At 44.0% G+C, this 72,089-nt stretch overlaps 3 protein-coding genes across 3 annotated transcripts in view; 1 reads left to right on the top strand and 2 right to left on the bottom strand.

Annotated features, from left to right (window-relative positions):
- LOC311226038 (coiled-coil domain-containing protein 148-like) overlaps positions 1-6,055 on the top strand; it is a gene marked incomplete at both ends in the record, with an annotated part of 168,175 nt that extends 162,120 nt beyond the window's left edge. Inside the window, 3 exons of the mRNA XM_084311418.1 lie at positions 2,746-2,863; positions 3,693-3,830; positions 5,909-6,055. Coding sequence (XP_084167544.1) covers positions 2,746-2,863; positions 3,693-3,830; positions 5,909-6,055 — 403 coding nt within the window. The remainder of the gene's footprint in view (positions 1-2,745; positions 2,864-3,692; positions 3,831-5,908) is intronic.
- Positions 6,056-8,559: 2,504 nt separating this feature from the next.
- upp2 (uridine phosphorylase 2) lies at positions 8,560-13,654 on the bottom strand (the record flags this gene model as incomplete). Its single annotated transcript, XM_084310157.1, has 7 exons — positions 8,560-8,702; positions 9,585-9,731; positions 10,450-10,659; positions 11,257-11,371; positions 11,852-12,010; positions 13,211-13,325; positions 13,605-13,654. 7 exons carry the CDS (start codon positions 13,652-13,654, stop codon positions 8,560-8,562), a joined length of 939 nt encoding a protein of 312 aa, XP_084166283.1.
- A 13,497-nt stretch (positions 13,655-27,151) lies between these two features.
- Positions 27,152-44,266, bottom strand: LOC311224751 (uncharacterized protein C7orf57 homolog). Its single transcript, XM_084309853.1, has 8 exons — positions 44,209-44,266; positions 43,852-43,916; positions 41,332-41,463; positions 40,402-40,504; positions 39,738-39,834; positions 37,287-37,369; positions 29,563-29,654; positions 27,152-28,224 (listed from the first exon to the last, which is right to left on the bottom strand). Exons 2-8 carry the CDS (start codon positions 43,895-43,897, stop codon positions 28,220-28,222), a joined length of 558 nt encoding a protein of 185 aa, XP_084165979.1. The 5' UTR covers positions 43,898-43,916; positions 44,209-44,266; the 3' UTR covers positions 27,152-28,219.
- Between the last annotated feature and the right edge of the window lie 27,823 nt (positions 44,267-72,089).

The raw sequence follows: 72,089 nt of genomic DNA, 5'->3' as shown, positions 1-72,089 counted from the left end.
TGTGGACAGCGACTCCTACAGGTCGGTTGGTGCGCCTGCGCAGTAGAATCAAGAAGCGACGGGGGCGGGGCCCCTCCAAAGCCCAGACCCCCGACGCTGAAAGATCGAGTCGTGCAGGTGAAAAGATGCGACTGCTGTTACCTCGAGTATCGGAGGGGACTCGTGCTATGTATGACTTAGTCCACATTGCAGCCGGCTTGTGGGAGGCAAGAAACAACGTTCAAAAGACAGGGGAGGGTTGAATTGGACGATATGAAAAATTGGGATGGGAGAAAAATAGAAAATGGGAGAAAAAGTGGATAAAAAAAAGGACACAGTGGTGGGTATCATATCTATCATAAAGGACACAGTGTATCATATCTATCATAAAGGACACAGTGTATCATATCTATCATAAAGGACACAGTGTATCATATCTATCATAAAGGACAGTGTATCATATCTATCATAAAGGACAGTGTATCATATCTATCATAAAGGACACAGTGTATCATATCTATCATAAAGGACACAGTGTATCATATCTATCATAAAGGACACAGTGTATCATATCTATCATAAAGGACACAGTGTATCATATCTATCATAAAGGACACAGTGTATCATATCTATCATAAAGGACACAGTGTATCATATCTATCATAAAGGACACAGTGTATCATATCTATCATAAAGGACACAGTGTATCATATCTATCATAAAGGACACAGTGTATCATATCTATCATAAAGGACACAGTGTATCATATCTATCATAAAGAACACAGTGGTGGGTATCATACAGTGTATCATATCTGTCACCAGTAATAGATCTGAGGGCAGAATGATAAACCAGAGTCCAGTGGTTTAAGAGTTGGAGCCGCAGCCTATAAATCACATCACCATAGTCCAACATTGATGAGAACAGCTTCAACAATCCTCTTTCTGCTAATCACAGGAAAGCTGGATCAATTTCTGTACAGGAAGCCAATTTTCTGTCCCAAGTCTCAGCCTTTCAGTGAAGGTTTTCTGAAGGAGGAACCTGAACCGCAGCCTTGTCCCGGAGGAACAGACCTCTGTGTGTTTAATCTTAATGTCTTAATGATGCACTCGTTTCACACGAGGGGTCCGACGGCAAAGTGATTCACCTCGCTGGTGAAAATGAGTCTTTATCGACTCAACGCCACTTAACGTCGACTGCAGTGTAAGAACAAGACTGGGACTTTGTTGTCATTCATCATGACTTGTGTTATTATTATATCTGCCGATCGTGTGTTTTTATCTTCACATTTCCATGAGAACAGTGATTTTTGGCAGGATGGGGCGATTTTGAGGTATCATATTTCACTCCTACAACTACCCTAGTTTCATGGGATATATCAAATAAGAAGAAGAAATAACTACAAATAGTTTATGTATAGTTTATGAATAGTTTTTATACCAGCTGTAATACTTAAAGGAACACGCCAACATGTTAGCCTAGCTTAGCACAATGAATGGAAGCGCCGCAGCGGACAGGCCGGTTAGCCTTCGGGGGAGGTGTTAGTTGGACAATGCCTAGGCCATGTGCTAAGCTAGGCTAATGTGCAGCCAGATAGCTTTCTACTGAATGCACAGAGAGGAAACTGGTATCTATCTTCTTGTCTCTCTCTGGAGAAGACGATAGGCTAATTTCCCAAAAAGTTTTAAATGTTGTTCCTTTAAAGCTGCAGTAGGCAACTCTGGAGAAAGAGTGAGTTTACCTGCCCAGCAGAATTAGAGCGTGTCCCCGGGGTGCCTCAGTAGACCAAGACCACCATTGCGTTCCTCATCAAAAAGTACACGCAAAGTGCAAGTACCACCTGTCGAGGCTGGGAAATATAAATATATATATTTTTGTATTCAAGCTGCCGGTGCCTCTGGGAGCCTGTGGAAAACCTTTGTAGCGTGTGCACGGGCTTGAAAAGTGACGCAGAGCTCAGCTCTATTTCCGCCGGGCCTATTTGCCTACTATACAGCTTTAAAGTAAAAACTAGAAAAAGGGGGAATTCTGACCCCGTACTTCGTTAGACTTTTAGCATCTCGTCTCCGGTAAAAAACCAAACGGTCTCCGCTTCTTCATCCGTGGTTTCTGAGAGGATCCCGTTGGAACTGAGCGCTGGCAGCAGGGGTGGGGGGGGGGTGGCGTGAATACTTTCCCTAAGCCAGTTGTACTTTTGCGCAATCTGATTGGCCACTGACGTTTCTGGTCATGTGACATGTGCGCCAAGTTCTGCCACCGGTTAAGCTTAGGCACTCTTTCAAAGTTGGTTAAGGTTAGAGTTTGTCTTAGAGCAGGCCGATAGAACACCAGCCCTGATTCCAAACTCTAACCTTAACCAACGTCGCCTAAGCTTAACCAGTGATAAACTAGGCGTTAGGTAGTTTGCAGGCTGTTAGACCCGGAAATAGGCGCAGAACTTGCCGTCCCACGATTGGCGCACATGTCACATGACCAGAAACGTCAGTGGCCAATCAGATTGCGCAAAAGTACAACTGGCTTAGGGAAAGTATTCACGCGGGGGGCGTGGGGTTGAGAGAGGGAGACTGACATGAGACAAGCTGAGAGGTGTAGTCTCTCTCTCTCTGTCTCACGAAAAGCCAGACGGATAGCGGAACAGAACAGGGCTGCCGGGTCACGAGACGTCACTCTGCCCTTTGCGCCCGCTGACGGAACGGAACAGAACAGAGAGGCTTCTGGGTCACACGAGACGTCTCTCACTCTCTCCACCATTTGCGCCTCCTCCAGGGTGCAGTTTCGGGAGGAGGCTCTGCTGCGACGCGGGGAGGAGAAGGAGGCGCGGGTGCTGGAGCGCCACAGAGAAGAGGAGGAGAGGCAGACTCGTCTGGAGGCGCTCAGGAATCAGGTGGGTCACGTCAAATCATCTGCTGCACTGATGGGCTCTGTCGGTTGAAACGCAGGGAGATAGATCTGGGTTGGTGCATCATTGCCACCTTGTGGCGGCATGCGGGAATGACATTACATAACATAATAACATGGCTTTTGGGGGGGATATTCTATCCAAAATGTCTTGTGCTACTGATGAGTGTGTAAATGTTTTATTGTGGTTGGTCCTAGAAGGAATTAAAGCACTTTCCCTGTCAGTACCTACAGAGACCCTGTCAGGACCTACAGATATAAACTGGACTTTTGAAGAAGTCTTTATTTATCATGCAGACATACACATGCGATGGGCGGCACACACAGGAACACACACATGCAATTGTTTTGGGTCGCCGATGAAATTGAGTCTCTGCGCTTGACCCATCCCGTCGTCCTTCCCCCCCAAGGGCAGCCAGGAGCAGATAAGGGCTGCAGCGTGGGGCCGCGCCCCGGGGACCAATCCAAGTGCTCCTGTCCATCTTCGTCAGGGAAGCGACAGCGTTAGCGATCTGTTCTGCATGTTTTTCCATTGGGTTTATATTCTGGAGGGGAAACCCTTGCGAGCACAGGGAGAGAACATGCAAACTCCACACAGAAAGGCCCGGAAGATACCCCCACCTGGGTACCTGGCAATGCGGAAACCTGGTCCCCAAGCGGGAATCAAACCCTGGACCTTCTAGCTGTGAGGCGACAGTGTTAACCACTACACTACACCACTGTGCCGCCATCACAGGCCCTGCCAGGACCCACAGTAGAACACCAACTCAAGAAAATAATGCTACGTCATCACAGTATAAACTTGTTTGTCTCAGGTTGCCGTGGTGGCAGAGGCGGACCCAGAGAGGATGATGGGAGATACGGAGGCGCGGAGACGCCGGCAACAGAACGACGAGGACGAGTTTGTTCTCCAGAAGCCTCTCTATCACATCAACACATACACAGATACTCAGGTGAGGTTGTTCTCCAGAAGCCTCTCTATTACATCAACACATACACAGATACTCAGGTGAGGTTGTTCTCCAGAAGTCTCTCTATCACATCAACACATACACAGATACTCAGGTGAGGTTGTTCTCCAGAAGTCTCTCTATCACATCAACACATACACAGATACTCAGGTGAGTTTGTTCTCCAGAAGCCGCTCTATCACATCAACACATACACAGATACTCAGATGAGGTCCGGGGAGAAGCTTTATCTTCTGGTCAGTGGTTTTACTTCCACATTCCCTCCAATATAAACCCTGATTTAATCGAATTTCTAATCTTTATTCGAAAGGCAACTCATTTATATATTGTATACCCAGTTTAATCACCTGTACATTGTATATTACTGTTGCACTTTACTGCTACATTTGCACCCTGGTTGGATGCCAAACTTCTTTTCATTGTACTGTACTTACGGACATGGCCGGTTAGCCTTCGGGAGAGGTGTTAGTTGGACAATGCCTAGGCTAACCGGCCATGTCCGCTTCCATTCATTGTGCTAAGCTAGGCTAACATGCAGCCAGATAGCTTTCTACTGAACGCACAGAGAGGAAACTGGTATCTATCTTCTTGTCTCTCTCTGGAGAAGATGATAAGCTAACTTCCCAAAATGTTAAGTACAGTACTTGAGTAAAAATACTTACCGGTAGTTACTTTCCACCATTCCACCAAGTATAAAACATACTTATTTTATTGTATTTATATTATTGGAAGCTGCTATGGTTGAGGGACCACAACAAATAGATTTTCACTCTCTTTCTTTGCTGTAAGGTACTGAAAATATGTGACAATAAACAAATCTGAATCTGAACCACTGCTCATAACAATATTTGACTTGGGTCAACTCTCCTCACAGACAGACCTTTAAACGGCGAGCCTCCCAAGGCCGTCTGTTGGCACAACATGTGTGCGTTTGTTTTCGGGGGCGTTTGTCACCACAGTGGGGGAACAGAGACCAAAACATTGTGTAATGAGGTCAGAGCCACCAATAGCAAACCTTGAGGGATCAGTAACTGACCTCGGTTCAGCTAAGTCACGTTTGGGGAAAAAACAACCAGTTTGCCTTTCGAGTTCAAATAAAGGTTTGAAATGAAATGGAACAACACCATTTTTCATCGAATGAAGTGCTGGTTAAATTGTTTATCCAAACCTTACAATCTCTTTGTTTGAGACCTACGTGAAGGAATGTGGTGCTAATTTGGCCTTTTTGTACCTATTGCACTTATTGTTATTATTCAGACAGTTGCTTGTAGATGACATGCGTTACAGTTGAATGTGTTACATATTATATATATATTTACTAAATGATACAATTGACACAGGAATGTTTTTATTTAACATTATTCTAACATCTTCGCATTTTGTCTCTTGTGTTCCTTGTTTCTGTTTATCTGCAATGTTGTTGATATGTGATTTTAAACACGATAGACTGTTGCAAATCACACTAAATAAGAGTGTCTGCCAAATTCCTAAAATGCATTAGATTAGATTAGATTCAAATGTATTGTCATTATACAGCACTAGTACAGTACAATGAAAACTATTTTGGCATCCAACCAGAGTGCAAATGTAAAGTGCAATAGTAATATACAATGTACTGGTGATTAAACTTGGTATAAAATATATAGATTAGTACTACTGCGTAATAGTGCTAATCAGATGTATGTACAGAGCTGTAGTACAGCTGTATGTACAGTGATACAGGTATAAAGATACTACTGGCCAGCAGTGTAACTAGTAAGAGTAGGTAAGGTATATGTACAGATATAGATGTTAAAAATTTGTATATGCAGGTATGTACAGACATATGTGGATAGATATATATACGGTAAGAATACATATGGGATGACCTAGATAGAGATAAGAATACATATATATATGGTATATACAGCATTATTGTACATGCCATCATACAGAGTTATGGGTTATATGCAGGTGTATAAGTAGGTATATAGAAGGATTATATGCAGGTATATTCAGACAGTATATATATGCAGTAAATATAAATATAAAATAAATAATAATAATAATCTGTTTTCCAGATTGTGTCTGATCCAAGAGTCCGGGTTGAACAGGCTCTGCGGGAAGCAGGTCTCCACCAGACACATTACGCCAAAGAGCTTCTGTCCAGCCTCAAACCCCCCAAACCTCCTCGACGTGACACTCAGTCCACCGTTTTCAAGCCTTGACTCATGTCTTCCACTCAAACCTACTCCAATTACTTGGAATATAGGCCACAATGCATAACTTTACATTTAATTGATTTCAGTGTGTGAAAAGTAATGTACAGATGTGGACAATCAACTTTATTTTTTAGCACAGTAAGAGGAGCACTCAGAAAGCGAACATCGGAGGCACTTTCCTGCCAGAAGTTAAAGTAAGCTACACTATGACACAGAGTGCCAACAACCGCCATTTCAGGAGATATACATTCTATTTGATCAGGCTGTAGAATCAGTGTCTAATGTTGGATGATCTGCACATGTTCCACAAATGAAAAATGTCCCCTTCAATATAATTGTTAACCCCGTTAAAGCTTTAATATTGAAGAATGTTTGGCGTGAGAGGGTAATCCTGTCCAACCCCTCAACAAATAATTGAGAACTAGAATGTGTGCTCGTTGGAGCACATTATGTCCTCATGCTATAGATGGTAATAAATATTTCCCCCCAATGAATGAAGGACGTATGACGTGTACAGATTTGTTTTATATCGTCTCTTGTGGCATTTTCAGGACGTGTGTGAGTCACAAGGGCTTTCTTGCAGTTTGTGGTTTTTATTGAGATTGATGTGCCTTTAGCATGTACAAGTTGTTTCCAAAATGCTGGCGCTTACGTTAGGTAGTCCACAATTCGAAACTGAAACTCTGACTGCCCAACCAGAAGTCTGTAAATCATGTTATGATTTCTCAAAAGGCAACTGAGTAACACTAGCTGGTTACTGGTAACGAGAGGCACGCTGGTGGGTGATGCTCAGTCAAGAGGGCTGCCTATGGCCATGCTTACTATTCACATCACAAAATAAACTCCCCGCTCCCAAAATGTCTAATTTATATTGTAATTTTCAAAATGATAATCATTGGAGATGTTAATGAGATCTCATTGGGTGAGGCTCGGCCATTGCACTTTGCTTTGTGTTGACCCCTGTGAATGCAGAGCGAAAGCCGTTGTCGCCCTCTGGTGGTAAAAAGTTACATCCGTAAACTCTCCACAGAAGGGCTACATGAAAGTCAATGAAGAATGCGGAAAATGAATTCCCCCAAAATACTTCCCATTGCCTGATGTGAAACATATTCCCACACGTTCATTCTTGTGTCTCTGTAATGTTCTATGCCAAACCACAGGCTGATCAGCCCTATAGTTTGTGAGATATTGCGCGGATTCACACACACACACACACACACACACACACACACACACACACACAATGCATAATATCCTCGGATAGGCTCCACCTACCTACATAACAGTCTTTCATTAGCAAGCAAACTGCAATTGCTGTTTACATTTTGAATTGATTACATTTAAATAACACTAGTCAGTACATTTCTGTCAATATGTATTGTGTTACAGTAAGTCATGTGTACAGTAGGTGTGTTGTGTATTTGACCTACATTTGAATGTTTTGCTGAATTTACACCAATAATGACAAAAGCCCCTTTCATATAATTTCATGCAATTCTAATGTAATTTTCAGTTGATATGAATGTGCTAAGTTCATGCTAGTTTGTTGGTTCAATATAATACTACATACATTATTATATTATTAATGTATAATAATATTATTATAATTATTAATAATAATAATAATAATAATATTATTATACATTCATTCAACTAATACTTTGTGAGAAGATACTTTCCCCCCTAAAAAGATCATTTGTAAACTGAAGTTATTTGAAATCAATGGTGGCTCAGTTTAGCAGTTTAGTCTGTAGCTCTCACAGGAAAACAACAAGGATTAAGAAGTCAGATGTAATGAATTCTGAGTCCAGCTATTTCTAGATGAAGGCTAACCTCTAGACAAAAGATTTAACTAGATTAAACTCAGAAATTAATGCATATAACATTTAATTTAATAAATTACACGACAATGACATAATGTAACAACGTAGTAAATATAAATACAAATATTAAAGTAACATACTTAGACAGAAGAACAGAAAGAAGCATTTTGTATAAAAGTATTCTGTACTTCTGTATGACAACTAATAAAGAAACTTGAACTTGAAACTTGAACTTGAACTTCTGTATGACAACTAATAAAGAAACTTGAACTTGAAACTTGAACTTCTGTATGACAACTAATAAAGAAACTTGAACTTGAAACTTGAACTTGAACATCTTACAACATCTGAAAGTGACTTTAAATAACCATCTACTTCACATATCAAATATATCAAATAACCATCTAATTCACATATCAAGTATAACAAATAACCATCTAATTCACATATCAACATATCAAGTACATCAAATAACCATCTAATTCACATAACATATCAAGTACATCAAATAACCATCTAATTCACATATCAACATATCACGTATATACACATATCAGCCGAGGCTGTAGCTATATACAATCCATATATATATATGGTTGAGGGCAGGGGTTCAGAGGAGTCTTTCAGACAATGTGTCCTTCAGACGACGTGACCTTCAGACGACGTGACCTTCAGACGACGTGATCTTCAGGCGATGTGTCCCAGGCGCTTCTTGATGAAGTGGGCCACGAGGACCTGGGGTCTCTGCTGGTACTCCACCAGGACGTCGTGAGGGGTGGTGATCTGGTCTCCCTCGAAGCGGTTCAACAACGTCACACAAATGACGGCCGCTGGACGTGGGGGGAAGAAAACATCCGTTAGAAGGGATTCCTCAAAAGAAAAAGACATTTTGGGAAATTAGCTTATCGTCTTCTCCATGTTAGCCTAGCTTAGCACAATGAATGGAAGTGGACATGACCGGTTAGCCTTCGGGACAGGTGTTAGTTGGACAATGCCTAGGCTAACCGGTCATGTCCGCTTCCATTAATTGTGCTAAGCTAGGCTAACATGCAGCCAGATAGCTTTCTACTGAACTCACAGAGAGGAAACTGGTATCCATCTTCTTGTCTCTCTCTCTGGAGAAGACGGTAAGCTAATTTCCCAAAATGTTGGTGTGTTCCTTTTAAGCCTTTGAGACAGTTTCAGTGACGCCTACATCAGCTACCCTGCTAAGAGAATCGTGATCAAAACGGGCCCTGGTCATAAACCCCGGTTTTCAACCAACATGGGTAAATACTCCTTTAAGTACAGTGGAGCTTTGAACTGGAACAAACTTCCCTTGACCATTAAGAGCATCAGCAGTCGCTATCTTTTTAAGAAAAAGGTAAAAATCTGGCTTTTAGAAAATGTTGCAGTATAGCATATTGTATTTTATACCGGGTAGCTATATTTATTTTATTTATGCAATGAAAATTGTTTCGTTCTTAAGATGATTTCCACGTTGTACGTATATGTCTGTTTTTTGTGATACTGTATGTCATGTTTGTGGCAGACCAAAGTCTCTGACTTTATTGTGTTTTATCCTTGACGTATGTTGTTACAATCGTCTAATAAATCTAATTAAAAACGAAAAAAATCTATCTAATATATTCTTTAGATTATTCCCAAGGAGTTCTCTTGGTGATAGTGATCTAGAACCTGGGATCATGTGAGGTTGGATGGTGGTTTGATACCTTTGAGGTCACAAACGCGGCACATGGCGGCAAAGACGGTGGACTCCATCTCGATGTTCCTCACTCCGGCGTCGTGGGCCTTGTGGAGATACTCCAGCTTCTCTTCAGGGGTGAAGGAGCAGAGGGCCCCGTCCAGGCGACCCTGACCTGGGGAAGAGCACAGCGCAGGCCTCAGTACACCACCAGTACCAAAAATAAACATATTTATATATATATATGTAATGGTTGTGACATCGTCACCTTAAAGGTCCTGTGTCTTATAAATGGCCTTTTCCAGTGTTTAGCATTGTTTCCTAGCAATGGGGGTTTGTATCAATGGGGTCTGCGTCTCTAATTCTCATTTTGGCGGATTGCTCCAATTCAGTTGAGACAATATCCTCCCCCAGTGAATTAAGCTATTCTGATTTGACTCGCTGTCCTACGTAGCACGGAGCTGATCTGCAGTAACGCCCCCTCTATGGTTGTAGCTCAACCATTCGCTCAACAACAGAGCGAGTGGAAATATCTACACTTCCTCAAGCGGGTGCCGACAGAGAGAGGCAGAGAACGAGCGAGCGAGAGAGAAGGAGATAGAGAGGGAGAGAGAGAGTGAGAGATAGATGCCCCGGAGGAGTTACAAACCCGTGGTCTCCCACACCGCGGGCAAAAGCACAGACCGCTATACCAAGAAGTGAACTCACTGCTTTGTAACGTGTCTATGTGTCTTTTAAGGGTGAGAGTGAGTTTAACCCATAGCACCGCTACTCGCCCCAGTCACTTCACAACATCTGAAGTCCATCGTGACTGCGCTTTGCGGTACCATCCGTTACATATATATATATATCAAACTATATATTATTTTATGAATTCAAGTTGTTTGGTTTACCTTCGTAGAAGTCATGGGTGCACATGGTGTTTCCGATGACAGAGGGCAGGTCCGGGAGCTCAGTGGAGTACTGGAGGAGCTCTCTGGACACGCCTTCGTCCAGCTCTGTGCTCCGCATGATCACCTTCCCCAGAACCACCTGCTCAAACTGGGCCTGGAAGGAGTAGTCCACCGCCTTGTCCGTGATCACAACTGTCCCCGGGGGCAGACCTGGGAGAACGCCGGGGGAAATTACGTTACAAACACGCCTCGTTCCACAGACGTGTGCCTGTGATGTTTCTGCTGGAGCCTTCCCTGTTCTTGTGCAAAAATATCCTCATATTTTTATATTCAGATCAAATTTTATTATTACCTATATTTATGTCTTTCTACTATTACCCTGCCCATACCTGTACGTACCTCCCCTCCCCCCTCCCCCATGCTGCTATGATGGCCGAATTTCCTTATCGTTCCTCGAATCTTATTTTATCTTAGCCTAGCTTAGCACAATGAATGGAAGCGGACAGTGACGGGTAGCCTAGGCATTATCCAACTAACACCTCTCCCGAAGGCTACCCGTCACTCTCCGCTTCCATTCATTGTGCTAAGCTAGGCTAACGTGCAGCCAGATAGCTTTCGACTGAACGCACAGAGAGGAAACTGGTAGCTATCTTCTTGTCTCTCGCTGGAGAAGACTGTAAGCTAATTTCCCCAAATGTTGGCGTGTTCCTTTAAATTGATCCCAACTATTCTGCAAAAGGGCACAGAGAAGCTCCGTTTCTTAACTCTTAGGGGGAGGTTTTTATTCAATGTGTGCAAGATCCTCACCGACTCCTCCAGACGTGCCGAGGCGAAAGAGGATCACGTCGCGACAGTGAGCATGATGCAGCAGCTTGATCATCTCATGGAGCATGATGGAGATGGAGGGGACGCCCATACCATGCTGCAAGAGAGACAGGGAGACAAAGAGGATGTCAGGTTAACCATCCAGACATAACCTCGAACGTCTGGGCAGGAATTCTATTTTAAAAGTTCATATTTCATTAACCCTATAGTCCTATTTCAATACTCGGTAGAGTCCTTTCTCAGCACAATCCATGCTGTTCCTCACGCTTAGCTCCGGCTAGCCAGCCAAAGTCAATGGGGCCAAGCTCCCGTCCGTGCAAACTGAACGAAGCTCACTGAAAGCCACTCCACGGTGCGCACAAAGTAGATTTCAGTCCGCTTCGGTCAGCTCATACAGACAGGAGCTTGACCCCATTGACTTTGCATTGGTTTGTGGCCAACTATCCGGAGCTAGTGTGAGGAACAGCATAGATTGTAGCTAACTATCCGGAGCTAGTGTGAGGAAGATTGTTGGACTCTACTGATGAGCGGGATTTTTCAGTTCAAAGTCAAGTGGAAGTCGTTTTTTATCACTTACGCTAATCGAGAGGACGGGGCCCACTTTATACATGGAATAGCGGTCTGTCCCCTCACAGATGTCTCTGATGTCCTCCGTGTCTCCAGGGAGATGCAGCTCCTGGTGGATGTACTGGGCGAAGGCCTTCATCCGGTTGGCACTCCCTCCTACGCACACAAACTAGAGACGGAGAGACTTTCTATCAGGGCTGCTATGAAGAACAACTGAACCCCTGAGATTTTAGATAGCAACCTTGCTGTATGTACCCCTCTTTTTATCATTGATAATAATAATAATAATAATAATAATAATAATAATAATAATAATAATAATACAAATATGAATACCTTTTTATCATCATCATTATTAAAATACTGGTATATAATAATAACAATTGAAAATAAGATAAAAAATAAGGGTACATACAGCAATGTATCTCATGCTCCCTCCACTATTTAAGTTGCTAAGTAAGAATGATATAATATGGGTTTGTTTTTCCTCGATAATGAAGTAATAATTATATAATGGGTTTGTTTCAAGTGTATTACAGTTTGAACATGTGCTGAGGTCTGATTGGCCGGTACTATTTGTTTGGGACCAGTCGCGTCTCTTGGTTACTCTACACTCCTCCCCGTCATAAATGTTAAATGGTAAATAGCTGCATTTATATAGCAGCTTTTATCCAAGGCGCTTTACAATTTGTTCCTCACATTTGACCCGTTCACACACATTCACACACCGACGGCGGAGGCAACCATGCAAGGTGCCAACCTGCACGTCAGGAGCAATTAGGGGTTAATTGTCTTGCTCAAGGACACTTCGACACGCTGCCCGGGAGGAGCGGGAATCCAACCGGGAACCTCCGGATTCCCAGACGACTGCTCTACTTCCTGAGCCCCGTCAGCCAATTAGTCCAGAGAGGTCCCGGCTCGTAGGTTTGGTTTCAACATTAGGGGCACATTTTAGGCGTCCTCCCCCAGGTGAGTGCCGAACACCTTTCCTGCATTCTGGTGTACTTTTATTCTGGTGTACTTTTATTCTAGTCAAATGTTATTCTATTATATATAGTTGCAGGTAAGAAGGATATATAAATGTTTTGACCCCCTTGTTTTCTACCTCTTTTTGGGAGGGGCTTGTCTTCATTAGCTATATTCTTTTGAGAGGGACAAATTGACCTCTTCCCAATATTGAGGGGGACATGTCCCCTGCAACCCCCCCTAAATATACACCTATAACCTCTATAATACTGATAATACTGCATTACATTCATCCAAATCACTTTTAGTGTGAATGTAGCATATCAACCAAAAGTACGTATCCTCTATTAACTACACAACAGTCAGACTACACCATGTCTCACTGTCCCACGCGTCCACTAACCTTGACGTCTCCAAACATCTCTGGCAGGTTGTGGGTCTTGGTTCCGAGGCTGAAGTGGTAGAGAATGTCCTCCTCCATGTTGTCCAAATGGGGGTTTTTGACATGGACCTCTTGTCTGTGGAATGACACAATGTGGACAATATAATAATAATAATAATAATAATAATAATAATAATAATAATAATAATAATAATAATACATAATAATCAACAACAATAATATGATTAAATAATTAACATAATATATCATTCAACAGAACAACTAGAGTGGATTAGATCCCGGATGGTCGTCCAAACATGACTTCTAGTTTAAAACAAAAACCTTTTCAGGGACAATTACTAAAAACAAAAGCAATGCCACTACTTGTATGATGGACAAACAGAAAACAACTCACTTTAAATAATCCTCATCGTTCCCCATAGAGTGCACCAGAATAGGTGCCATATTCACAGCAGGTGTTGAAGTCTTTAAAAAAAATAAAAGTATGAAAACGCCTCAAAAATGGAAAGTCTTTGGTGACGGAACTGAAAGAACGTTGTTTCTTCCTCTGCAGCAGATGAGAATAACAGACTGGTCTGTGACCTGCAGCTCATATAGTCTGCACCTCTCTGGACTGATTGGCTGACGGGGAGGAGTGTAACGTAATAACCAAGAGACGCGACTGGTCCCAAACAAACAGCACCGGTCAATCAGACCTCAGCACATGTTCACACTGTAATAACATGCGCAAAACAAACACATTATATAAGTATTACTTCCTTATTGAGGCAAAACAAACCCATATTATATCATTCTTACTTCATAGTGGAAGGAGCATGAGGTTATGTAAACAATAACGGTAGGAGAGCTGCTATGTCAGACCAGGTGTCGTCAGCCCAACGTACTGTACCTGCCAACCAGCCCCGGGTTCAACTGCTCTCTCACAGCCTGCAGACTTCCATCTTGCTTTAAGTCAGCTGTCAATGGTAAATGGTGCATTTATATAGTGCTTTTATCCAAAGCGCTTTACAGTTTGTTCCTCACATTTTACCCATTCACTCACACATTCACACATCGACGGCGGAGGCAACCATGCAAGGTGCCAACCTGCTCATCGGGGTTAAGTGTCTTGCTCAAGGATACTTCGACACGCTGCCGGTGAGGAGCGGGAATCAAACAGGGAACCTCCGGATTACCAGACGACTGCTCTACCTGCTCACTGTCGCCCCAGCTGTGATAGAACCACTTCCCAAAAAACCCATCGTCAGTGGTTTGAATGATTACAGGCCAGTGGCTTTAACTTCAGTTATAATGAATGTGTTTTGAGAGGCTGGTTTTAAGTTTATTTCTTTTTTTTCCCAGGGACAGTGCACATTAATCAACGTCTTCAGTTTCCACATCAATGTAAATGTGCCAGAATTAGCTAATGAGCTAGTTTTCATCTGTAGTCCCTACCTACCATGCATATCTTTATGGCGTGGGAGGAAACTGGAGTACCCAGAGGAAACCCACACGAACACAGGAAGAACGAAAGGTTATGACTATAACCTAGTTATAAGAGTACTGGCTGAGCGTCTCGCTCTTCGCCATACCGAGATATACCCCTATCTCCAGTACCTACTGTACTTCATAATGAAAACAATGCACCCATGCACTTGACCAGGCCCCGCCCCAGTGTCCCCCTACAAGACACAAGACATGGTCATACTCGCCCTTCCTCGGAAAAAAGTTTCCATCATAGAAAACCCAACCAAGGGCGCGCTAAGAGCGAGACGCTCAGCCAGTACTCATAACTAGGTTATAGTCATAACCTTTCGTTATATAGCGTACTGGCCAATCGCGTCTCGCTCTTCGCCATACCGAGATATGGGGCAGAGCAGACGCATGGCCCGACAGATTTACCCCCTGAGGACCCGCAAGCCCTACCACCAGGGGAGTCCCGTCCACCCGCCCTTCCTAGTGAAGAGGGGGTGGCAGTCAACTCCACCAAAGTGCGAAAAAGAGGGAACTAGAGACTCCTAAAAACGCACAGCACAGGCGGGACCACGTGTGACACATCACCCCGTGGCACACACCCACACACACCCGCTAACCCACCGAAGGGCGGGACACAGGGGAGGTCCCAGACCTCAGAACCGCCTGGGAGACAGAACCCCCAGTCATGTCCATGAGGCAAAACCTAACGAAGGGATCCGGGGAGGACCAGGAGGCCGCAGGAAAGATGTCCTCCACCGAGGCCCCCCCTAACAAGGCGGCAGAGGGGGGCCTCTGTGGCCTCGGTGGAGGACATCTGTGCTGCGGCCTCCTGGTCCTCCCCGGATCCCTTCGTTAGGTTTTGCCTCATGGACACCCCCAGGGGGGACCAGTCCAGCCAACGTGTAGCAAAGGGCAATGCCCTCGCACAACCAATGTGACAGGCGCTGTTTGGACAGTGCCTTACCAGCGCGAGAGCCACCGTAACAAACAAGAGCTGATCGGTAGCCCTGAAGTCCTGAGTCCGACTGAGGTAAACCCCCAAAGCCCGGACGGGACACGACAGGTGAAGGCTCGCCTCTAACTCACCAGCGTGAGGAGGCGGATGAAATGCCTGAACCACAATATCCCCGGAGCGAAAAGAGCTCCGGATATTTTTTGGCACGAAGACTGGAGTAGGCCTCAGAGTCGCACCGCTATTGACACGAATAGACAAGCACTCAGGCCGCACCGAGAGAGCACACAGCTCACCCACGCGCTTAGCGGAGGCGATGGCCGGCAGGAATGCAGTCTTGAAGACAGCTGTTCCAAGACGCCTGCTCAAGAGGCTCAAACGGGGCCTCAGACAACCGGCCGAGGACCAGTTGGAGGTCCCACTCAGAGACAGAGAACGTTCCACTGGCTTAAGACGCCGAGCGCCAAGCAGGAAACGCTTAACAAGAGGGTGGCTGAACAACGTAACGCCCTCAAACCCCACATGACAAGAGGATATAGCCGCGGCATATACCCTCACCGTCGAGGCCGACAGTCTACCCAAAATTGACTGAAGGAAGGAAAGGACAGCGTCCAGGGGGCAGGACACCGGGTCCAAGCCCCCCACTCTACACCACTCTTGGAAATACGCCACCTACCCGTGTAAGCCGTGGTAGAGGACGGAGCGCGGGCGTGCCGGATAGCGTTAACCACAGAGCAGCCAAGACGCATCCCCACCAGATTCACACTGACAGCAGCCAAGCCTAGAGGCTGCCCCAGAACAGGAAGGCAGAACAAAGTTCTGCGTGCCTGAGAGAGGGCCCGTGGTGACCACGGAACAGGCCACGGTGGGGCCCCACAGAGCTGAATCAGGGCCGGGGACCAAACAGCTGAGCCCCGGCCCGGCACGACCAGGACCAAGTCCTGCGCTCCCGACGTACTTGCCCCAACAGCTGAGCTATCAGGTGTAAGGGGGGGAAAAGCGTACAGAATCCCGGACGGCCACGGAATCGGTTCCAGACCTGCCCGACTATGTCCGGACGTAATCCCCACTTGAGTGAGGACCGCCCCGCAACATCACACCTGCACCCAGACTCACCCTGCCGGGGATGTGGAGAGCCCTCAGGCTCCGCAGATGGAGAAACGCCCATAGCCAGCCGACCGGTGCAGACGGGGGGAGCGTACTCCTCCCCGTATGTCAATATACGACGCTGACGTCGTGTTGTCCGTCCTGATCAAAACACCGTTTGAGGACCAGAAGGACTGCCTTCAATTCCAACACATTGAATGTAGCGCAGACCGGGCAGCATGGCCTAGCCAGCTGCCCCGACACGTCCCCCCCCCAGTGAGGGAGGCGTCGGTGAAGACTGTGACGTGTGACAGCCTGCTGCCCATGGGGACCCCGCTGGTGAGGGCCCCAGGCCCTCCCCAGAGGGCGAGGTCCCCCAGTACTGACATGGGAACCTTAGCCACTTGCCTCTCACCGGGTCTATTTCCATACTGGAAAACCACCTCTGTATCCACCTCACGGGGGAAGAGGAGGCCAAGAGGGACCACGGAATGAGCAGATGCCATCATGCCGAGCAGGCACATCACGGACAGCGCCGTAACCGTCCTAGGACGGAACCTCCCGAGCGTGCCGAGAACACCCACTCGCCGCCGCTCCGAGAGGGATGCCCATATAGACCTTGAGCTTAGAATAAGCCCAAGTACTCTACCCGTTGACTGGGAAGAGGAGTACTCTACTTCCAGTCTACAGCAAAACCCAGGCTGGTGAGGAATTCCACCACCTGCCTGGTATGAGACCTGACGATCTACCCTGACCGGCAAGGACCAGAACGTCGTCCAGGGCAGAATACACTTCGTAATCCCCGACGACGCAGAGGCCCCAGTGCGGTCTCCACGCACTTGGTGAAGATGCGGGGAGCCAGAGAATAGCCAAACGGCAGCCTCTGGTACTCATACGCTAAACCCTGCAAAGGAAGCGTAGGTAAGCCCTAGGATGGAAGATCGGGGATGTGAATACGCATCCTACAAGCCTATGGAGGAGAACCAGGCCCCCACCTGACAGCGTTCAACAGGTGGGAGACGGTCCAAAATGCTGAACCTTCCATGGGACAGGTCCAGCATGGGTCTGCACCCCCCCTCCCGATTTCTCGGGCACCAGAGAATACCGGGAGGAAACGCCACGCATCGCGTCCTCCTTTGGGACCACGACGATGGCTTGCTTCGCCCACAGAGATTAGATCTCGTTAGCCAGAGCCGTCACTGCTGGTGACCCTGACAATAGGGTCTGTACCAAACCTGAAAACGGGTGGGGTCTCCATCCACCTTGACATATGACACTGATGTAGCCATATGTGAGATAATCCCAAGCGCACCCGCCGACACTTGGCGCCGGTCCGCCAGAAACCGTAGATAGGCGGCCCGGTCCCGCCCGCTGTGCGTAGCCAACCCTGGACCCGCTAACCGCGCGAGCAGAGCGTTCCGTGGAGTCGGGACATCGGACCCTGACATTACCCATGAGGCAATCGCACCCAAGGGGGGACCCCGACAGAAAGGGCCGGTTTGATACGGGAGAAGCTGACATCATACTAGGTGACAAAAGCTCCCCCACTGAACACCCCTCCAGCATGGACTGCTGAGGAATTGTTCTACAGCTGGACATGCAAGGTGTGAGGCCCCCACACTGCCCGATAGGGTGGGTTCCTACACACCGTAGCCCTGCAGTGATATTACTACCACCCAAATCACGCGCGCCTGCCAGACCACTGCCGGCCTTCCGGGAGTGGGAGGCACTAACGTGATACCCGGCCTGGCGAAGGCGAGGTCGGGGGAACCCGCACTGTTTGCCTCAAGAGGTCTCGAGCCCCCCTGCTGACAACCTTTGTAGTTGACAGACGTAACACCAGGCTCAACCAAACACAACGTGTGGCGTGGGAGCCGCTTGACAGCACAACATTCTCATGGACAGACCCAGTTTCAGCCATCAACTGGATGTCAGCCCCTGTTCCCATGAGAAGCGAAACGTGGGGCTGCTTGCGCTTCATTGAAGACACGCAACCCGCAACCAAAGGAAACAAATCAGAGCCCTTATCCCGCTGGTGTTGGGACGTTTTTTTAGGGCGATTTTTTTTTAGGGCGTGCTCATCTAATGTAGCCGATCCCTCGGACGCCAAGGCTGTCGGCCTTGCGGTCACCTGTTGACGTTGTGCCCAGGGTGGCCGCTGGCGAGGCCGTGCTCTCACCTCTGGCTGCGCGGTATGAGGCGGTGTGGGGCCTAGGTCAAATACCGCCCGCGCTCCTGCGGAAAGACCAAAGTCCCTCTGCGGAGAGGGGAGCCCTGAGGAGGGAAAAGACTTCTCACCGCCTCAAAGGGAGACTGATCCAACCAAGATGTCTGTAAACAAGCGTTGACAGCATCCTAGCCCTCCCTGCGGTTATAGCTTGCGGCTAGGTCAAAGCTAATAACGTCAAAACCTCGCACGATGTTTTCGACGTCGGCTGGCCTTCAAGGCCCCGTCACCAGACACCATTTTGGCAGGAAAAACAGCAATTCGAACAATGTTACTAATTGCTGCTAATTCTATACCGTGGCGGTATAGGCTTAACAGCCCACCAGCCACCTGCCGGGCCGACTCACCACATGGCGTCAGCCAGGCGGGGCACCGTTCCAACATGCCAGAGGCAAAGGACTGATGGGCTTCACAAGCACGGAGCACCAGTGGTGGTTGCAACCAGCAACCTCCACTGTGATGTGCACCCATGAAGGGGTAAATGAATAAATGAACTAAAACTCCACCAACACACTGCAGAATGGGCTAGCCCATACACACAAAGTTAAGGGGATGCAGACCAGAGACATAAGCACATAAGTCATAGATTCACAAAAAGCACACCAGCCCAAGGCCTCAGCCCATCCACCTGAAAAGGTAAACAAGCCCCCGTCAAAACTCCCAACAGTAGACACCGATTGACCGTCAGCATGAATGGTTAAGAGGAGGGAAGACCTTTTAAAAAGACATCCCTCGGCGGGGAATCAATGGAACAGTAACCCAGCATCGTAGCAGAGCATTTAGCATTAACATTAGTATTAGCATTAGCAATAGCATTAGCGCTCCAGGATAGCCGGGAAAACGACGTTTACCCAGATATCCCGCCCCTTGCGCCAATACACAACTCTGTTGTCTCACGGGACAACGAGCAGTACAAATGCCATCATCGATGCCTGGTGGCGCAGGCCCTACCTGAGCGCAATTTAGCCCGAAAGCTAACCGTCGCGCGCTGTCCCTCGATCCGCCGTCAGAAGACGAGGAAACTCCAGGACAGGCCCGATGCGCCGTCAGAACGTGCCGAGAAGATTCCAGGGGCTGGCAAATCTCCGGCGAAAACCCAACATTGTTAAATTTCTCTCTGCATTTCATAACAGGTAGCTACATGGGGCGCACTGCATCCGCCATGATGGAAACGAAAAAAAGAGGAAGGGCGAGTATGACCATGTCCGGTGTCTTGTAGGGGGCCACTGGGGCCTGGTCAAGTGCATGGGTGCATTGTTTTCGTTATGAAGTACAGTAGGTACTGGAGATAGGGGTATATCTCGGTATGGCGAAGAGCGAGACGCGATTGGCCAGTACGCTATATAACATGCAAACTCCACACAGAAAGGCCCCCTGCTGTGCCCGTGCCATGGTCGGTAAGCATCTTTCTAATGTAGATCTAGACTGAAGGTAAAGACGGTTTTAAACTGTTAAAACAGTAATTCAGAACTATTTGCACTATTTTACTCTGTCTATTCTATTTTACTCTTGATTATTGTCTATTTTAAAACTGCCATAGAATCAAACCATAAACAAGGTGGCCTATTGGGATGTTAGATCCTAATGTGAAAAACTGTGACCTTATATGTCTGCACTTTATGTGCAAATTTTTTGTCTTTTTTCTGTTGTGAAGCACTTTGAGCTGCAATTGTTGTATGAAAAGTGCTATACAAATAAAGTGTATTATTATTATTAGACCCACACCAGTAGGGCAGTAGATGATGTAATTTCCCTTCATGTAAAGCACCCTGTGCATTCGTGCTGTGAAGGGTGCTATATAAATAAAGGTCAGTCATTCATTCATTCAAGGCCCTGCTGCTTATGTCCGGGTCTTGTTCATGGACTATAGTTCAGCCTTCAACACAAACCTTGCCGGGAAGCTGTTTGACACATTACTCCTGACAGGGGTCAACCGAGGCCGACGCCACTGGATATTAAACTCTGTATGTAATAGAACACAAGAACAAACCAAGACCACTGGGTCCCACCACCTCTACTCAAACACTGTCATGTTTCAATTCCTCTACCGAGATCAAATGCAATGAAAATAACTGCTATCATGTATAGGGCCATCTCACAGTGGAATAGGTTGCCATATATAATTACTCAAGCAACAAGCAAAGAAAGCTTTAAAAAGCTTGAGCAAGATTACTTTTGGGTACAGGCACAATGCTTGAAATATAACATTATTATTTTACTAGTCATTTTGTAATATTTTGGTATAATGCTAATGTAATGAGGTGGGTTGGGTTGGATGGGTGTGGGGGGGGGGAAATTATGTTTGATTATGTTATGTATATTGTTTCGTATGTTTATTGTTGGTTTTATTTTTAATTATATTTGTATTTATTGTTTTGTGTGGACCCCAGGAAGAGTAGCTGTTGCCATTTGTAACAGCTAATGGGGATCCAAATAAACGTAAACTTAAACTGTCAATAAAACTCACAGTCTTGTCAGAATCACACAATTTGCTGATGACACTGGCAAGATCTCCGGCAATGATGGATCTGTATACAGAGGGTGGCCTCTTCAGTCTGGATCTGTATACAGAGGGTGGCCTCTTCAGTCTGGATCTGTATACAGAGGGGGGGGGGCTCTTCAGTCTGGATCTGTATACAGAGAGGGGGCCTCTTCAGTCTGGATCTGTATACAGAGGGGGCCCTCTTCAGTCTGGATCTGTATACAGAGGGGGCCCTCTTCAGTCTGGATCTGTATACAGAGGGGGCCCTCGTCAGTCTGTATCTGTATACAGAGGGGGCCCTCTTCAGTCTGGATCTGTATACAGAGGGGGCCCTCTTCAGTCTGGATCTGTATACAGAGGGGGCCCTCTTCAGTCTGGATCTGTATACAGAGGGGGCCCTCTTCAGTCTGGATCTGTATACAGAGGGTGGCCTCGTCAGTCTGGATCTGTATACAGAGGGTGGCCTCTTCAGTCTGGATCTGTATACAGAGGGGGCCCTCTTCAGTCTGGATCTGTATACAGAGGGGGGCCTCTTCAGTCTGGATCTGTATACAGAGGGGGCCCTCTTCAGTCTGGATCTGTATACAGAGGGGGCCCTCTTCAGTCTGGATCTGTATACAGAGGGGGCCCTCTTCAGTCTGGATCTGTATACAGAGGGGGCCCTCTTCAGTCTGGATCTGTATACAGAGGGGGCCCTCTTCAGTCTGGATCTGTATACAGAGGGGGGGTGGGGCCCTCGTCAGTCTGGATCTGTATACAGAGGGGGGCCTCTTCAGTCTGGATCTGTATACAGAGGGGTGCCTCTTCAGTCTGGATCTGTATACAGAAGGGGGCCTCTTCAGTCTGGATCTGTATACAGAGAGGGGCCTCTTCAGTCTGGATCTGTATACAGAAGGGGGCCTCTTCAGTCTGGATCTGTATACAGAGAGGGGCCTCTTCAGTCTGGATCTGTATACAGAGAGGGGCCTCTTCAGTCTGGATCTGTATACAGAGGGGGGCCCTCTTCAGTTTGGATCTGTATACAGAGGGGGGGCCCTCTTCAGTCTGGATCTGTATACAGTTCTACTTTATAAAATGCTAATTGTAAATATGTTTGTCAATGTTAATAATATGAGAAAGTCCACATTATAGTTCTACTTTTGTTTTGATGTGAAAAGTGATGCTGCACTTAGCACTGACTGAGAAAGTCCACATTACAGTACTTTTGTTTTGATGTGAAAAGTGATGCTGCACTTAGCACTGACTGAGAAAGTACACATTACAGTTCTACTTTATAAAATGCTAATTGTAAATATGTTTGTCAATGTTAATAATATTAGAAAGTCCACACAACTCCTCTACTCCCTGTACACACATGACTGTGTGGCACAGCGGAACAACAACACAATCATCAAATTTGCTGACGACACAGTAGTGGTGGGCCTGATCTCTGCAAACGACGAGAGGGCCTACCTGGAAGCTTAATCATTTTAGGCAACCAGCTTGCGCCTAGCCACGCCCCTGTGGCATTATGCAGCCGTAATCCCCCCTCTTTTACCATCAACGGTTAGCTCAACTGGTTCGCCGTCTTGCTGTGGATCCTGCGGTGCGTTGGTGACAAGTTTGAATCACTTCGATTTTTTTTTTTTTTTTTTTTTTTTTTTAAACATGCATTCTTTCGCCGGTTAAGTTTAGGCATTCTTTCGGAGTTGGTTAAGGTTAGGGTTAAGTTTAGGCATTGTTTCGGAGTTGGTTAAGGTTTAGGGTTAAGTTTAGGCATTGTTTCGGAGTTGGTTAAGGTTAGAGTTTGTCTTAGAGCATGGCAATATTCTTTTGGAGTTGGTTATGGTTAGGGTTAAGTTTAGGCATTGTTTCGGAGTTGGTTAAGGTTAGGGTTAAGTTTAGGCATTGTTTCGGAGTTGGTTAAGGTTAGGGTTAAGTTTAGGCATTGTTTCGGAGTTGGTTAAGGTTAGAGTTTGTTGCAGAGCATGGCAATAGAATGCAGCCTATTTCCGCATTGCCGCGGTCACATGGGCGTCGTGGCCAATCAGAGAAACGCTGAGCACAAGTTGGTTGCCTAAAATGTTGACGCTACCTGGAAGAGGTCAAGGTCCTAGCGGGATGGTGTCAAGAGAACAGCCTCTCCCTGAACGTCAGCAAAACAAAGGAGATGATTGTGGACTTTAGGAGGTCGGGGGTCAGGGACTCTTTGAACTGCTGCGGTCAGGCAAGCGATACCGGAGTCCCATGGCAAGCACAGAAAGACTCAGAAGAAGCTTCTATCCCCAGGCCATCAGGTTGCTCAACGAACAATAACACTATACAACAACCATCAAATGCACTCACAGCACACACACTCACTTTAAACAAACAACTCACTGCAGCACCCACTCTCCACACTTTATATTTATTGGCAAAGAATTTGCACTACAACCCATACCTCAGTACACCTTACTGTAAATTGTACCTAAATTGTACCTCATCCCATTTCTGCTTTGCACTATATAGTATATTGTATATTAGTATATTGTATAGTATATTGTATGGTAACTCAGTTACTTCTACTCTGCATTGAACATTGTACATATGTACATATTGAACACTTGTGTCTACGTACGTGACTTCTATTTTATACTGCTATACTTATTTTATTTTATACTTATCTTTTCAGTCTCTAGAGCGTAACAGAAAGAAGCATTTTGTATAAAAGTATTCTGTACTTCTGTATGACAACTAATAAAGAAACTTGAAAACTTGAAACTTGAAACATTACAGTTCTACTTTTGTTTTGATGTGAAAAGTGATGCTGCATAAGATGACTGCACTTAGCACTGACTGAGAAAGTACATATTACAGTTCTACTTTGACGTTTTAATGTTGGACCAAAGCATTGCATGTAATTAGAATACATGCAAATAAAAGTAATTTAGTAGCAGTGTTTCTCAAAGTGTGGGGAGATATATATATATTTTTTTATTACAGAGAATTATCACTAAAGTGCTATCTGTTGCAGCTGCACTGTTCTCCATGAAAATACCATATTTGGATAAGTTTGACCATTTCTCAAAATCTGAAAATCATTATTTAATAAAACACAGAAAATGATCACCAAGTTACTCTGGATAAAAAAAAACTTTACAGACAACATTGAGACAAAGCTTCCTGACACATCTCCATCCAAACTCTTGGAAGAACTGGTTTAAAGTACAATCTTGGCTGTCTTTTTCTCTCAACGCTTCAATAGGTAGATCTTGCCTTCACCAAAAAGAAAAAAAGTGATCTTGGGCTTAAAAAGGTTGGTGACCACATAAAGCTTTGTATAGATGTAATGTTATAGCTTTGTATAGATGTAATGTTATAGAGCATTGTACATATGTAATGTTACAGAGCTTTGTATAGATGTAATGTTACAGAGCTTTGTATAGATGTAATGTTATAGAGCTTATATGTAATGTTACAGAGCTTTGTATAGATGTAATGTTACAGGTTTGTATAGATGTAATGTTAGAGTTTTGTATAGATGTAATGTTATAGAACTTTGTATAGATGTAATGTTAGAGCTTTGTATAGATGTAATGTTAGAGCTTTGTATAGATGTAATGTTATAGAGCTTATATGTAATGTTACAGAGCTTTGTATAGATGTAATGTTATAGAGCAGGGGTCGGGAACCTATGGCTTGCGAGCCATATATGGCTCTTCTGGTGACAGCATATGGCTCCCAGAAATGTTTTAGTAAAAAAAAAAAAAAAAATGTAATACTTGTGATATTTCTTAATAATACGGTGTCATTTTAAAGTAAACAGAAATTAGTTTTGAAGATACAGCCAATAGTATCTGTAGCTGAAGATATAGCGAGCAGAGCTGGCGAGGGAACACAAGTGGACAGAAATTAAAAATCTTCAACCTGAAGACCAGCTGATTCTTAAAACTTGGAACGAGCTTCCTGTGACATACCACACAATGCAGCGTGAGTATTGCCGTATTGACCATGTTTGGCTCTACATATGCATGTGGGCAGTCATTCTCGCATATGAGGAACATTAAGACCAACCTACGCTCACGTTTAACTGATGGAAGCCTCAACGCCTGCATGAAGCTCAACCTCACCACGTATGAACCAGATTACAAGGCCATCAGCAAAACCATGCAGCACCAGAAGTCGCATTAAAAGTAAGACATATTTAATTTATTATACGTTAAAAATACTATATGGCTCTCAATGAAATATATTTAGAAATATTTGGCTTTTATGGCTCTCCCAGTCAAAAAGGTTCCTGACCCCTGTTATAGAGCTTTGTACATATGTAATGTTATAGAGCTTTGTATAGATGTAATGTTAGAGCTTTGTATAGATGTAATGTTACAGAGCTTTGTATATGTAATGTTATAGAACTTTGTACATATGTAATGTTATCGAGCTTTGTATATATGTAATGTTAGAGCTTTGTATAGATGTAATGTGGTTTGTTATAGAGCTTTGTATAGATGTAATGCACACAAAGCTTGTCAACAGAGCTAATTGTTAGTTTGTTATAGAGCTTTGTATAATGTTATAGAGATAGAACTGCTACAAGCTGAGCATGACTGAGGTCAGGACAGGGAGGGAGCTGCACTGCACCAAACCCCTCAACTTGTTGAAATGGCAACAAAGTATTGAACTTGGGACTCCCAATGTCAATGTTGTGATTAGATTCTTTCACAACCTCAGGAATCCAGTTAACGGATGACTCATCAGCCAGGACTCATCCCTCATTAGAAAGGTCTTTATTGCCAAGTATACTTTTCACATGATTTGGACGTTACTGGTGTGACATTAGCGACATTAACAGACAGATAATACAATAAGGTGGTCGAGTAAAATAAAATGAAATATGAGCTAAGTTAAAGGAAAACTCCAACATTTTGGGAAATTAGCTTATTTAATATCTTCCCTGGAGTTAGACAAGAAGATACATACCTTTTTTGTCTCTGTGCATGCATTAGGCTTAGGGAACAGCCGCTCCGTTAGCATAGCTTAGCTTCATCACTGGAAGTGGAGCAGAGTTAGAGCCTGACGTTCCCTAGTCACGAAATACACTCCAAAACGTTCCTGTAAACATGTTGTGACCTGTGTATTTACCACGTGGAGAAATAAAAAATAATTTAATTCAACAATTACGTTTTCTAAGCAAATATACTCGGAACAATTTTTTGCCTAACCACTCGTCTCTGGGCGCAGTCAGTGATTTCTACGTGAAGCCGTGTTTGTTGACATTCTCATTCATTCAAAGGATCCGAACCGATTGAAGTTTATGGATACCATGACTTAAAATCCTCTTACCTTGACGATTAAAAGCCTCCCCAATTTAGAAAACAGTATTCCAATGGCTGGTCTTGATATCCTGCACGCTAACGGAGCTAACCAGCAACCGGACACTCAAGCAAATATAATGACTTTCTTTCTGGGGGGTTTCAAAATAAAAGAGAGACGTCTATAGCAGCGGAATACGTTTATTTTGTACATTATCTAACGTTAACACGAACCTAAACTAACGTTACAACTAACCTAAAGTTAAGTAAGCCTGCGCTGGAGCAGGTTCAAGTTTATGGATGTGTTGCTATAGTGGTTTTGCCAAACTTGCTTCGTGGAACCGAAAAGCCTGACTTATGTCAAGTTATCCTGAAAATTATCCAGCTAACTCAGTTAGCCACGTACAAGGAACAGGGCCCAGATGTCTATTGTGAATGCATTGTTAGAGATAAGAGAAATTATAAAAGCTTTTCCAATTATAATCATTTTATTTTTTCTTTAAAAAAGAAATAAAATAAAACAAACAATTACAGAGAAGGAAAAATAACAACACGCAAAATGACATTCGCAAAATAATATCTATGATGACATAGCTTATAACATTTGACTTGTTATACAATCATAACAAATGCAATTCATGAGGCGGCAATATCCATCACAACAAAATAAACTGGTATTGAACTTGGACTTGAACTCCAGCTAGTGTTTCAATATCAATCGCAACAACATACGCTTTTATACCTGCAGCTAGTGTTTCAATATCCATCACAAGAACATACGCTTTTAAACCTCCAGCTAGTGGTTCAATATCCATCACAAGAACATAAGCTTTTAAACCTCCAGCTAGTGTTTCAATATCCATCACAAGAACATAAGCTTTTAAACCTCCAGCTAGTGTTTCAATATCCATCACAAGAACATAAGCTTTTAAACCTCCAGCTAGTGTTTCAATATCCATCACAAGAACACACGCTTTTATACCTCCAGCTAGTGTTTCAATATCCATCACAAGAACATAAGCTTGTATACCTCCAGCTTGTGTGTTTCAATATCCATCACAATATACACTTGTATACCTCCAGCTAGTGTTTCAATGTCCTTCACAAGAACATATGCTTTTATACCTGCTAGTGTTTCAATATCCATCACAACAACATAAGCTTGTATACCTCCAGCTAGTGTTTCAATATCCATCACAACAACATAAGCTTGTATACCTCCAGCCTGTGTGTTTCAATATCCATCACAACAACATAAGCTTGTATACCTCCAGCCTGTGTGTTTCAATATCCATCACAACAACATCATCTCATTTTCCTCCAGCTTGTGTGATTCAATGTCTAATCGCACACCTATCTATGAAATAAAAGCACATGAGAATGGTGCAGATAAACAAACGGTCACTTAAAAACTAAATTAAAAAGGTGAAGAGGCATCGTTTGGTGAAGAGAGCTCTGTTGAATCCCAGAGGTCGTCAGGTCGTCAGGTGAATCGGTGGGCGTCTAGTTTCCACACCTTCGCTCTGCTGCCAATCTTCTAATCTTCAGTGGACACGGACAAACAGCACAAGCACATGTCCCCGCGGAGAGAAAGACAAACACACGCTTCATGAGTGATCCATCCACTTGTGTAATCATTGCTGCAGAATGTTTAGCAATGCCAGTCAGGATTTCAGTCTCCTCTGGGCTGAATCACGTCATCATCCTTTCTTAACGACGGACGCATTATAATTTCATCTCTTATTTTGTGACCTTCCATTTTCATTCATGCAGATCCATACATTTAAATCATATCAAAATCAATACGTGGCTTAATACCATGCCTTCGTATGAATCCATTATTCTAGTGGTAAATCTTTCCTGCACGTCAGCACCCAGGGGGATATGTGCAAGCAAGGCAACTATTGAATTATAATGACCTAGAGAAGAACTAGAAGTCAAACTACCATCAAATACACTCACAGCACACACATCCACACGTACACACTCAGTTTAAATAAACAACTCACTGGGCGGCTACGTGGCGTAGTGGGCAAGGCGCTCGCCACGAATGCGGAGACGCTGGGCTCGCCTGTTCGAGCCCAGCGCTCCACATTGCTTTCAGTTTAGCTGGTCGTTCATACTAATACACATTGGCCATATTAGGGGGTGGGAAACTGATGGGTGGGGATCGGGCGTTGTGGACAGCGACTCCTACAGGTCGGTTGGTGCGCCTGCGCAGTAGAATCAGGAAGTGTCGGGGGCAGCGTGAGCCTCCCACGCGTTACTCCTCGCCGCTGAGAGATCGAGCTGCGCAGGTGAAAAGATGCGACTGCCGTTACCTCAAGTACCGGAGGGGACTTGTGCTATGTATGACTTAGTCCACATTGCAGCCGGCTTGTGGGAGGCAAGAAACAGCGTTCGTGACAGGGGAGGGTTGAATTGGATGATACGAAATTGGGATGGGAGAAAAATATATAGAAAATGGGAGAAAAAGTGAATCAAAAAATTAAAATAAACAACTCACTGTAGCACCCACTTTAGACACTTTAACACACTTTATACTTATTGGTAAAGAGATTTGCACTACAACTCATACCTCATTGCACTCATTGTACCCTAAGTTGTACCTCATCCCATTTCTGCATTGTACTGTATATTGTATTGTAACTCAGTTACTCATTTATTTCTACTCTGTATTTATTGTATATATATTAAACACTTGTTTACACTTGTATACGTACTTTTTACTTTCTATATTATACTTTATCTATTTTTTTTTATATCTAGCACACTCTCAGAAGCAAAACAGATAAAAGAAGTTCATATAAAAGTATTCTGTATTTTTGTATGACAACTAATAAAGAAACTTGAACTTGAAACCATCACAAAGCAACTCACTTGGCAGGTCAATGGTGGCCGTGGGTTTACTTTCCTCCACGTAGCCGAAGCTCAGTAGCTTGGACATGTTGACGGGGGCCGGCTTCTGGGCCCTGTGGAAGACACCAGAGCATCACTTAACATACAGCGGGGACAGAACACCAGAGCAGTTGGGCCCCTCCTCTCTGGGAATTTTCACATTTCACATTTTTCTTTTTTTACATAATATGAAACTACAGGTTCATACCTTCAAAATAAGCCATCAATTGTAAAATTCGAGCCGATAGTTTTCAATCAATGTCCTATGAAACATTCTGGTAACACAGCAGGGGCAGAACACCAGAGCAATCACTTAACACACAGCGGGGACAGAACACCAGAGCAATCACTTAACACACAGCGGGGACAGAACACCAGAGCAATCACTTAACACACAGCGGGGACAGAACACCAGAGCAATCACTTAACACACAGCGGGGACAGAACACCAGAGCAATCACTTAACACACAGCGGGGACAGAACACCAGAGCAATCACTTAACACACAGCGGGGACAGAACACCAGAGCAATCACTTAACACACAGCGGGGACAGAACACCAGAGAAATCACTTAACACACAGCGGGAACAGGACAAACTAAAATGTGTCACTAAAGCTTCGGTTGAAATGAGGTCAGAGTTTAAGTTAAATTAAGTTATGCTTTATTATCCCAGTCCCATCCTGACCACAGGCACCTGCGGACAAACTCCAGTTGTAATGTCAGTACCTTGGTCAAGGGACCAACTCCAGTTGTAATGCCAGTACCTTGGTCAAGGGAACAACTCCAGTTGTAATGCCAGTACCTTGGTCAAGGGAACAACTCCAGTTGTAATGCCAGTACCTTGGTCAAGGGACCAACTCCAGTTGTAATGCCAGTATCTTGGTCAAGGGACCAACTCCAGTTGTAATGCCAGTATCTTGGTCAAGGGACCAACTGCAGTTGTAATGCCAGTACCTTGGTCAAGGGACCAACTCCAGTTGTAATGTCAGTACCTTGGTCAAGGGACCAACTCCAGTTGTAATGACAGTACTATGCTAATTAAGCAATAATACACACTCGAACCCATGGTATGTCATGAATATTGCCACTCTGTGTAATACTCTCGTGTATTATTGCTTAATTAGCATAGTATGTAGTAATATAGGCATGGTAGATTCCTTAGTAGCAAAGTGCATAACAGTAAAAGACGAAGTACAAAGGTTAGTCGTTTTTACTTGCTCCTGTTTTTGTATTGTTCTGGCTTCACCAAATGCACATTATTTAAACATTAGAGGCTGTGTGAGGGGGGAGGGGGGTGATTTAAACAGCCACACCTGGCCCAGGAGCGGGCGTGGCTGTGCACCTGTAGTGCATCAGAGCAACCCCCCCCCCCCCACAACCACACACACCCTCTATGAGGAGCTAGCCAGAATGCAGAGCACATTCAGCCAAATACACCCCCCCCCACACACACAGAGCCTCAGTCATGACAGCTAGTAACATCAGCCTCTGGCACCAGGACATCTCACCACTCTTCCATAACCTGGCCGCGTGTAGTCTTTTACCAACAAACTTGCAGTTCCGCGTTCACGTTCTGCAATCTGATTGGCCACTGACGTACGCTCTCTCTATGCCCAAACAGCGCGTTACGCTAGTTCTGCCTCTACTAACAGCCTGCAGCCTGCTCGCTAGTTCTGCCTCTAACCTCTAACAGCCTATCCAATTCATATCAATCGAAATAATGTATTGTTTTCATCTCTCTATATTAACGTGATTCCATCAACACAACATAAATGTTCAAAACACGACAAGCCAGTTTGCATCACTTCCCACGGTTCTCGGCACTTATTCTACCGGTAGTGCGGTAGTTGTTGCCACGGTATTGGGTCTTTGGGTGAATACTTCATTGGCGGGGAAGAAGAACACTGATAGCGGTGTGTGGACCGTCCTGCAAGCCCCAGGCCGCGTCTATTCGAATACCAACCGGTTCATGCTTCCTCGTTCGCGTTTTGCGCTCCGATTGGCCACTGATGTTTCTGGTCGCACCAATCGTGTGACGGCAAGTTATTTCGCCGGTTAAGCTTAGGCACTCTTTCGAAGTTGGTTAAGGTTAGAGTTTGTCTTAGAGCAGGGCGATAGAACGCCAGCCCTGATTCCAAACTCTAACCTTAACCAACTTCGAAAGAGTCGCCCAAGCTTAACCAGTGATAAACTAGGCGTTAGGTAGTTTGCTGCTGGTCGAGGCGGAAATGGGCGCATCACACGATTGGGCGCACATGTCACATGACCAGAAACATCAGTGGCCAATCAGATTAGCAAAACGCATGAACCGGTTGGTATTCGAATAGACGCCCCCAGGCCACCGTCCCGCGAGCCCCAGACCACCGTCCGGCGAGAGAGAGCGTACGTCAGTGGCCAATCAGATCGCAGAACGCGAACTGCAAGTTTGTTGGTAAAAGACTACACGCAACCTGGCCTGATGTTTTCACCACCAATGTCCCCCGTTTACAATGCCTGCCAGTCAGACACACATTGTAAGAGTAGATTTCACAACGGATTTTGAATAAACAAAGTACAACAAACATTGCATTTGAACTCTTGTATTTTGGACGCGGCGACCGGGAGGTATGGCTACTCTTTACACACAGGGTGAAAGGAGAGTCAATAATCTCAGCTCCCCCCGCCCCCATTCCCAGCCGTCCTGTTCATCCTGCTGCCAGCGCTCGGTCGGGAGGCGTGTATGCTTTTACCAACGCATTTGTATTTCCAGGTTCCTGTTTTGCGCTCTGATTGGCCACTGACCTATGCTATTACGCCTCCCTTTACGCTCTCTCCTGAGACGCGCTGTGAAGCACCAGCGGGGCGAGGCGGTGGTTTCTCCCCGCCTCCGTGCGCCTTGCTGCCGCCGGCTTGTCTCACATGACTCGGTCCAGCTCCAGCAGCAGCGGCGGCTCGTTCTTATTATCCCCCATTGTTCAGGTCGACATGGTCGCACAAACACGTAGGTTTCAATCACTGAGCTGTCTGTCTGTTGTTGTGTGTCTTCGGTTCGGCTACTGTACATGGAGATGAGACCCCCCGCCTCTCTCTCCATAATAGACGCAACCAGGCGTGCATTCTCGTGGGAAAACCCGAAACAACATTTAATAAAGACGAGTGTTAGTTGTGTTTCCCCATCTACCGTCAACATAAAACCATCCACCACCCGTTGGAGGAGTAGTGGGGGAGAGGAATATCTTTAAATAGCAAGAATTATCGACTGGCAACTCTGTGCTCGTCAGACCTGCAGCTGCTGGTACTGTATGGAGAGAGAGGCGGGGGGTCTCATCTCCATGTACAGTAGCCGAACCGAAGACACACAACAACAGACAGACAGCTCAGTGATTGAAACCTACGTGTTTGTGCGACCATGTCGACCTGAACAATGGGGGATAATAATAAGAACGAGCCGCCTCGGCCGCTGCTGCTGGAGCTGGACCGAGTCATGTGAGACAAGCCGGCGGCAGCAAGGCGCACGGAGCCGGGGAGAAACCACCACCTCGCCCCGCTGGTGCTTCACAGCGCGTCTCAGGGGAGAGCGTAAAGGGAGGCGTAATAGCATAGGTCAGTGGCCAATCAGAGCGCAAAACAGGAACCCGGAAACACAAATGCGTTGGTAAAAGCATACACGCGGTCGGGAGACACCCAGTGGTTAGCAATCACTTTATGTCTAACCCAGCAGCCGGTTAGCAATCACAAATATCTAACTGCAGGACCGACATGGTTTGACCGGAGGTTGACCACTGACTGCTCTCCAAAATGCGTTGTACAAACATTCCAAACGGTTTGTACCGAGCAACTATAAAGTAAAGAATAAAGAACAACAACACAGCTCACCAGGATATGATTGGCTGAGTTACTGGGGAAAACCCAGTAGACTGAATATAGAGGACATGGGCACAGATCTGAGTATATATATATCTGAATATACCTGCATATAATCCTTCTATTACCTACTTATACAGCTGCACATAAGCCATACAACTCTGCATGATAGCATGAACAATAATGCTGTGTGTGTGTGTATATATATATATATATATATATATATTATATATATATATATATATATATTCTTACTGTGTATATATATATCCACATCTGTCTGTACATACCTGCATATAATCCTATATATCTGTAGATACTATATAATATATACATATCCCTTACGCTGCTGGCCAGTATGACTTACTACCAGTGTCTTTATACCTGTATCACTGTACATATTAATATTACCTGTACATACATCTCATTAGAGCCATTACTCGGTAGTACTAATTAATATATTCTATACCCAGTTTAATCACCTGTAAATTGTATATAACTGTTGCACTTTACTGTTACATTTGCACTCTGGTTGGATGCCAAACTTATTTTGTTGTACTGTACTTGTGCTGCATGATGACAAATAGGGGTGTAAAGGTACACGTATCCGTACCGAACCGTTTCAGTAGTGGACCTAAGGTTCAGTACGTACGGCTGTGTACCGAACGAATACAGCGGTATGTTACTCACTAACAACCGCCCACCGGGGGCTGTTTTTTTCACAATCTAATATAATTTTTTTTTCTTTTTTTTATTAATTTCAATATAGAATATTCGTTGACAGCCCTACAAATACAATTAGTTACTGCACACTACATCACCCCTGAGTGGAACATGGAAAGCCAAACTTTCCCCCACTGTACAGAACCGTGACTTCGAAACCGAGGTACGTACCGAACCATGGTTGTGTACCGTTACACCCCTAATGACAATACATTTTAATCTAATCGAATGTAAAGAGGGCATCAGCACAGACCTGAGTGATCAGACACTCTTTATTCAGTCTACAGACCTGAGTGGTCAGACACTCTTTATTCAGTCTACAGACCTGAGTGGTCAGACACTCTTTTTCAGTCTACAGACCTGAGTGGTCAGACACTCTTTATTCAGTCTACAGACCCGAGTGGTCAGACACTCTTTATTCAGTCTACAGACCTGAGTGGTCAGACACTCTTTTTCAGTCTACAGACCTGAGTGGTCAGACACTCTTTATTCAGTCTACAGAGCCGAGTGGTCAGACACTCTTTATTCAGGTTTCAAAGTGACAACTCTAACGTTCTAAAAGCGACCCAGGTTAATTTCCTGTTGTGATGTTTGCTAATGCAATATCTGAAAGAAGGAAACCGTTCCCTAGCAACAGAACTCCCGTCAGGAGGACTTCCTCCATGTTTATTTCCTGAATTTCCCCCAAGGGGATCAATAAAGGAATATCTTATCTTATCTTATAAGTCAGTGTTCTGCGAGCGTTAATTATGGTTTTGTATCTTTCATTCATTTTACATTTTTGTTCTAAATTCAGTGTCGTTTTAGTTTGTTTTCAGAGTGGGTATCTAGTTTCAATGTTTTTTTTATTGTCTAAAGTTGTTTAGTTTGTATTAGTTTATTATGAGGGTGTTTGTTCAGGTCTTGTGGATGAACATGTGCCTCTGTGGAGGCAGGGGACTCAGTCATGTAAACATCACGGCTCGGCTCCTCATGCTCACTGTGTCGACACATCTGACCAATAGACTAAAACCAAAAGTAATGTTCTCCATATTTTTATCTTAGTTACTTAGTTTTGTAAGTACACAATATGGTTTCAGCTAGTGTTCTTTTTATTTAAATAAAGGTTTATTATTTTTTTTGTTTTGTAAGTACACAATATGGTTTCAGCTAGTATTAGTTTTTTTTTGTTTTTTTTATTATAAATAAACCTCTGCATTCTCTCAGCCAACTGGTTTGGACCCACTGGTCTATGGTGTCGACAAAACGTGAATATCTATGATGCTAACATATCATCAATGACATCTAAAGATACAATCTTAGACACAAAAACAAACCGGCTCTTGTCCACGGGTTGATGATGAGGATGTCCAACAAAAACAAATGTAATACGTAGCTAGAACCTATTTATTCAAATGTTTATCATATGGCTTGTTGCAAGGGTGATTCTTTTTCATATAAACCATTATTTTTTTTTTTGATCCACTTTTTCTCCCATTTTCCTATATTTTCTCCCATCCCAATTTCGTATCATCCAATTCAACCCTCCCCTGTCACGAACGCTGTTTCTTGCCTCCCACAAGCCGGCTGCAATGTGGACTAAGTCATACATAGCACAAGTCCCCTCCGGTACTTGAGGTAACAGCAGTCGCATCTTTTCACCTGCGCAGCTCGACCTCTCAGTGTCGAGGAGTAACGCGTGGGAGGCTCACGCTGCCCCCGACACTTCCTGATTCTACTGCGCAGGCGCACCAACCGACTTGTAGGAGTCGCTTGTTCACAACGTTCGATCCCCACCCTTCAGTTTTCCCTCCCCGTAATACGGCCAATGTGTATTACTGCGGACGACCAGCCAAACTGAAAAACAATGTGGAGAGCTGGATTCGAACACGCGAATCCTAGCGTCTCCACACTGGTGGCGAGTGCCTTAGACCACTACACCACCTAGCCGCCCCCATCATATAAACCATTATTAAGCCAATAGAAAAAGCTCAGCGAGCACTTAAAAGACCTTGGCGAGTATCCATAATATTGGTTTGTGTGAAACCCATGTTTTATTGTTAATGTTGTAAATAGTTTGAGCAGGTTTATTGTTTGTCGGGAGTTAATTGATGCAAGTGCTCTTGATTAGTTGATTAACCATGCTTTTATTTAACCCCTTCACTACCAAAGGGTTAACCCTTTCACTGCGACAATACATAAGGTTAACCCTTTCACTGCCACACGACAAATGGTTAACCCTTTCACTACAGAAGGTTAACCCTTTACTACCACACTACAGACGGTGTATGTAGTGTGGTAGTAAAGGGTTAACCTTCTGTAGTAGTGAAAGGGTTAAAAGCAGGTGTGTTCATGGTGAGAGTGCTTTTTGCATAGCGCCTGTCAAGGGGTTTGTAATTTGCTTTATATTCATCAACATTAAAAACTATATTTTTTGTAGGAATGAGTCTCATGGTGTTTTAAAGCCTTTGGGGTGACAGTGGCTCAGAAGGTAGATCGGTCGTCTAGTAATCAGAAGGTTCCCGGTTCCATTCCCGCTCCTCCCGGGCAGCGTATCGAAGTGTCCTTGAGCAAAACACTTAACCTCTAATTGCAGGTTGGCACCTTGCATGGTTGCCTCCGCAGTCGGTGTGTGAATGTCTGAGTGAATGGGTGAATGTGAGGAACAAATTGTAAAGTGCTTTGGATAAAAGCTGCTATATAAATGCACCATTTACCATTTATTTATTTACCTTTCAGTGCACAGGGTATGGCCAGCCTTGTCAAGTCTGATATTGCCATGAGGCAGGAGAATTATTACTACATTATACTTTTATTATACTAACCCTTTAACCATCAGTGATCTACCTGGTTAAATGAAGGTTCACATAAAGAACAACTACAATATGTAGCTAACATTTAACAAACTATTATGACTACATACCCGATGGCTATAAAACTCGAGTTAATAACGGTAACCACATGGTCCTTTTGTCAAGATGTAATCTGATCCCAGGCCAGTAGATCTAGGTATATCTTGTGACATTGTCAGTAGTTAGGAGGATTATGGAGAGTGGTGTAGTCTTACTCTACCGGGTGAGACAACAGCATCTTCACGGTGTAGCGTGCGAGGCAAGCAAAGAGCAACAGCGCCATCTAGTGTGACCACGGAAAACTTACATTTTCTTGAATTTACTGCCATCCTGATGACCACCGGATAAAGACATCCTCTCCATATGGCTGCTAGGAACGTTGTCTTGTCTCTAAAACACAAAGCACACACGTTGTAATCACACAATCATTCAAATCCACTCTCTGCATCAAGACATTTGTTTTAAACTCTCATTTAGATGATCCTTCACAAAGGAACCAGGCCACGACCGCTGGCAGGAAACCAACCTGTTCACTTGAGATTCTCCCCTCTGTTGTAGAGTTTAAAACCTTGATCTCCAACCTTTGTCAATCAAGTTGTACGTGTTTTAGTTGATTTGTTATCCTTGCTCTTTGCCTCGTCTTGTTGTCTTATTGTTATGATTTTATTTCATTTTCACTTTATTTATACAGGAAAGGGTAAACAAATAGGACATATCACGTGTACATTTAAACTGGCCTGACTCAGTTACAAACTGGTTTTCAGCAGGTTCCTGTTCTGCAGCACATGAAACAATAATTTATATACAAAACAAATAGTCAGTTGCACTACATACAATCCTGACAAAAACCTTACATTATAGATAATGTGGACAGCAAGGACAACCATGCAGTCATAACAGTCAATACAAATAGACAGAATCAACTCAATTAAAACCTGGGAATGAGTCGGATCAGTGATTACAGACATTTTCTAGCATCAGATGTTGTTTGTAGGCCTTTATATGCTGTGTGATTTGATATGCTTTTATTCTTATTTCCGTATGTACTGTACACTCTGCGTGACGGTAAACAAGGGATACCTCAGTTGCCTTTTCGAGTTTAAATAAAGGTTTGAAATTAAATGAAAATCCTCCGGCAACACTGTTGGGTGCATTTACACATTTGTCTAGATATTTTCATTATTCTACCAGACAAATTATATATATATTTTTTAGAATAGAAAATAATCTGGGTGTTTACCTGCTTGTTGTTGTATGTAGTGCAACTGGCTATTCGTAGACTAGATCAATTTACCAGCCACAGCCAGAATGTGCCAACATTACTGGACTACCACAGACTACCACAGACTTTATTTTGTGTCTTAGTGTTTGCTAATATCAATAGACACAGGAAATAAAGCTGTTCCCTAGCAACACAACTCACCTGAAAAGGTTTATATCTGAAAAAGGAAAGGAAATTAAGCACAAATAGCAACGTTTTCCTGATAGTCATTGAGAGGCGCCCCCCTCCCCCCCATGGAAATGTGACATTACTGCTAGAAAAACACATTAAAAACAATAAATGATTATAATTCTATTGTTTACACCGTTTATTTTAGTCATGTTTTTTTATTCAGATCTAATTTTATTGCCTATATTTATGCATTTCATTTTCTACTATTACCATACCCATACCCCCCCCCCCATGCTGTTATGTTGCCCAAATTTCCCCCAAGGGATCAATAAAAGGGAATATCTTATCTTTTAATAAAAATCATATTTCACACACCATACAAACAAGTACAGGGCATCGGCAGGTCAATATACCAGTGTCTGGAAATAGGAGACTCATATTATATACCGCAGAACTAAAATTACCAGCGATATTATTATTATTAATCGTAACAACTCTAGGGGAAACACTGGCCTAGTCTAACAGTATGGAGCTCATTACCAACATCTAAACTTTCCTTTTGCATCTTTCTCAGACAATGGGGTCACCGTGGAACACATGAAGAGGGACCGGTGGGCCAGAACACATGAAGAGGGACCGGCGGGCCAGAACACATGAAGAGGGAACGGTGGGCCAGAACACATGAAGAGGGAACGGTGGGCCAGAACACATGAAGAGGGAACGGTGGGCCAGAACACATGAAGAGGGAACGGTGGGCCAGAACACATGAAGAGGGAACGGTGGGCCAGAACACATGAAGAGGGAACGGTGGGCCAGAACACATGAAGAGGGAACGGCTGGCCAGAACACATGAAGAGGGAACGGCGGGCCAGAACACATGAAGAGGGAACGGTGGGCCAGAACACATGAAGAGGGAACGGCGGGCCAGAACACATGAAGAGGGAACGGTGGGCCAGAACACATGAAGAGGGAACGGTGGGCCAGAACACATGAAGAGGGAACGGTGGGCCAGAACACATGAAGAGGGAACGGTGGGCCAGAACACATGAAGAGGGAACGGTGGGCCAGAACACATGAAGAGGGAACGGTGGGCCAGAACACATGAAGAGGAAACGGCTGGCCAGAACACATGAAGAGGGAACGGTATTACCTGTACATACATCTGATTAGCGCCATTACTCAGTAGTACTAATTAATATATTCTATACCCACTTTAATCACCTGTACATTGTATATTACTATTACACTTTACCATTACATTTGCACTGTGGTTGGATGTCAAACCTCTTTTTGTTGTGCTGTACTTGTGCCGTTAGTTATGACGACAACACATTTGAATCTAATCTCAAATTTGAACAGGGTTACCTTCTTCTTGCCGTTGCTGCTGTCGTGACTGCGCTCCTGGACAGAGGTCCCAAAGGGAGCGTCGAGCAGGCGGGGAGGGGCTCCGTTCTTAATCGGGCTAATGGGGGAGAAAACAGAACACTGGCTGGACAGGGGACACAGTCTGAAGAGCTACCGGGTAACTACACACCGTGATCGCCGATGGCGAAGCCTGATAATAACCATAACCAGGGGCGTGTACAGACAATTTGGGGGCGGGGTGCATGCGGGGTACTTTCTAAATTGACATGGCAATTTTTTTTACGTGGATAGTAGTATACAACTACAACTAACCTTCTTACTGTCCTCTACCGTCATGCACTCTTCCTAATGTACTAACTCGACACTGCAGCGCTCAAGTCTGAACACTTTGATGAACATTGTTACTCAGCTGATAAGAGTTGTACCCTTCCTGCTGACTTTCGTACAGAACTTGTAAGTCGCTTTGGATAAAAGCGTTCAGCTAAATGACTAAATGTAAATGTCTACATTTCCGTCTTCATATTTGAAAAAATACATTTGGGAAGGGCACTTGGGGCAAAAGGGCAGGGGCTCAAGCCCCCTTCGGCCCCATCTGTGCACGCCACTGTCCATAACAATCGGTCGGCCTGAGAGAGCGATATGATGAAGGTTATACAGCCGGTACCTCTCGTCATCACCGCCTGGGGCATTGGCATTGGGGCAGAACCAGTCTGAGGGTTTGTACATGCCGGCTTTGGACAAGACCGTGTCCTTGTGGCGCAGTAGGTCTGGCGGAGGAGAATGAGGAAAAAAAAAGATCAACAAACGTTAAAAAGATTTGCACAACTACTCATTTTTGCATTTAGTTTTTTTTTCTTCATTTTGTACATCTTAGTTTTTTGTATGTTTTGTATAGCATTTGGTCTTTTCCTTTTCTTTTTTTTTTTACTGTATGAAGCATCAATCTCAGGGGGCTCATACAGAACCAAGCATTTCACTGTAATGTAATTTATATGTGACAAATAAAACAAAACTTGAAGAAAATACATTTTGAATGTATTCACATATTATGTTCTTCAAATATTCAATTTGAAGGAAAAGAAGCTTTTAGACCCCAACATGACATAACATTTACAATGTATTCCGAGTTTAGTACCTAAAGCCTCTACTTTTAGAATCCATCAACCAACAGACACACCAACGGGCCCTTTTCATAGTGGCAATTATTACGTGTCATAGCAGAGCAAACACAGGTCGGTGTAACAAATAACATTACTTAGGTTGTTTTTAAAGTTTTTGTACCTCATTGTCTGCATTTTTACTTCATTGTACCTTTTTTACTGTATGAAGCACATTCTCAGGGGGCTCATACAGAACCAAGCATTTCACTGTAATATACATGTACTTTATACGTGACAAATAAAAGCAAACTTTAACTTGTTCCGTTCAGGCGTGCCAGAGGCGCTCCTGTGAGCCGTTAAGGCGTGAACAGTACTCCTGAACGGAGCGGAAGGAACCCTGGTTAATGTTATTAGTTACTCCAGTGTTTACCCTCCTACAACACTGTGGAAAGGGCCGACACTGCTGGGTAGTTCTACCAAGAGGATGGAATTACCCTTCTGCCCTCCTCGCTTTGCCAGCTTCACGTAGTCAGAATCAGACTCTCTGACTCCAACCCTGCGTCCGTGTGCCTTCCCTTCCTCGGGACCATCGTTCACCCCCAGACCTGGGATCAGGCCAGTGATGCCTGTGTGTTAGATTAGATTCAGATTTATTTCCATCGTGCAGCACAAGTACAGTACAACGGAAAGAAGTTGGCATCTAACCAGAGTGCAAATGTAACCGTAAAGTGCATTAACAACAATATACAGTGTGACAGTGATTAAATGGAATATATATAACAAAATATACTGGGTCAATATGCAAATCTGATTGTGTGTACAGTATTATTATGCACAGTGATACATACAAGTATAAATTCACTATGGTAGTAACTAGTAAGCCATATTGGCCAGTGGTATAAATTGTAAGAGTAGGTATGGGATATATACAGATATAGATATAGTATACATGTATGTAAATAGGTATGTAAATAGGAAGGAATACATGCAGATATATCTGATGAAGTATACAGTATTCAGTATTCACATAAGGTGCGGTATGCATAAGGTAGTATATTGTCCTTTTAGGTTCCTAGTAGCCAGACATCCAACTACTAGGAAGTAGGAACCTAAAAGGACAATATACTACCTTATGCATACCGCACCGTGAATACTGAATACTTCATCCGATCATATATTTAGCATTGTAGCATTTCTTTTTAAATTATATATTAGATTAGATTTAGATTATTAGACTATATATTGCATATATTTAGCTTTTAGAATTTAGTTTTTTTCCCCAGACTATATATTAGATTTAGATTATTGGATTAGATTATATATTGTAACTATTTATTGTAGGGCAAATATAACTGAGAGGGCATACATACCCTCATCTCGCAACTTGTTGACCATTACGCACATGTGCAGAGTTAATTATGTTAATTATATTGATTTGTTATATTGTTTACACTGCTTTTTACTACCTGTACCTCCCCTCCCTCATGCTGCCTGACTTTCCCCAAGGGGATCAATAAAGGAATATCTTATCTTCATACATATATAGATAAATATACAGTGTTATATGGGTAGCCTATAGGATGAGGTAGGTAGTTATGATTACAGTGAAGGCAGTAGATAGGTATAGATTGAGTATAGTGAACAGAGGTCAGAGTTGTACGGTATGGGCAACAGAGCCTAGAGTAAAGGCACCAGTAGTTTCAGACTTGTACTGCCTAAAACAATATAATGATAACACACACATGCACATTACAGAGAGTTTTTTGGTTATTGAGGTATTCTTCATTAAGTATAATATATTATGGTTCACAAATGCTTTTTTTTATTTGTAACCCAGACCTGGTTTAAACACAATGGGCTTCATTCATGAAATGTTGTTATGTACACGTTTGTTGTTAGTTACACACCATAGGAGTTGTTTTAGTCCTCAATCTAGTCTTTTACAGACCGGAAACAACGTCTGATGCTGTTTTTAAGTCCTTGTCCGCGACATCTATTGTACCTCTTGTAACATGAATGCCTTTGTTGGCTTGGGTGATGATGTCAGTTACAAGAGGTGCACAGCAGATGTCAGATGCCAAGGAGTCACAAATAGCCACCAGATGGGATTAGATTACATTACATTTAAATATATTGGCATTATGCAGCACAAGTACAATACAATGAAAATAAGTATCCAACCAGAGTGCAAATGTAACAGTAAACTGCTGTAGTAATATACAATGTACAGGAGATTAAACTGGGTTTAGAATATATAATGTACTACTGAGTAATAGTGCTAATCAGATGTATGCAATAGTTGTAGTATTAATATGTACAGTGATACAGGTATAAAGACACTATGGTAGCAAGTCATACTGGCCAGCAGTGTAACTAGTAAGAGTAGGTAAGGGATAAAGATATATAGTATCTACAGGATTATGTGCAGGTACACTACAGACAGATATGGATAGATATATGGTAAGAATAAATACGGTACATTCTATCATACATAGTTAATTATATGAGTTATATCTTTCCGTCTGTAAAACTAAATCGGGGGGCTAAAAACAACTCCTAGAGTATGTAAGAACATATTTGTCTGTAAGAACATTTCATGAATGAGGCCCATTGTCTGACATACTAGTAGAGGCCATACTTTCACTGATCCCTTTAATATTGGGAAACATAGCAACTGTATCTGATAAACACTTTTGAAGGAGTCTGGTGAGAGGACGCAGCACAAAGCTTGTTTCTATTAGTGAACAGGTGGACTGTACTACTTAAGATCAATGTTTAAACAAAGCCCAAGTCAAAACAAATGCATTTCCTACGTCCAATATATGAAAACCAAAACCCTGTTGCGTGTACTTTCAGGGTGGACTGAAGGACTCTGGTTGTGACAAACCAGATAATAATAACTTCTTAGGCCTCTTAAGAACTTGGAGCATCAGTTTCCTTCATGGCAGGGCGAGCAGAACTTCACTCAGGTCTGAAGAGATCTAACTAACTAACAGTGCCCAGATGGTACTTGCCTTGGTTAGTCCCTGGAAGGTCTTGATCGGTAGTTTCGGTACTCATATCTACTGTCGGTTTTCTACTGGAAACGGGCGACAGAGATCCAACACATCGTCACTCTCGCCAATAACTTTGCACCAACGTTAACGGTAACGGCAGCTAACGGTAAAGCAGTTCACCTACTAGCCGAAGCAGCGAGCTAACGGCTAACAGCGAACAGCTAAGCTAGTCAGCAACAATGACCGCTATTTATTTTCAAAAGGAGCCCACGGATGGAGCTGCTGAGTGCGGCAATAACATAATTAACTAACAGTTGTCGTTGTGGTTTAATCGTATTAGCGAGATTAGATCATTGATAAGGTTACTTAACTTACCCGCTGTTGGAAAGAGCAAAAAGATGTCTGAATAGTTTGTAGTTTGCAACTATTAACCATAGCAACAGAGCGGGGCATTCTGGGAGCACGTAGAATTAGGCTTGATTGATTGATTGATTGAAAACTTTATTTAATTGACAGATTGCAGAATTGGTACAATACAGTACGGCTCTCAATAATAAACTTTATTTGTATAGCACCTTTAATACAGAAACTGCAGCTCAAAGTGCTTCAAAGTGTTAGCCTAGCTTAGCACAATGAATGGAAGCGGACATGACCAGTTAGCCGGCCAGGCATTGTCCAACTAACACCTCTCCTGAGTCCCGAAGGCTAACCGGTCATGTCCAGTGGTGCGTTATTGAAATCATCTGGGGTGACACGCACCACGTGCACGCGCGCTCCCGGCGCGTGCGCGCGCTCCCGCGAATGCGCATTTAAAGGGGAACTATTTTACTATTTCTTTCACTATTTGGGCACTTTTACACAATTCCTGTGAGTCTATGGAACACCTCTGTAATATATATATTTTTTTTATTCATTGTTTTGTATTTCTAATCAAGTCCTCAAAAACAGCATTTTTCTACCTCAAGATTTCGAGCTGTTTTGCAGCCGCAGCTGCAGGTGCCACCTAAACCACTGTGCACCGTGGGGCCCCGCCTGAACATTAACATGCAGCAGCGACTATATGACATCACATATAGGCACATTTTCAAACGACTCAGTTCAGTGAGGGTGAATATTGTGAGAGGAGAATTGGAAGAATGCGCCAATATGAGAATTTTGAGACATAGATCATATTAATATAAGTTCACATAGCTAGGAAACAATGCTAAACACTCAAAAAGGCCATTTATAAGATAGTTCCCCTTTAATGTCCCCTCGCTTGGGCACAGACTAAAGACAGTGCCTAATTCGCCTCTACGAATGGAATGTAACACGTCTTCACAACAAGTTAGGTGTGAATGTGTCTGAGAACGTATTTAACACACCTGACGACCGGCGCTATTGATATGCAAATAGCGCGTGAGGTTACACACCGTGCTACCCAGTCCCATGAACAACGCATGCCTGGTCATGTCCACTTCCATTCATTGTGCTAAGCTAGGCTAACATGCAGCCAGATAGCTTTATACTGAACACACAGAGAGGAAACTGGTATTTATCTTCTTGTCTATCTCTGGAGAAGACGATAAGCTAATTTCCCAAAATGTTGGCATGTTCTTTTAAGAGACATTTCCTGCTTACTTTTAACCCTAAAATCTTACAGCATTATACCAAATTATGAGGGCTGACGGTCCACTCTACTGGTTAAAGTTGCTTACTCGTGAGTAGTACGTTCATTGATAAAGAAAAATAATGTCCTCCACAGCCGCTCAGGTGTAAAACAAAGATATCCAAATGGTTTATTTCTCTTCCACAGCGAAGTCTTTCTTTACAGAAGTGATCCTAAAGCTATTTTCCTAAACTAAAACTTGTTTGGCTGTTTACTGCCACGAAATATTCACGTCACTAAAAACTGTATTTTCCCAGTCTCCAAAATCACAGCAGACTCGACACATGACAAAATTCCTCCACACCTGAAAGCCGTAAATCACCTTGCCGGCTCTTTCCACAGCAAAACGGTAGGCAAGGCACCCGGGTCTAGAAATGCAGGCTTCAATCTATGTTCTGTTCAGTACTGCTCAGCACTGTTTCAAGATGCACACTTCTTCTTCTTCTTCTTCTTCTTCTTCTTCTTATTTGAATTTCCGGCAGTGTAGACGCATCGTGGCGTATTACTGCCCTCCACAATTCTTGCTTCGCCCACACTTGAGAAAGTTTACACTCCTCTTCTTTTTCTCATCTTCAAAACACATTTCTATCGTCTCTGTCTCCTTCTTCTCTGCTCCTCTTGTCATACAATCACAATACAAACATCATCTCCTCTCTTGGAGGGCCCCCCCAAGAGGGGGAACCCTCCATCTCATACCTTCTTCTTCTTCTTTCGAATTTCCGGCAGTGTAGACGCATCGTGGCGTATTACTGCCCTCCGCAGTTCTTTTGATTGAGCTCTTCTTCTTCTTCTTCCTCTTCTTTCTTCTTTTGAATTTCCCGCAGTGTCGATGCAACATGGCGTATTACTGCCCTCCTCAGTTCTTATACTACGCTAGTAGTATGGTTTCCATATTATGGTCTCTGGTAAATCAACTTTTGATTGTTTACACTCTTCTTCTTCTTCTCATCTTCAAAACACATTACTATCGTCTCTGTCTCCTTCTTCTCTGCTCCTCTTGTCTGTCTCCTTCTTCTCTGCTCTTGTCATACAATATTGTCAACACCCAAAAAAAATCACCCCCTCAGGCTCCGAAGCAGACCCAAACACGGAACAAAAAACACCCGACAGCCCACAAGTGCGGCCTCCACCCACAGCCGACCGCTCCAAAACAGCACCCAACCAGAACAAAGCAAAAACCAATGAACAAGAAAACATCTACAAAATGCAAACAAATGCACATCAAACGCCGAACAAAAACCACTCAGAGCACACCCGCCACCAGGCATGAGAAACAACAAGAAGCGACAGAGAGCCCCGGTGGGGAGATCAGGGGCCCCCCCGCCACCTAGCACCGCCCCCCATGTTCGGCCACATGCCCTCCGGCGACAAATGTGCCGTGAACAGCCTCCACCCAACATCCACCACACGCCCATTCACATTCCACAAACACCGCGACACCCATCCATCTCCACCCCATTCCAGCTGAACACCACTCCAAAGCAATCAACTGCAAGCAAAAGCCACACCCGGCAAGCCACCAAATGTCCCCCACCCCATGTCCACATCCACTTCAGAGCCCGAGAAAACCTGAGTCCCGATCTTGATCCACCTCCACCTCTCCAATCACAATCACGCTCTCAACATGGCGTATTACTGCCCTCCGCAGTTCTTATGCTTCGCCCACACTTGAGAAAGTTTACACTCTTCTTCTTCTTCTCATCTTCAAAACACATTACTATTGTCTCTGTCTCCTTCTTCTCTGCTCCTCTTGTCTGTCTCCTTCTTCTCTGCTCCTCTTGTCATACAATCACAATACAAACATCATCTCCTCTCTTGAAGGGCCCCCCCAAGAGGGGGAACCCTCCATCTCATCGCCACTGTTGAATATAGAGAATTGTTGAATATATATAGATACACAAATGTTCTAGAATGTTTGGTTATGACATCATACTGTGACATCACAAATGTTCTAGAATGTTTGATTATGACATCACACTGTGACATCACAAATGAAAGAAAATAAGCTAATTCTGAGGTTTTTGAAGATATGAAGCTGTTAACAGAATTCGACTATAGGGCGACAATAATGTGGTCAAGAGGCATGGTATGAATGAATGAATGAATGAATGAATGAATGAATGAAAACTTTATTTAACAGATTGCAGAATGGGTACAATACAGTACGGCTCAATACACACAATTGTTAAGGGGATGCAGACCTGAGAAAGACGTTTGTCTTGTTTCCATCAGGGTCCCCCATTTTCAATTCATATAGACATTTATGACATACACAACATACATGACATTTATGGCATAGGGACATATAGGTATTTAGTACTGATACATTTGTGACATAAACGGTATTCAAATATACAGTACTGTTACCCCTAGATCCTGACAGAGTATATACATATGATGGGGAGGGGACTGTACATTAGGAGGGGGTGGGTGGGTGGGAGAGAGATATACATACGGCGGGGAGGGAATATATACATGCGGTGGGGAGGAGACTGTCTATTAGGAGGTGGTGGGGGTTTGGGGCATTTACGGTGGCCAGTTTCGAATTGCAGCCTCCCGTAGGTGCTCTTTAAGAGCGGTTTTGAATGTGGGTAGGGATTCACATTCCTTTACAGCTTTAGGTAGGGCGTTCCACATTGATGTGGCATAATTGCGAAACGTATTTAGTCCCTTGTTTGAGCCGAATCTGGGTTTAACATGATTTGTTGAGCTTCCTCTGGTGTAGTGGTTGTGGTATTCACTGACCTTTGGGAAGTATTTTGACATGTACATGGGTACCTTAGTCGTATAGTGTATCTTGTAGACCAGGCCCATTGCAAGTTGCTGTACTCTGTCGTCTACTCTAAGCCATCCTAGGTTGTCAAAGTGGGCAGGGGTGAGGTGGGTTCTGGGGGTAAGTCAAGTAGTAGTCTGACCAGTTTGTTTTGTGATGTTTGTAATTTTGTTTTAAGCGCCTTTGAGGTGCTTTGGTACCATGAGGTGCACGCATAGTCGTAGTACCCTTGAATGAGTGCTCCTGCCAGAGTCTTCAGGGTATTCTTGTTTACCAGAGAGGAGATCCGGTACAAGAATCTAGTTCGTTGGTTGACTTTTTTTATTACATTGGATGCCATTTTGTCACAGGAAAGATTTGCCTCTAGGATGGAACCCAGGTAGGTAATTTCGTCTTTCCTTGTGACAATATTGTCACCCACTGCAACTGAGAAGCCGTCGGTCTTGCTGAGTTTGTTATTTGAACCGAAGAGAATGGACTCTGTTTTGCCCATGTGTAATGATAGTTTGTTATCAGCGAGCCATATGCAGATTTTGCCTAGTTCCGAGCTGAGGGTTTTTTCAACCTGCAACTTGTTCTTGTCAGAGACCAGCAGGGCTGAGTCGTCCGCAAACAGGAACAAGTTGCAGTCACAGGCTGACGACATGTCATTTGCATAAATTAGGAAGAGTAGCGGTCCTAGTATGCTTCCTTGTGGAACACCACAGCTCACTGTGAGGGGGGGGGGGGGGGGGATAGAGTACCGTTTACATCTACCATCTGTTCTCTCCCCTCCAGGTAGGATTGCATCCAGCTCACTGATAAGCTATCAAAACCAATTGCTTTTAGCTTGTCAATCAGAATCGAGTGATTGACAGTGTCGAAGGCCTTTTGTAGGTCCAGCATGACCATGCCGCAGTATTTGCCTGCGTCCACCTCTTGTTTGATGTGGTCGTTCAAATAGAGGAGGCATGTGTCAGTGGAGTGGGACGTTCTGAAGCCAGATTGGAATTCGTAGATTAGATTTTTTTCCGCCAGGTACTTTTCTACCTGTTCGAAGACTATTTTCTCCATGACTTTCGAGATGGAGGTAAGAATAGAAACAGGGCGGTAGTTGCCTGGGTCTAATTTGCTGCCCTTTTTGTGCAGAGGGGTCACTCTCGCAATTTTGAAGTCCTTGGGGACGTGTCCCTGTTTTATAGAGAGGTTTATTATGTGAGTGATGACTGGGGTGATGGCGGCTGCTGCGTCTCTGAGGAATTTGGAGAGGATGTTGTCATGGCCAATGGCCTTGTTAGGTTGGAGGGCGCTCAATTTTTTGAGTACCTCATTTGAGTATCTATCTTGAGCCTTAACTGGCGTGCTTTCTTTTATTCACATGGAAAGAGCAGTAACACAGGTCTTCTCTCACTGAGAGACATGGGGGGAGAGAAAGAAGTGGGAGGAAACATCTACTTATATACTCGCCACATGGTGGTGTACCTGAGTAGCTCCACCTAGAGCGCCCTCTAGTGGAAACAGATATATATGCAGCTAGACAGTTACTGGTGGAGACAGTTATATATTATGCAGGTAAACAGTTACTAGTGTAAACAGCCATATATACAGTTAGACAGTTACTAACAAATCCCTTCAATTTTAATTTGGAACAGGTTCCCTCATAGTATCTACTACTCTGTCGTCCATTGGACAGTAAACCGGTGTCATTCTTCCTTATCTGATGACATACCTGATGAGATGATATTATTTATAATGACATGTTTACATCTATATTGACACATTGGGTTCCTAGTAGGGATGTCCGATATTATCGGCCGACCGATATTATCGGCTGATATCGGCAGTAAAATGTGATATCGGAAAATATCGGTATCGGTAAAAAAAAAAAAAAAAAATGTAACCTTTATTTACCCAGGCAAGCAAGTAAGAACCAATTATTATTTTATTTATTGTCAAAAGTATGCATTTTGGTTTAATTCAACAACAAGAGATATGTAATGTTAATTTTTACTTTTTTAATTATCATATTTTGCACAGATAAGCCTTTTGAATGCATCCAGTGAAATTATTAGTTACCTGAAATTATTCCGTTTTTTTGGGGGGAAACCCTGCATATATCGGTATCGGTTGATATCGGTATCGGTATCGGTATCGAAATTAAGAGTTGGACAATATCGGAATATCGGTATCGGTAAAAAAGCCAATATCGAGCATCCCTAGTTCCTAGCAATCACAATGGTCCCCTGGTTGTCCTCATAAACAACAGTCTCCATATATACACAATGTCCATCATTTTAAACGGTTTTGACAGAACGCCCATTCTTCAAGAACACCATATTCGGTATAGAGGATACATTTCAATTACCTACTCCTGCATTTTGAGTAATATATTCATAACCTTATCTTCATCACTTCGAGCAGTTGCTCTAGATAAACACATTTAGCTTCACAGGCTGATAATATCACTGTAGGCTTTAAGCCTTAAACCTTTGTTGGCTTTCCTGAAACACCGCTGTCCGTCTGCTGCACCTCTGTGATAATGAAAAACATATTTTGACATAGTTCGATGCTGGTTGAAGAAACATGGCTTGGTTTCAAAACCAAATTTTCAACGATACTAAACAACATGGCCCCCCTAAGAACCACCAGGGTAAAAGATTGCTCGGAGCCGTGGATGCACGCTGAAATACTGACCGCTATGAAAACCAGAGACAAAAAATGCTCTGAGTTTCGTAAAAGTCAGTCAAAGCTTACCATAAGCACGAGCAGTGAACTCCAAGCCCACGTGACTGAACTCAAACTGGAAAGAAACGGACTAAGAAATGATGTAAACTCCATGATCAAAACAGCAAAAAAAAAAATCATCAATGACAAAACCGAGGAAAACAAAAACAAACCACGTGAACTTTGGAAATTACTCAATAACCAACTAGGCTGCAGTAAAAAACTTAAAACCAGATTCTCAAACATAAACATAAAGACGGACAACACGCTCATCACAGAAAAGCTGGATGTAGCCAATTACTTAAATAGTTTCTTCACAAACATAGCCACAACACTGGTAAACAAACTACCCTCCCACTCAGGGCATTATGGGGTAGAACACATAGTAGCATACTACAAGAACCTAGGGGTCCACAAAGACGACTTCAAACTGGAAATGGTAACAACAGATGAGGTACTCAAAAAACTGAGCGCCCTCCAACCTAACAAGGCCACTGGCCATGACAACATCCCCTCCAAATTCCTCAGAGACTCAGCAGCCGCCATCACCCCAGTCATCACACACATAATAAACCTCTCCATAAAACAGGGACGCGTCCCCAAGGACTTCAAAATTGCGAGAGTGACCCCTCTGCACAAAAAAGGCAGTAAATTAGACCCAGGCAACTCAGGGGTGTAGCTCCAGATTCTGGGCCCCATGAAAGAATGTATTTGTAGGCCCTCAAAATAAAAAAATATAAATTTGAAAACCAATACAGATAATTTCCGATATCACATTTTAATGCCAATATCGGTAGGCCGATAATATCGGACATCCCTACTGTATATATATGCGGTATATACAGCATTATTGTACATGCTGTCATACAGAGTTATATGGGTTATATGCAGGTGTATAAGTAGGTATATAGAAGGATTATATGCAGGTATATTCAGACAGATATGGATATATACTGAATATATATATATTTATGCAGTAAATATAAATAAAATGTGTAGCTAATAAACTAACATGATATGAACATGTTCATGAGTGAGCCAGAGTATAATAACTCGATCACAATTTGATTGGTGATTGGTCTTCAATTCCGTTAAACCGGCGATTGCTCGGACACAATAATTTCACCGAACAGTCACGTGTGTCGACACCTTGACGAGACGTCAAAATGCCCCGTAATGCCCCCCCCTTGAAGTGCAACACTATCCTCATTAGCTCACATATTCTCTGACTTGTTTAAATTCTCCAGGGCAAGGGGCGACGGACTCCCCTCCCCGCTTTGATTGATTAATAGATTGAACATTTTATAATTTTTTATTATTTTATTAATTATTAATGTCCGCCTTGTTTCGAACGGTTAAGCTTAGGCCCTCTTTCGAAATGGTTAAGGTTAGAGTTTGGAATCAGGGCTGGTGGTCTAAATCAATCAATCAATCAAAGCGGGGAACATAGAACCCGGGGAACATAGGACCCGGGGAACATAGACATGCTCCCGGTCTGTTCTGTTCTATATGAGACCAGGCTAAACGCTGGGTCTGTTCTATCTGAGACCAAGCTAAACAGTGGGTCTGTTCTATATGAGACCAGGCTAAACACTGGGTTCTGTTCTATCTGAGACCAAGCTAAACAGTGGGTCTGTTCTATATGAGACCAGGCTAAACACTGGGTCTGTTCTATATGAGACCAGGCTAAACGCTGGGTCTGTTCTGTTCTATATGAGACCAGGCTAAACGCTGGGTCTGTTCTGTTCTATATGAGACCAGGCTAAACGCTGGGTCTGTTCTATATGAGACCAGGCTAAACGCTGGGTCTGTTCTGTTCTATATGAGACCAGGCTAAACGCTGGGTCTGTTCTATATGAGACCAGGCTAAACGCTGGGTCTGTTCTATACGAGACCAGGCTAAACGCTGGGTCTGTTCTATATGAGACCAGGCTAAACGCTAGGTCTGTTCTGTTCTATATGAGACCAGGCTAAACACTGGGTCTGTTCTATATGAGACCAGGCTAAACGCTGGGTCTGTTCTGTTCTATACGAGACCAGGCTAAATGCTGGGTCTGTTCTATATGAGACCAGGCTAAACGCTGGGTCTGTTCTGTTCTATATGAGATCAGGCTAAACACTGGGTCTGTTCTATATGAGACCAGGCTAAACACTGGGTCTGTTCTATATGAGACCAGGCTAAACATTGGGTCTGTTCTATATGAGACCAGGCTAAACACTGGGTCTGTTCTATATGAGACCAGGCTAAACGCTGGGTCTGTTCTGTTCTATATGAGACCAGGCTAAACGCTGGGTCTGTTGGGATCATCCCTATGTTCCCCGGGTCCTATGTTCCCCGGGTTCTATGTTCCCCGCTTTGATTGATTAATAGATTGAACATTTTATAAATTTTTTATTATTTTATTAATGATTAGGCCTAATGTCCGCCTTGTTTCGAACGGTTAAGCTTAGGCCCTCTTTCGAACTGGTTAAGGTTAGAGTTTGGAATCAGGGCTGGTGGTCTAAAATTTTCAATCAATCAATCAATCAAAGCGGGGAACATAGAACACGGGGAACATAGGACCCGGGGAACATAGACATGCTCCCGGTCTGTTCTGTTCTATATGAGACCAGGCTAAACGCTGGGTCTGTTCTGTTCTATATGAGACCAGGCTAAACGCTGGGTCTGTTCAGTTCTAGGGATCATCCCTATGTTCCCCGGGTCCTATGTTACCCGGGTTCTATGTTCCCCGCTTTGATTGATTAATAGATTGAAAATTTTATAAATCTTTATTATTTTATTAATTATTAATGTCCACCTTGTTTCGAACGGTTAAGCTTAGGCCCTCTTTCGAACTGGTTAAGGTTAGAGTTTGGAATCAGGGCTGGTGGTCTAAATCAATCAATCAATCAAAGCGGGGAACATAGAACCCGGGGAACATAGGACCCGGGGAACATAGACATGCTCCCGGTCTGTTCTGTTCTATATGAGACCAGGCTAAACGCTGGGTCTGTTCTATCTGAGACCAAGCTAAACAATGGGTCTGTTCTATATGAGACCAGGCTAAACACTGGGTTCTGTTCTATCTGAGACCAAGCTAAACAGTGGGTCTGTTCTATATGAGACCAGGCTAAACACTGGGTCTGTTCTATATGAGACCAGGCTAAACGCTGGGTCTGTTCTGTTCTATATGAGACCAGGCTAAACGCTGGGTCTGTTCTGTTCTATATGAGACCAGGCTAAACGCTGGGTCTGTTCTATATGAGACCAGGCTAAACGCTGGGTCTGTTCTGTTCTATATGAGACCAGGCTAAACGCTGGGTCTGTTCTATATGAGACCAGGCTAAACGCTGGGTCTGTTCTATACGAGACCAGGCTAAACGCTGGGTCTGTTCTGTTCTATATGAGACCAGGCTAAACGCTGGGTCTGTTCTATATGAGACCAGGCTAAACGCTGGGTCTGTTCTATACGAGACCAGGCTAAACGCTGGGTCTGTTCTATATGAGACCAGGCTAAACGCTGGGTCTGTTCTGTTCTATATGAGATCAGGCTAAACACTGGGTCTGTTCTATATGAGACCAGGCTAAACACTGGGTCTGTTCTATATGAGACCAGGCTAAATGCTGGGTCTGTTCTGTTCTATATGAGACCAGGCTAAATGCTGGGTCTGTTCTATATGAGACCAGGCTAAACGCTGGGTCTGTTCTGTTCTATATGAGATCAGGCTAAACACTGGGTCTGTTCTATATGAGACCAGGCTAAACACTGGGTCTGTTCTATATGAGACCAGGCTAAACATTGGGTCTGTTCTATATGAGACCAGGCTAAACACTGGGTCTGTTCTATATGAGACCAGGCTAAACGCTGGGTCTGTTCTGTTCTATATGAGACCAGGCTAAATGCTGGGTCTGTTCTATATGAAACCAGGCTAAACGCTGGGTCTGTTCTGTTCTATATTAGACCAGGCTAAACGCTGGGTCTGTTGGGATCATCCCTATGTTCCCCGGGTCCTATGTTCCCCGGGTTCTATGTTCCCCGCTTTGATTGATTAATAGATTGAAAATTTTATAATTTTTTATTATTTTATTAATGATTAGGCCTAATGTCCGCCTTGTTTCGAACGGTTAAGCTTAGGCCCTCTTTCGAACTGGTTAAGGTTAGAGTTTGGAATCAGGGCTGGTGGTCTAAAATGTTCAATCAATCAAAGCGGGGAACATAGAACCCGGGGAACATAGGACCCGGGGAACATAGACATGCTCCCGGTCTGTTCTGTTCTATATGAGACCAGGCTAAACGCTGGGTCTGTTCTGTTCTATATTAGACCATGCTAAACACTGGGTCTGTTCTATATGAGGGAGCATCTCTATGTTCCCCGGGTCCTATGTTCCCCGGGTTCTATGTTCCCCGCTTTGATTGATTGATAGATTGAAAATTTTAGACCACCAGCCCTGATTCCAAACTCTAACCTTAACCAGTTCGAACGAGGGCCTAAGCTTAACTGTTCCGAAACAAGGCGGACATTAATAATTAATAAAATAATAAAAAATTATAAAATGTTCAATCTATTAATCAATCAAAGCGGGGAACATAGAACCCGGGGAACATAGGGATGATCCCCTATATGAGACCAGGCTAAACGCTGGGTCTGTTCTGTTCTATATGAGACCAGGCTAAACACTGGGTCTGTTCTATATGAGACCAGGCTAAACGCTGGGTCTGTTCTATATAAAACCAGGCTAAACAGTGGGTCTGTTCTATATGAGACCAGGCTAAACACTGGGTCTGTTCTATATGAGACCAGGCTAAACGCTGGGTCTGTTCTATATAAAACCAGGCTAAACAGTGGGTCTGTTCTATATGAGACCAGGCTAAACGCTGGGTCTGTTCTATATGAGATCAGGCTAAACGCTGGGTCTGTTCTATCTGAGACCAGGCTAAACACTGGGTTTTGTTCTATCTGAGACCAGGCTAAACAGTGGGTCTGTTCTATATTAGACCAGGCTAAACGCTGGGTCTGTTCTATATGAGACCAGGCTAAACACTGGGTCTGTTCTATATGAGACCAGGCTAAACGCTGGGTCTGTTCTATATAAAACCAAGCTAAACAGTGGGTCTGTTCTATATGAGACCAGGCTAAACGCTGGGTCTGTTCTATATGAGATCAGGCTAAACGCTGGGTCTGTTCTATCTGAGACCAGGCTAAACACTGGGTTCTGTTCTATCTCAAGTTCAAGTTTCAAGTTTCTTTAATAGTTGTCATACAGAAGTACAGAATACTTTTATACAAAATGCTTCTTACTGTTATGACCAGGCTAAACACTGGGTTCTGTTCTATCTGAGACCAGGCTAAACGCTGGGTCTGTTCTGTTCTATATGAGACCAGGCTAAACGCTGGGTCTGCTCTGTTCTATATTAGACCAGGCTAAACACTGGGTCTGTTCTATATGAGGGAGCATGTCTATGTTCCCCGGGTTCTATGTTCCCCGCTTTGATTGATTGATAGATTGAAAATTTTAGACCACCAGCCCTGATTCCAAACTCTAACCTTAACCAGTTCGAACGAGGGCCTAAGCTTAACCGTTCGAAACAAGGCGGACATTAATAATTAATAAAATAATAAAAAATTATAAAATTTTCAATCTATTAATCAATCAAAGCGGGGAACATAGAACCCGGGGAACATAGGACCCGGGGAACATATATACTATATGAGACCAGGCTAAACAGTGGGTCTGTTCTGTTCTATATTAGACCAGGCTAAACGCTGGGTCTGTTCTATATGAGACCAGGCTAAACGCTGGGTCTGTTCTATACGAGACCAGGCTAAACGCTGGGTCTGTTCTATATGAGACCAGGCTAAACACTGGGTCTGTTCTATATGAGACCAGGCTAAATGCTGGGTCTGTTCTGTTCTATATGAGACCAGGCTAAATGCTGGGTCTGTTCTATATGAGACCAGGCTAAACGCTGGGTCTGTTCTGTTCTATATGAGATCAGGCTAAACACTGGGTCTGTTCTATATGAGACCAGGCTAAACACTGGGTCTGTTCTATATGAGACCAGGCTAAACATTGGGTCTGTTCTATATGAGACCAGGCTAAACGCTGGGTCTGTTCTATATGAGACCAGGCTAAACGCTGGGTCTGTTCTATATGAGACCAGGCTAAACATTGGGTCTGTTCTATATGAGACCAGGCTAAATGCTGGGTCTGTTCTATATTAGACCAGGCTAAACGCTGGGTCTGTTGGGATCATCCCTATGTTCCCCAGGTCCTATGTTCCCCGGGTTCTATGTTCCCCGCTTTGATTGATTAATAGATTGAACATTTTATAAATTTTTATTATTTTATTAATGATTAGGCCTAATGTCCGCCTTGTTTCGAACGGTTAAGCTTAGGCCCTCTTTCGAACTGGTTAAGGTTAGAGTTTGGAATCAGGGCTGGTGGTCTAAAATTTTCAATCAATAAAATAATAAGAAATTATAAAATGTTCAATCTATTAATCAATCAAAGCGGGGAACATAGAACCCGGGGAACATAGGGATGATCCCCTATATGAGACCAGGCTAAACAGTGGGTCTGTTCTGTTCTATATGAGACCAGGCTAAACACTGGGTCTGTTCTATATGAGACCAGGCTAAACACTGGGTCTGTTCTGTTCTATATGAGACCAGGCTAAACGCTGGGTCTGTTCTATATAAAACCAGGCTAAACAGTGGGTCTGTTCTATATGAGACCAGGCTAAACACTGGGTCTGTTCTATATGAGACCAGGCTAAACGCTGGGTCTGTTCTATATAAAACCAGGCTAAACAGTGGGTCTGTTCTATATGAGACCAGGCTAAACGCTGGGTCTGTTCTATATGAGATCAGGCTAAACGCTGGGTCTGTCTATCTGAGACCAGGCTAAACGCTGGGTCTGTTCTATATAAAACCAGGCTAAACGCTGGGTCTGTTCTATATAAAACCAGGCTAAACAGTGGGTCTGTTCTATATTAGACCAGGCTAAACGCTGGGTCTGTTCTATATGAGACCAGGCTAAACGCTGGGTCTGTTCTGTTCTATATGAGACCAGGCTAAACGCTGGGTCTGCTCTGTTCTATATTAGACCAGGCTAAACACTGGGTCTGTTCTATATGAGGGAGCATGTCTATGTTCCCCGGGTCCTATGTTCCCCGGGTTCTATGTTCCCCGCTTTGATTGATTGATAGATTGAAAATTTTAGACCACCAGCCCTGATTCCAAACTCTAACCTTAACCAGTTCGAACGAGGGCCTAAGCTTAACTGTTCGAAACAAGGCGGACATTAATAATTAATAAAATAATAAAAAATTATAAAATGTTCAATCTATTAATCAATCAAAGCGGGGAACATAGAACCCGGGGAACATAGGACCCGGGGAACATAGGGATGATCCCCTATATGAGACCAGGCTAAACAGTGGGTCTGTTCTATATGAGACCAGGCTAAACACTGGGTCTGTTCTATATGAGACCAGGCTAAACGCTGGGTCTGTTCTATATAAAACCAGGCTAAACAGTGGGTCTGTTCTATATGAGACCAGGCTAAACACTGGGTCTGTTCTATATGAGACCAGGCTAAACGCTGGGTCTGTTCTATATAAAACCAGGCTAAACAGTGGGTCTGTTCTATCTGAGACCAGGCTAAACGCTGGGTCTGTTCTATCTGAGACCAGGCTAAACGCTGGGTCTGTTCTATATAAAACCAGGCTAAACAGTGGGTCTGTTCTATATTAGACCAGGCTAAACGCTGGGTCTGTTCTATATGAGACCAGGCTAAACGCTGGGTCTGTTCTGTTCTATATGAGACCAGGCTAAACGCTGGGTCTGCTCTGTTCTATATTAGACCAGGCTAAACACTGGGTCTGTTCTATATGAGGGAGCATGTCTATGTTCCCCGGGTCCTATGTTCCCCGGGTTCTATGTTCCCCGCTTTGATTGATTGACAGATTGAAAATTTTAGACCACCAGCCCTGATTCCAAACTCTAACCTTAACCAGTTCGAACGAGGGCCTAAGCTTAACTGTTCGAAACAAGGCGGACATTAATAATTAATAAAATTATAAAATTTTTTAAAATTTTCAATCTATTAATCAATCAAAGCGGGGAACATAGAACCCGGGGAACATAGGACCCGGGGAACATAGGGATGATCCCCTATATGAGACCAGGCTAAACAGTGGGTCTGTTCTATATGAGACCAGGCTAAACAGTGGGTCTGTTCTGTTCTATATGAGACCAGGCTAAACACTGGGTCTGTTCTGTTCTATATGAGACCAGGCTAAACACTGGGTCTGTTCTATATGAGACCAGGCTAAACGCTGGGTCTGTTCTATATAAAACCAGGCTAAACAGTGGGTCTGTTCTATATGAGACCAGGCTAAACACTGGGTCTGTTCTATATGAGACCAGGCTAAACGCTGGGTCTGTTCTATATAAAACCAGGCTAAACAGTGGGTCTGTTCTATATGAGACCAGGCTAAACGCTGGGTCTGTTCTATATGAGATCAGGCTAAACGCTGGGTCTGTTCTATCTGAGACCAGGCCAAACACTGGGTTCTGTTCTATCTGAGACCAGGCTAAACAGTGGGTCTGTTCTATATTAGACCAGGCTAAACGCTGGGTCTGTTCTATATGAGACCAGGCTAAACGCTGGGTCTGTTCTGTTCTATATGAGACCAGGCTAAACGCTGGGTCTGTTCTGTTCTATACGAGACCAGGCTAAATCTAGTCCACTACTAATAGAAGTGGCTGCTGGTTCCCCATTCAGTGTCGCTGCTGGAGAAAATCTGAGAAGGGTTCCTGATGGGCAGGACGCGTCTATTCTTTAACTAACGGATTTCCAGTTCTGCGTTCGCGTTCTGCGATCTGATTGGCCACTGACGTTTCTGGTGCGATCTGATTGGCCACTGACGTTTCTGGTCATGTGACATGTGCGCCCAATCGCGTGACGCGCCCATTTCTGCCTCGAACAGCAGCAAACTACCTAACGCCTAGTTTATCACTGGTTAAAGGGGAACTCCAACATTTTGGGAAATTAGCTTATTTAACATCTTCCCTGGAGTTAGACAAGAAGATACATACCTTTTTTGTCTCTGTGCGTGCATTTTAGCTTTGGGAATAGACGCTCCGTTAGCATAGCTTAGCTTCATCACTGGAAGTGAGGCAGGACAGTAGCCTTACAGTGCCTTACAGTGTATTGCAAGGTCTGACATTGACTTGATATGCATGACCTTGGTGGGCTCTAGGTCAACTCCTGAAAAGGGGGTCAATGTCAGACTTTGCAATCAAAAGTTAGGGGGCTAATAACCCTTGCCATAATTTCAGTGCGCCCCCTAACTTTTGATTGCAAGGTCTGACATTGACCCCCTTTTCAGGAGTTGACCTAGAGCCCACCAAGGTCATGCATATCAAGTTTGGTCAATGTCAGACCTTGCAATACACTGTAAGGCACTGTAAGGCTACTGTCCTGCCTCACTTCCAGTGATGAAGCTAAGCTATGCTAATGGAGCATCTATTCCCAAAGCTAAAATGCATGCACAGAGACAAATAAGGTATGTATCTTCTTGTCTAACTCCAGGGAAGATGTTAAATAAGCAAATTTCCCAAAATGTTGGAGTTCCCCTTTAAGCTTAGGCGACTCTTTCAAAGTTGGTTAAGGTTAGAGTTTGGAATCAGGGCTGGTGTTCTATCGCCCTGCTCTAAGACAAACTCTAACCTTAACCAACTTCGAAAGAGTGCCTAAGCTTAACCGGTGGCAGAACTTGCCGTCACACGATTGGCGCGACCAGAAACGTCAGTGGCCAATCAGAGCGCAGAACGCGGAACTGGAAATCCGTTAGTTAAAGAATTCAGGCGGGCGGGACAGCGTTGTTTGTGTCACCTGATTGTGTCAGTTGTTTGTGCCAGCTGTTTGTGTCAGCTGTTTGTGTCAGCTGTTTGTGTCAGCTGTTTGTGTCAGTAGTTTGTGTCAGTAGTTTGTGTCAGTAGTTTGTGTCTGTAGTTTGTGTCTGTAGTTTGTGTCAGTAGTTTGTGTCTGTAGTTTGTGTCTGTAGTTTGTGTCAGTTGTTTGTGTCAGTCTGTAGTTTGTGTCTGTAGTTTGTGTCTGTAGTTTGTGTCAGTAGTTTGTGTCTGTAGTTTGTGTCTGTAGTTTGTGTCAGTAGTTTGTGTCAGTTGTTTGTGTCAGTCTGTAGTTTGTGTCAGTAGTTTGTGTCTGTAGTTTGTGTCAGTAGTTTGTGTCTGTAGTTTGTGTCTGTAGTTTGTGTCAGTTGTTTGTGTCAGTTGTTTGTCTCAGTTGTTTGTGTCTGTAGTTTGTGTCAGTTGTTTGTGTCAGTTGTTTGTGTCAGTAGTTTGTGTCTGTAGTTTGTGTCTGTAGTTTGTGTCAGTTGTTTGTGTCAGTTGTTTGTGTCAGTAGTTTGTGTCTGTAGTTTGTGTCAGTTGTTTGTGTCAGTAGTTTGTGTCAGTTGTTTGTGTCAGTCTGTAGTTTGTGTCTGTAGTTTGTGTCTGTAGTTTGTGTCAGTAGTTTGTGTCTGTAGTTTGTGTCAGTCTGTAGTTTGTGTCTGTAGTTTGTGTCTGTAGTTTGTGTCAGTTGTTTGTGTCAGTTGTTTGTGTCTGTAGTTTGTGTCTGTAGTTTGTGTCTGTAGTTTGTGTCAGTAGTTTGTGTCTGTAGTTTGTGTCTGTAGTTTGTGTCTGTAGTTTGTGTCAGTTGTTTGTGTCAGTCTGTAATTTGTGTCTGTAGTTTGTGTCTGTAGTTTGTGTCTGTAGTTTGTGTCAGTAGTTTGTGTCAGTAGTTTGTATCTGTAGTTTGTGTCTGTAGTTTGTGTCTGTAGTTTGTGTCAGTTGTTTGTGTCAGTCTGTAGTTTGTGTCAGTAGTTTGTGTCAGTAGTTTGTGTCTGTAGTTTGTGTCTGTAGTTTGTGTCTGTAGTTTGTGTCTGTAGTTTGTGTCAGTTGTTTGTGTCAGTAGTTTGTGTCAGTTGTTTGTGTCAGTTGTTTGTGTCAGTTGTTTGTGTCAGTAGTTTGTGTCAGTTGTTTGTGTCAGTTGTTTGTGTCTGTAGTTTGTGTCAGTAGTTTGTGTCTGTAGTTTGTGTCTATAGTTTGTGTCAGTAGTTTGTGTCTGTAGTTTGTGTCAGTAGTTTGTGTCAGTTGTTTGTGTCAGTCTGTAGTTTGTGTCAGTAGTTTGTGTCAGTAGTTTGTGTCAGTTGTTTGTGTCAGTAGTTTGTGTCTGTAGTTTGTGTCTGTAGTTTGTGTCTGTAGTTTGTGTCAGTAGTTTGTGTCAGTAGTTTGTGTCTGTAGTTTGTGTCAGTAGTTTGTGTCTGTAGTTTGTGTCTGTAGTTTGTGTCCGTTGTTTGTGTCTGTAGTTTGTGTCTGTAGTTTGTGTCAGTAGTTTGTGTCTGTAGTTTGTGTCAGTTGTTTGTTTCAGTTGTTTGTGTCCGTTGTTTGTGTCCGTTGTTTGTGTCTGTAGTTTGTGTCAGTAGTTTGTGTCTGTAGTTTGTGTCAGTTGTTTGTGTCAGTAGTTTGTGTCTGTAGTTTGTGTCAGTAGTTTGTGTCTGTAGTTTGTGTCAGTTGTTTGTGTCTGTAGTTTGTGTCAGTTGTTTGTGTCAGTTGTTTGTGTCTATAGTTTGTGTCTGTAGTTTGTGTCTGTAGTTTGTGTCAGTTGTTTGTGTCAGTAGTTTGTGTCTGTAGTTTGTGTCAGTAGTTTGTGTCAGTAGTTTGTGTCAGTTGTTTGTGCCAGCTGTTTGTGTCAGTAGTTTGTGTCCGTTGTTTGTGTCTGTAGTTTGTGTCTGTAGTTTGGGTTTATTGTTTGTGTCAGTAGTTTGTGTCCGTTATTTGTGTCAGTTGTTTGTGGGAACAGCATGGATTGTGCTGAGAAAGGACTCTACTGATCAACATCATCATTGGTAGACAGGGAGGATAGACTGTCTGCCCTCTGGGTGGCTCTGAACAGACAGGGGCCTCTAAATACAGCTGCCGTCTGGGGCTCGCCGGGCAGATCCCAGGTCAGGGGGGTAATAACACAGGGAGGTAGGGGGAGGTATTACAGATGACCAGAGCAGTGTTGTAGTACTCGAGTCCAGGACTGATGACTCGAGTCCAGACTTGGAGCACTGATGACTCGGACATGGACTTGTACTCGAGCATTTGGACTCGGAAAGGTGCAGACGAGGGCTGGCTGTAAAATAGATGGATGTTCAGGTGACCAATGTCAGCTAGGATATTATCCATAGTGCAGCTTTTGTTAAGGATGAGAGGAATATGATAGTTTCTCCATTTTCCTTCCTTTCATTCACCTTTTGTGTGGGTTTTCATTGAGTTCATAGAAATGGTAAATGGTAAATGGCTGCATTTATATAGCGCTTTTATCCAGCGCTTTACAATTTGTTCCTCACATTTTACCCATTCACGACTCACACATTCACCCACCGATGGTGGAGGCAACCATGCAAGGTGCCAACCTGCTCATCAGGAGCAATTAGGGGTTAAGTGTCTTGCTCAAGGACACTTCGACACGCTGCCCGAGAGGAGCGGGAATCGAACCGGGAACCTCCGGATTACCAGACCACTGCTCTACCTACCGAGCCAAATATATATGGTTGTTCATTTTTTTTTATTATCATTTATATTATTATTTATATTATCATTTATATTATTATTTATATTATCATTTATATTATTATTTATATTATCATTTATATTATTATTTTGCCTATTGTTTGCATACTGTGGCCCCTAACAGTGTTGGAGTTGCGTACATTGGGTCTGATAACGCAGAGGCTCTTGTGGATTCAAAGAGCTGCATCCATGTGTGTAATGAAGAGAGACGTCAAGAGCCCTTTTCTGTACATCTGATGCTGCTCTGAGTCTCATGGCTGGTCTGACACCATTGTTGTAGTCGAGTCACTAAATCCCGAGTCCGAGTCCAAGTCCGAGTCACCAAAGAAGTCGAGTCCGAGTCGAGTCCCCATTACCCTAGTCCGAGTCATCAAGGTTGAGTCCACTCCAGTCAAAGAGCTGACATACAAAAAAAAGAATTCTACATTAAACATAAATGTGACACAATAGCCAAATAAATGCACTAGCCATCAATATCTTATGCCCTTTTTTTGTTGCTTTTTTTAATAAAAAATAAATAACTGTATTAATCAATTAACAAGTCAGAGTCCTCGTCTGCACCTTCCGAGTCCGAATGCAGTCAATGCTCGAGTACAAGTCCAAGTCCAAGTCATCAGTGCTCAAGTCCAAGTCGAGTCACGAGTCCTGAAAACTGACACAGACTGTAACACAGAGCTTGTTTTCATGAGAGCATTATCCTTGTTAGAAAGTGGCAGATGTTCATACAAAACAAACTCAAGTCAAGTAATCACACTCCTACGCAGAGCAGCCTGCATGTCACAGTCTCTCTGCCAAAAGTGACTTATATAACCGGAACAATTCAGACATCTGCTACCAAATTAGTTTGAAAGGAAATTAAGTAATAACTTTGAAAAACACCACTTACAGCACAAACAATAACTTTAGCGTTCATCGTGAATACAGATACAGCTGCATATTATGTAACTTTTTAAAACAGATTTTCGGTTCTTATTTGTAAAGTAGAGGAGAACATATAGGGGGAACAATTAATAAGACTATTTATTCAATATAAAGGGATAGTTGACATTTTTGGAACCCTGGCCGTATATCTTACCAATGATGTTGATCAGAGTAGAGTCCTTTCTCAGCACAACCCATGCTGTTCCTCATGCTAGCTCTGGCTAGTTAGACACAACCGGGAGCATGTCTATGTTCCCCGGGTCCTATGTTCACCGGGTTCTATGTTCCCCGCTTTGATTGATTGATTGATTGAACATTTTAGACCACCAGCCCTGATTCCAAACTCTAACCTTAACCAGTTCGAAAGAGGGCCTAAGCTTAACCGTTCGAAACAAGGCGGACATTAATAATTAATAAAATAATAAAAATTAATAAAATGTTCAATCTATTAATCAATCAAAGCGGGGAACATAGAACCCAGGGAACATAGGACCCGGGGAACATAGGGATGATCCCACACAACCGATGCTGTTCCTCATGCTAGCTCTGGCTAGTTAGACACAACCCATGCTGTTCCTCATGCTAGCTCTGGCTAGTTAGACACAACCCATGCTGTTCCTCATGCTAGCTCTGGCTAGTTAGACACAACCCATGCTGTTCCTCATGCTAGCTCTGGCTAGTTAGACACAACCCATGCTGTTCCTCATGCTAGCTCTGGCTAGTTAGACACAACCCATGCTGTTCCTCATGCTAGCTCTGGCTAGTTAGACACAACCCATACTGTTCCTCATGCTAGCTCTGGCTAGTTAGACACAACCCATGCTGTTCCTCGTGCTAGCTCTGGCTAGTTACACAACCCATGCTGTTCCTCGTGCTAGCTCTGGCTAGTTAGACACAACCCATGCTGTTCCTCGTGCTAGCTCTGGCTAGTTAGACAATCAACATAATCATTGGGGGCGACAGTGGCTCGGGAGGTAGAGCAGTCGTCTGGTAATCGGGAGGTTGCCTCCACCGTCTGTGAGTGAATGGGTCAAATTGTAAAGCGCTATATATAAATGCACCATTTAACATTAGCATAGGGGGCCTTAGTCCCACTAGCGAGCAGGGCCCCGGATTGACAAAGCAAACACACCCTGGATTGATGCAGGCAAATGCACGCACTGTGGATGACTGATGCACGGTGGAAACACTTGAAAAGGCACATCACCAACACAGAAACCAACACCAACTTAGATAGTAAATTATAACACTACCTTATGCATACTGCACCTTATGTGACACTGTGAATAGGCTACTGTATATTTCAGTTAGTTAGATAGTAAATTATATTGACTTATTTGTTTACACTGCTTGTGTTGTTTTTACTACCTGTACCCCCCCCCCCCCCCATCCCCCATGCTGCTATGATGCCTGAATTTCCCCAAGGGGATCAATAAAGGAATATCTTATCTTATCTTATCTTAACTGACAAAGTATTTCACCTTGTAGAAGAAACCTTGCTCCTGACATAAACCAAGTGATGTAAATCCCTAGCCCCTTACGTGACTGCGATCTGCAAGCCAGGGCCCCTGGCTTGCAGATCGCAGTCACGTAAGGGGCTAGTAAATCCCCAGGGTCTAGTTGAGCTGCGTCGTGGTGAGTTTGGCACAGTGCTACAGTAGCTTCCTGCCTTATGTGCAAATTTGCATAAAACGTTATATTTTCATTGCAGAGGTTCTGTGTAGGATTGTTAGTAACTGTCTAACTGTATATATGGCTGTTTACTGAAGTAAAAAGGGTCTATGGTTCTTATATTAAGAACCAGCTAATTCCTCTGCGTTGTGTTTGTCCGTCTCTAATTCCCTTTTACTTAAAAAGACCAGGCATGGTCTTGTAACGACGGCGGAGCAGGAGGATGAAATGAAGACGATGAGAGTTTGCTAGTTCTCAGATCCAGCTTTATTTCAGAGTAAAAAGTGAAATAACAAAAGGCTTGAATTCAAAACGTGCAATGAAACAAAGATACCATTGAGACTATGCCCTCAGCTCTTTGTTCCAGACTAATTCAAAAGGAAGTTACTAAAGGAATGGTCAATGTAGGCCTCTGTTGCCTGGTTGCAACAAAGGAATCTGGTGTCTCGTCAGAAAAGCGTCTTCTTCCTCTGTTCCTGCTGCCATCCTCCTGTGGTCTCTGTCTGGGCTCAAAGAAAGCGTGTGTGTGTTGTTGTGTTCGTTCTTCTTCTGCTCTCTCTAACTAGACTGCTAGTCTTAAAGCCTTAACTCCTCCCCTTCGGAACCTGCTAGATCTTACGTCAGAGGGGGAGGACCCCTTTGTTCTGATTGGCTGAAACCCTAGAGCGGCCATTTTGAGCCACCCACTATGGAGACCTTTGAATTCTGGGGGCAGTCTTGACTATTTTAAAGTACAAATGTACTGTTTGGTTTTAACGTTTTTAAAACATGCTGCATTCCTATTTTACTGACTAAAACCCAAAGATTACTCTTAACTTTAATTATTTAAAATAGTTTAGTTCTTTTGCCGTATTTTAATACCTATATTAACCTATTATTTGAGTATAAGATCTTCTCTTTGGTTTTAAGACACTCCTGTTATATTTTAATCATTATCCCTTATAAGCAGCTAGTTGTCAGTATTTATGGATATTCTAAAGATTGGTTCAGAAAGCGTTTTATGGCAACTTTGGTGCTCACTTTGGGTATGAACAATGCATGTTTCATATCATTACGTCCAACCTCATTAGCACAACATAACTGTAATATTTGTAGTTTAATTTGGAGTTTCTTTAACGATATAAAAGTACTTTAATGACTGGAGTAATGAACTTAGTGTCTCCTGAAACATGTGGTCTCTCTACAGTGCCCACAGGATGTCTGCAGCCTAGGGCTTTGTTCCTGTTGCTTTGTGACACTTGTATTTAAATTCGTTCAGGGCGATGTTATCAATGGACTTTTGGTGAAACCAACTGTCTTCAACTGTTACACTATTTTAAATAGTGTCTCCATCAGCTGTGTAAATAACACCGGCCTTTGAACTGGTGAGTTGCACCTACTTCCCCCAGGGGGAACAGAGGTTTATCTACACAGGGAAATGCTAATCCATTTCTCCCCCAGGGCCTCACTCTTAACAGCCAAACCCCCTAGTATTGTATGTTGTTCAGACTACTATGGGACTTCTAAAATCCATGTATTTTAACTACCTGTTGGAGAGAACATTCAGACTTATTCTAAAATTGTGTATGCACTGGTCCCACCATTTATCAGCATCGTCCCGTAGCTGCAGACCTAGTTTCCAAGGGAAATACAACTTCAATAGCATTTTCCCACCCCTAGTGGTTTCATGTGAGTTTGAGCTTGGGGAAATCTACCACATTACACTAGTAACTGTTTACCTGCATATATAACTGTCTCCACCAGTAACTGTCTAGCTGCATATATATCTGTTTCCACTAGAGGGCGCTCTAGGCAGAGCCACTCAGGTACACCACCATGTGGCGAGTATATAAGTAGATGTTTCCTCCCACTTCTTTCTCTCCCCCCATGTCTCTCAGTGAGAGAAGACCTGTGTTACTGCTCTTTCCATGTGAATAAAAGAAAGCACGCCAGTTAAGGCTCAAGATAGATACCATATGCCTCTTGACCACATTATTGTCGCCCTATAGCCGAATTCTGTTAACAGGTTATGGGCCCAGATAACGCCGGGGTGAAATAATAAGGGTACTGTAGCAAGCTTAGCTGAAGTATAGGCTAGGTTAGCGCCGGGAGCACCGCGTGGCTAGACGCTAGGCCAACAAGAGCAAAAGCTAAGCATACCACTAACGAAGAGGATGCAAAACAAGAGAAGGGGCAAATGGCCGACATTCAATGGAAAAGCAGAGAACTATGAGCTCTGGGAAGAGCGCATGCTGTGCTGCATGCACGGGACGGGGCTGAAGGAGACGATCCTGGCGGCCCCCACGGGAGAACTGACGGCGGAAGAGCAAGCCCTGGACGACCAGCGTAACGCAAGCGTGTACTGTGAGTTAGCGCCGATGCTCGACGACACCAGCCTGGGGCTGATATTCCGCGACACTAAAGACAGAGGCCGAGAAAGCCTGGCGGTATTGAGAGAGCATTTCATCGGGCGAGGAAGACCCAGAGTCGTGGCCCTCTACACAGCACTAACGGGCCTGAGGAAGGGGACCACCGAGACTGTGACCGAATACGTCAACAGAGTGGAGCAGATCACGACGCCACTGAGGAGTGCCGGAGAAGCACCAAGGGATGGGCTAATGATGGCGATGATAATGAGAGGACTACCGGAGCTGTACAAACCGTTCACACTCCTGGTAACACACGGTTCAACGGACGTGACGTTGGGACAGTTCAAGGCTAAGTTAAGGAACGTCAAGGCCTCAGAAGACACCCACCCAGCCGCCGCGGAGGAGGGGGAGAGGGTGCTAAAGGCCCGAGCGACGCCAAGAGAGAGAACCAGGACCATGACGGAACTGGCGTGTTGGCGATGCGGAGATAAAGGCCATCGGAGAAGCAACTGCACAAAGACTGTCTGGTGTAGCTTCTGCAAATCCACGGGGCACACAGACAGAGCGTGCATGAAGAAACACAATCAGAGCGAGCGATACGCGTATGGACAAGATGGCGGCTACGGACGAGACGACGGCCATGAACGAGACGGAGGCCACGGACAAAATGGCGGCTATGGACGAGACGGCGGCCATGGACGAGACGGAGGCCACGGACAAAATGGCGGTTACGGACAAGATGACGGCTGTGGACGGGGTGACGACAGCAGACACGATGGCGGCGACGATCGACGTGAGATTAATCGAGACGACGCCCGGAGAATCGATGGCGGCGACGATCGACGTGAGACGAGTCGAGACGACGCCCAGAGAATAACGGGACATGAAGACTGCGCTTTTGGGGCGCGGACGGCGGGCATCGCCGGACCGGCCCAGCTGCAGCGGGCCCAGAGAAGGGGACTGATCGTGGACACGGGTGCGTCGTCCCATGTCATCAACGACAGGAGTCGGTTCAAGAACTTTGACGACACTTTCCACCCGGAGAGGCACTGCATGGAGCTAGCGGACGGGAGACGCACCTACGGATTGGCGCAAGAGAGGGGAGACGCACAGGTATGCCTCACGGACAGTAAGGGGCGCCGGCGTACGGTGACGCTAAAGAACGCTCTATACGTACCATCGTTCCCACAAGGACTATTCTCTGTAATAGCTGCTACTGCAAGCGGTGCCAAGGTATTCTTCGATAAAGGTAAAAATGTTCTTGTAGAACCTGACGGTACCCGGTTTGACATAAAGATGTACCAGAGAATATATTATCTGAAAACGGAGTGTAATGACAACGACCAGTGTGATGATAATAATGATGTGTGTAGCGAGACGGCCAGTCATGATATTCAGTCATGGCACGAGATTATGGGTCATTGTAATTACAAGGATTTACTGAAATTGCAAATAGTGTCAGAGGCATGCACATTGAAGGGGAAAAGCGTAGACCTGACAAAAATTTTGCAATGTGCAAAACGGGGAAGTTTACCCAACCGAGATACAGAAATCCCACAGACAGAGTAAGGGTACCACTTGCACTAGTTGACATGGACCTAGCAGGCCCAGTAAGCAACGAGTCCATAGGAGGTTTTAGGCCCAGTAAGCAACGAGTCCATAGGAGGTTTTAGGTATGTACAGTCTTTTACAGACGTGTGTACAGGGGCAGTGTTTGTTTACTTCCTCAAAGAAAAGAGTGACACACTCCAGGCCACAGAGAAATTCCTGGCAGACGTAGCCCCTTATGGCACAGTAAGATGTCTGAGATCCGACCACGAAACCGAGTTCGCAAACAGAGAGTTCCAATCACTGTTGAGAAGGTATAAGATAAGATACGAGACGTCACGTCCATATCCCCCACACCAGAGCGGGGTGGCAGAGAGGGAATGGCACACCCTTTTCGAAATGGCTAGGTGTAAGCTAGCAGACAGTAACTTACCTAAGAGCCTGTGGCATTATGCGGTGCAAGAAGCCGCTTACACCAGAAACAGGTGCTTTAATAAGCACTCGGGCACCACCCTGTGTATACAGCGCTGACAGGAAAGAAGTGTAATCTAGCCAGAATGCACCGATTTGGATCAGTGTGTTATGCGTACCTGCAGGACAGGGGAAAACCCAAGTCCAAGGGTGTAAAATTATTTTTCGTAGGACACGACAAAGGAAGCCCTGCTTTCCAAGTTTATCATCCCGGTAACGGGAGAGTGCAGAAACACATGCTAGTCAAGTTTGTCACGAAGACAACCTGTGAGAGCGAGACACAGACAGAGGAGCCAGAGCTGGACTCCAGAGCAAGGTGTGTAGGCAGGGACCGAAACTAAAGCCCGCCGCCTGCCAGGGGCGGTCTGTTTTTACCTTTGGCGCATGACACTTAGAGGGCTGCCCGCCGTGTGGCGTGTAGACGTGTAGTTCATAACGATCATAGATATCTATGATAACGATACTCTTGTGCGAGTACAGATTATAGCCGCTCGTCTTTTTTTTCTCCGCCGCGAGATCGTTAAAAAACTACAAGTCCCACATCGCACTCAAGTCAACGGTCCAATCACAGTAGAGTGACGTGACTGGTTTCATGAGAAAAAAAGCAAATGACCAATCGGAAGCTATCATTTGGCTTGTTTACTTCCATCTGCTCTAGTCTATATCGGACCTCCAAGAGCTAACGTTACTGTTTAAACAATGACCCAGTCAACTATTCACTTTTAGTTTAATACATGACGAGGCATTGTCTAACGGTATCTAGCTGGCTAGCTACTGATAGCTGCTGATATCAACAAATGCTCCAGCAATAGTCTACTCGAGTGCATAATACCTCCGTTCCCTCGTTAGCTAGCTTAGCTAGCTCACGTTGATCCATCTGTCCCAGTAAACTAAATTGTCTTAACGTTATCTACCGGGCTAGCAGTAGCTACAGATAGCTCCTGATATCAATGTCTTATAACATTGATTGAATGCGTATTCTAGCTGAGGGCATGTTGAATGTGATTTGACAAAAGAACGGTAACGTTATAAATAGGTCCAGCTGCATCGCCGGAGAATCCTTGCATGCTGAATGTAGGGTCTAGCTGAATATAGGGTCTAGCTGCAGGGCCGGAGAATCCTTGCTGGAGCTGGGCTACTCAAGTATACACACACACAGTGGAGCTGTTTGCAGATAGCAAGCATTTTGACTTATTGCGTGGTGGCGATGTCTCGCAGATAATACAACTACAAGTATGATTATATAATATATATATATATTTTTTTTTTTTATATAAAATATATATATATATTTTTTTTAATAAAAAAAATTTTGGCAGGTAAGAAATATGCTTGGCGGGTAGACTCTTCCCATCTACCCGCCACTGGCCGGTGAGTCAAAAAGTTAATTTCGCTCCCTGTGTGTAGGAACAGAAACACATCACCCCAGTGTACTTAGTACAGTCGTGCAGACAGGCAGTCAGCAACCCCCAGAGGGCGATGACGAGGAGCACCTGAGGGTGACGTCAAGTGCCCCAAGCAGTGCGAGGTATCCCCCAAAATATCTGACAGACTATGCCAGGAA

The sequence above is a fragment of the Notolepis coatsorum genome, assembly GCF_963971535.1.
Source record: "Notolepis coatsorum genome assembly, chromosome: 3".
NCBI classification, from domain to species: Eukaryota; Metazoa; Chordata; class Actinopteri; order Aulopiformes; family Paralepididae; genus Notolepis; species Notolepis coatsorum.
Note: the sequence above shows the minus strand (reverse complement) of the source record. Positions and strands in the feature narration are given on the sequence as shown.

Coding starts and splice junctions, on each gene's coding strand:
- LOC311224751 (XM_084309853.1), bottom strand. CDS start 43,897: ATGAGTACCGAAACTACCGATCAAGACCTTCCAGGGACTAACCAAG. Junction 41,464..43,851: donor CCTTCCAGGGACTAACCAAG/GCAAGTACCATC, acceptor TCTAACACACAG/GCATCACTGGCCTGATCCCA. Junction 37,370..39,737: donor GCAGCAACGGCAAGAAGAAG/GTAACCCTGTTC, acceptor TTTGTGTTTTAG/AGACAAGACAACGTTCCTAG.